Raw genomic sequence first — 55,501 nt, forward strand, 5'->3', positions numbered from 1 at the left:
GATTCCTACACGTCCCACGTTCCATGCGAGTTGCATACACGATTGCTGTTCACCTTCATCAAGGCACTAATACAGGCCACGCCCACCCACTACAATATGGACACTATGTAGAACTAGAGAATTAAAAATAAATAAATAAATAAATAAATAATAATTTTAAAAAAGCAGCATTGTAGAATGTAAAAATGAGGGCAGACAATACTACAGCTGAGGGGGGGGGGGGGAGTGCCACCCCCCAGCACCAAGCTTGCAAATTCATTTTCTTTGAGGGGGAAATGCTAGTTGCCAGAGTTTGATTTTTAAAAATGTCCGTGAGGGGAAAAATTACCACTGTCCCAGTCATTAAAACTCTTCAAAATTAGTGTTCTGGTGATCCTGCAACAGCAATAACAAAATCCGTAGCACTTGGTAAGTTTCCCATGTTTATTTTTTTTAGTAAAAGCTGAAAGGACACAATTCTTTAGCATTTTCAGAAACAGAGCATTTATCACAAGTCTGGTGCGAGCAGCGCAATACAGTTCCGGAAATTGGTAATTCATGCAGAGTGCCGATTAACACCCTGACCAACATTGTCATTAAATACGAAGTCAAACCACCACCAACTGTTAAGACAGACAAATAAAAATGTTACTCGACTGCAGACATACATCTCTTTAAACAAAACGCATGAACGTTCTCATCTGAATTTCTTCATAGGCATTTCTGGTTAGTTACACAGAAGGCTGGACAGTGTTCTATGCTAGAAATCTGCTCCAGAATCCAATTAGCCCAAATTTAAAACTGAGTTTTGCATGCGAACCTTATTCCTCCATGTCTTATGCATTTACAAATTCATTTTTTTTTCCTTCAGCTGTCACCTATAAATGATCATCTTGTAGCTGGGACAGAAATCATCTTGAAGGCCATCTCAGGAGGTGGTGACGCCGCCCTTCCTCCCAATCTGGCAGTAGAGGGTCATGGCGAAGCTCATTCCTATAAGCTGCAAAGGAGGGAAGCGACACTGTGGGAATATGCTCTGGGGGTTGGGAGGCAGTGAAGGCCAGCAGGACACACTCCTCGTTAAAAGCTCTCAGTACCAGACACAGAGGTTCCCTCCCTTAATACCCTCCACCGGATGCATCCTTACCATCACTACCCCGATGGCAAAACCAATTCCTGCGACAATCTTCATGTTTTTCTTCATTATGTTTGACACATATGTTACACATGGCTGAGGGAAACAGAACCGTACAGGTGAATCATTAATTGCATGATGCTCAGTCAGCACAGAGATCAGTGTGATCGTGACGTCACCACTTAGATGCCGGGGATTCTCACCGTGCTGTACACACTGTTACCGCTCATGGTTGTGCATGGGGCGGATGTGTTTGTACATTTGCATGAGCTTGGCACTTGGTTGCCCCAGTCCTGGGGCCCCCCTGTCAGGCCACAGCATTGGCCCTGGGGAGGGAAAAGTGCAGATAAACAAATACTGTACGGATTGATCCGGTTCCAGTGTCTGCAGCACAGCCAGGCACTTGCCTTCCATGGAGTCCGGACTGCTGTTCCTCATTCTTTTCATTGACTAGGCTACTTAGCAGGTTTCTCCAGTGTGAGTAATTCTTTGACTCATGTCTGGTTAATGAGCGTTTCAGATTCTTGCTTTTACTTGAGTGCTCGATTCTCCCTTTGTCTAGCTTAGCGAGTGCGTTTCTCCTGTTAATCTGCCCGGCGAGTGTGATCTCAGTCTCGGCATGAATCTCAATTCTGCTGTGTCAGCATGTGTGTCTGTCTAACCCTAACCCCCCAGCACAGACTTTCCGGCCCCTGGCCCCTTTGACTATGACTCTGACCTCATGTTTTGTGTTCCTGCTTACTATGTTTGGGTCCCCTGTTCCCAAAATATCTCATTACATACTGACATATTCTGCAGGAGTGCACTAAAAAGCCTTTCAAAGTTCTAAATCTCTGGGGATGTTATTCTCCTAGGTAACCAAGTGCTTCGATATCAAGCTTTCAGCTTTCATTGAAGACCAATACTGACAATAAGACCACATGATTCTGAGTACCTCTTGTTGCAACGTGCCGAGATCATTCTGGACGTCTGATGGCTGGTTGGATAAAGGCACAAGATTTTTCAGCTGTCCATTTATCCAGCTGTCAACCTCAAGAGAAAGGAACACACACCATGAGTACATGACCTGGAATTAACCACCCACAAAAACCACTTCCTATATCAAACTCAAATAAGAACTCCACACCCACCAGCTGTTTATTAAGGCCCAGCCCCTACCCCGCACCCCCAGCCCCCACCCCACACCCCGTTTTACCTGTGCCTGTGCAACAGCGCCCAGGATTCCTGCAGCCAGCAGGAGGATGAAGATAAGAAGCAAGCCGATGAAGAACTGAAAGGAGACTTACTGTTAGCATTCTGGGCAGGTTGAAGATCTACTCTGACACCCCAGTAAACAAACGAGAACAGGAAAGATTGGTGCCCCAGCAGTTCGGGGAAGACTCACTGCCGTTTAAAACGGAGCCCGCGGTGGAGAGCGGAGGTCCTGGCAGGAATGAAAAAGAGCAGAGTGCCGTTTCTTTCCATGCTGTGCTAGAAGTTTGGTTTTCCGGTCCCCAGGTTAGAACGGTGACAGACTGGCACCCGCCATTTGTCTGGCAGATTAACCCCCCCTTAACAGACCCATAGGTGTACATGTGTGTGCTGACAGTTGCAAAACCATTTTAAATTGTAATTTGGTCCCATTTTTTTATTACCATTGGCTGGCATTACTGCTTAATTTTCAATAGATTCATCTGCTTTTGATTAATCTCCTCTGTGTTATATTTAATATTGTTCACATTTCAGAAGGCAAAAGGAATTTTATTTGATTAAGGGTTGTTTCCTTTAAATATTTGTGCATACATTTTAACTGTTTCGTACATATATGTTATACGTCCTTTCCTGTATGACGGCGGGAGAGTAACAGGTTGGTACGAGCGGCGCTGGAGTTTTGTACTGTGCAGGAAGTTAAAGGAAACGTCTATAAGCAAGGATTTTCAAAATCAACCTTCCCTCTTACCACTTTTGCCTGCTTGTGAGCTATGTTGTACTTTGAGTTTTATCGTTGTATGTATCATTGTTAGCGAATATGTAACTTATGTATTTTCTTTGTATTTGTCCTGTATCTTTAGTTCTACGGTGTTTACATCAGTGTGCTGTAAACAATCATCTGTGCGCAAGACACCTTTGAACTTTGCATTGAGAGTAAGAGCGGCATAATGTGTATGCTATGAATGTCGTAATGGACGCAAGTAACTTTAGTTGTATGGTCAGGCAGGAAGACCTGCTCGGTCTCTCACACGGGTCTAAATCGCTTTAGTCATGCTGCTATGGAAAGAGCATCTGCGATCAGCAGGTGTTAACAGGTAACTGAAGACATACAGGTACTGTGTCCCTCCACTGAACAGCGTAGCCCACCTCTGGTTTTCACCGGGGGGGGGGATTTACTGAAATGCGTGGTCATGGGGTTTTCGAACGGATCCGTACCAGCAGCAGCATGCAGCGGCTCTCGCGGACGGCGCCGCAGCATCCGAGGAAACCAAGGACCATGATCACCGCACCGATGGCGATCAACAGGTCGACGCCGGGAATCGTCACGTTCAGGATCTAGGAAACAAACACAGGGTGGCAGTAGTCAAAAGGGCAAAACAGTACATTTTCAAGAGGGTTTTCATTTTTAACGTAGACATGCTCACGTTTTAATACACACTCAACCTGCCCCAGTGCACGTGTCATTTAAAGTGCACGGAAAGGTGGTCTATTTCGCAGTGATGTCTGTGGAGCCGTACTGAGCACGTTTGATAAAAATGGCCAAACCTATCTGATAGGAGGCGAGATGCACATTGTGGACTCTGTACCTTGTTCCCATTGTTGGTCACTTTCAGGTATATGGAGATGGCAAGGATGCCACATCCGCATAGCTAAAGAGGAAAACAGAGGAGAGAGTTATGGCGGAGATCATTCACACGGGAACCACCGCTTCTCTGTTAAAAGCCAGAGAGCCTCGGGCACGAGATGCATTCGTTCAAATACAACTGGCAAGCTGAAATTGTAGAACAAGGGCTGCTGATGGCAGGAGTAACTGCTAGGAAATTACTAGCATTTCAATTAATTATTTATAAGTACAGTGTTTAGCAGCACTGAGAAGCTAATTACAGGCGGCCATTCGACTTGACTTATTCATGCCTGGGAAGAAAACTAAACATGCAAAGCAGAGCATTAACCTTTCATGCTCCAAAATGATGGTGCCAATTCAAACGTACCAAGCCATCCATTTACAGTAGAATAAGTGAGGCTCAAGTCACGGGCCATGGGGGGGGGGGGGGGGATTCAGGGACCTGATCACTTTATAACGGCCTCTGAATGTTAAAAAAATATTAAAATTTGCCAAATTCTACTGTGGGAGACCCATATTTCTTCATATAGAAAGTGGTGTCCCTAGCAGGGGGCCCAAGGTGGCATTTTGTCCCAGGCACCAGGATTTCCAGCTAAGCCTCTGATGTCGGCGAGCAGGTAATGCTCCGGTTTTTACACCCATATATGCCAATATTTCATTGGAGTAACTTGTGTTGTGGAGAAACATGACCTGAAGTGGAACATGTGATGGAATGGTCAACACTAGCTGCCACTCAGGGTCATATGTGCTTGGTGTACGCCTACGGTAGGTTTCAGGTGGTCAATAATTACCATCTCTGTTAGGAATGGAGATACAGACATGAAAATCAGCAGGGCAGAACAGAAGCCAGCCTTTCAAAACATTAGCTTATTCAGTCAAATATTGGGCTGTCCACATTCATTTATTCTTGGGATGCCCTGGATTTGATTAAATTCCTATGCAGTCAAACAGATGATTATTCTTCCAAGTAATTTGCCCAAAACCTGAAAATTCTGGAATAGCACTTGTCCTATAGATTGGATGTGGCCATCATGATGAATGTCTGACCCTGAGAGTACGGAAACCGCACATCTGATTTGTGTAAAGGTGCATGATCCGATATTTGGATCGGTATTGACGATGACCCAGACAGACAGATCAGGTATCGGCCCTGTGTGACTAATCCACATCTGATACTCATTTAGATTTTCGGCAGTTCGTAAAAAGATTGATTGCACAAATTGCTACTATTTCTTGTTAAATCAGTCGCACAACAGCTTTTTCCTATTTTAGATGTTTGCGGAATTAAAGCTAAACATCAGATAAGTGTAAGAACATCACACAAGATAAGTTTGAGATAGAGGAGAAGCTGCTACTGGAGCGACATGCAAGTGATGCTGTTACCGGCAGGATGAACACTGGGGCATTTTAAGCATTCGCCACTTTTGCGTACTCGCTTGGAAGAAATTGAATTTGAACTGCAAAATGCCTCAAAATCACTTAAAACAAGATGTACAAACGAGGTGGAACAGAAAGCTATGTATGTTTCTAGTAGATTAAAGATTCTTGGCATACATTTTTCTCTTTTGTATTTGCTAGTTTAAAATCTACCCAGAAAGGGCCGCTGTGCATGCAGCTTTTCGCTGTGACTCCCTAATTAGAGGACCGATTGGCTGAAGAGCCCTCACACCTGAGTGTGAACAGCTGACCTAAAGGTTACCCCTAAAACTTTCATACGTACTGACCCTTTGCAGATACAATTGATTAGGTCAGGGGTGGCCAATGTCAGGAAGGGCACTGAGCTCTCTCTGGTTTTACAAACCGCTTTAAAAGCAATTTTAAAGCAGTTTGTAAAACCTGAAGTAGCTCAACATGTCCTTCCTGATATGGATTGGGTGTTTACCTATTATAGTACAATAATGCAGCATTATTGTATGTCTTTGAAATGTTACATTAAAAAAATATATAAATCATATTCATGCTTCCACATCCTAAAAGATTTAATAACTCAAACACCCTTTAACACGAATACATGCGGAAGGTCACTGGCTGTTCATAAAAGATACATTTACAAGAAAGTAAACCAATTAACCTTTAATAGTGACACCAGTAACCACTCTCCTAGTGTACAGAGCAATGCGTTTCACCACTGTCTACCCACCCTGAGCCACAATCGAAACCTGGAAACCGGTAGAACAGGTCCGGCTGGGTGTGTTGTGCTGTTCCGCTTGAGGACACCGTCCCTTACAGAGGTGGAAATTTACCAGCAGGTCTGAACAATGTCCCCCGTGTCAGCAAGATTGCCGAATTTGATCAGCTGGCTGACGTGACATTTTCACTTCGAAACTAAATTTAATAGACATATGTAACAGTTTTATTACCTTGTAAATAGTCTTGATGAAGCTAATTTCAGGTTTATAACGTAATAATATAGACTTCTTGCATAAGCCTGACAGTCAAAGCGCGAGTGTCACGCCAAATGTTTAATGACGTCAAAATGCAAAAACACGGGACAGAGATCGTCATCTACTCGAGAAAGGATCTGCTCTGGCAAGGTGCGATTTGGATACAAGGAGGCGGAGCATTTAAAACCATGGCAACCGGTACCAGAGCTCCCATAACATCACCATCTATATTAACAGTATTTAAAAAGTATAAATAATGTTTCTACGATACATGCGTGATTCTACAAGATTCTAAGCTATATCACAGCTACACGAGTAAACGGGGCGGCTTCATGCATGTGGAAATGATCGAGCCCTAAGTGCGAACAATGCGACCCTGTCCGCGCGCCTCACGGAAGCCCGCAGGGAAAGCCGCAAGGAAGCCCGGAAAGCGGTGGGACAGGTCTGGCTGGGCGTTGCGTGCATGGCCGTATTCAGGGCTCGGAGCGTGATAAAGCAGGTAGCAGTAACGCAGGAAACGCTTCCGGAATTCAGAAGAAAAAAAACAGGTACTGATACTACATCCCGGCGAGTACCGGCCCACTCCCAGCACCGATTGTACCCAGGGCTGTAGAAACCACTGGGACCCTTCATCCAAGTGAAAATGATCACATGCTATTCCACAGGTTTTCTGGGAGATATACCATAAAGTCCATATACTATATATATAATATAATATAAATAGCCCGTGCAGGATGAACTTCCACACAAAAGCTATAAAATATCATAACATCTGTACAATATGAAAGATCATAAACCAAATCTCACAATAACTTATTACACACAAAGATAAAAAAAGAATATGCACTTCTTACCCAGAACAGGAAATTAAAGATGAATAAGGAATACTTTATAAACTTGTTCACGGCCATTTTTTCAGCGCAGCGTCGATACGAGTGCAGCCAGATGGAGAGTTCTGGCAGGCAACCGGGGCGCGGCAGCCTTTATTCACGCTCAGCCCATGGAGGTGTTTCGCTCACCTCCCAGACCTGCAAAGCCCTGGGAATGACGTCAGCGGTCTGCGACATTCTCACGCTTCTTGGACAGTAGCAGCATAAAAGAGGCAAAGGGGCACATGTGTTTTTTGGGTTTCTTCAGACACGCACCTAAAGACCTACCTGCGATTTAATAATCAATTAGTACTTGAATTACTTAAGTTATTCTTGCATGGCGAATCCCATCCAGGTTAATTTTGTCGTAAGGATTTCAAAATATTGCGGTATGCCGTAATACCTTAATACCGCCCGACTCTAACAACTTTAAATTTATTCATGAAGTTTACCCATTTCACTACACGGCTTGTATTTGTGTTTGCTGTAATACATCTGCCTTCTGGTGGAATGCAATTGCTGTGTGCATGCGCGGACCGCGACCATCTGCCTCCAAGGACAAATTATGGGTGCCTCAATATGTGCACTTGACCGTACTTATGTTTTCGTGAGACGTTTTACATCATCTTCCATTGCAGAAGACAAATTCCAATACTCAAGAACAGAAGTACAGAGGACGATAAGTATCCCAAGATGTCCTTCTTGCCCCAAATATCAAGGATACATCGGTTCCATGCTCACCAAACGAGACCAATCCCATGATTCATTGCGCCCCAAGTTAGTTTTTGGGAAGCAAGTTAGCAAGAGCGGTTTTTCCAAGACCACAAGTTCGATCTTTGCGTATTTGCTATTGAACCCAAGATTCCGCGTGCATGACCATTGGCGGGCCGAACACACACGCGGAAAAGTGAAGCATGAACTAAGCTCCAGCCAGCCACTGGCCACAGCAAGGGGTGACCTGGAGAGCTGATGAAACCTGTTCTTTAACATGTTTGAAAAAGGAGCCCTGAACCTAGGAGGGAGCCCTTGAATCACACCTGCAATGGTCACGCCTGGCTATGCAAGGGCAAGAGACTGAGGACATCCGCCCCAGCGTGTTTAATAAAAAGCCTCTCTCTTCCAGCTGGGGAGAGGCTCTGCAATACAGTAAAATGTAATGCAACTCTATATATGCAAAAATGTATTTTTGGTGGGGTAGGTGACACTTAAGTTCTTTATACTTTAATATTTTTAATATGTGAGCAATGTTTATGCAAGTTTTGTCATAAGCGTTTCAGTGTATGACTCATCCATCGAAACCACTGGGGGTTTGTGATTTTTGACGTGACCAAGAAGATCAAGAAGTTTTATTCATAAGCACTGTCCTGACCCGATCGTCCGCTCCTCCCATGTGCCACGCCCCCTCATCAACCTCGTGCGGAATCCACGTGTGATCAGCGCTATTTCTGTAGTGTTCCAGTGTACTTAAGTCCGCGTTTCTGTTTGTTTCCCTAGTCCGGTTATTGTATTGTCTGTCTGTATTCGCTTGCCTTGCATTAAAACCCCGTATTTCCCGATACCCTTGCGTCTGCGGCCATTGCCTCCGTTCCGTCCCCGCTCGACACGACAAACGTATACTGGATTTTATTGGCCCAGAATAGAACCTGGCTTGACTGCTTGGAAAGTATATATACTGGCCAGTGTAGATTACTACCAATGCTTCTCATCAGATTTTAATATAAAGGAACCGGGTACAGAAGAAGTTTACTGCTGAACAAAAAAAAAACCTTAGGTCTATGTGCCTTTGATTGGATGGTCGCTGGTTTAAGGCTATCTTCGGCAGAATAGCTATGTCTGTGGGCCTTTGTGGGTCCTTGAGCACTGCCCTTATCCCCCAGGTCCCTGGGCGCCGCTGCAGATGCCTGCCCTTCAATGCCAAGCTTGCGCTCAAATACATATGGGTCTGTTTGTTATGGAGTGCAGGATCTCCAGGATCTGGAGTGCAAACTGAACATGACCGACCGTTTCTGGCATCAAGCTACTGATTTAATTGAATGTGTTTGAATGGATAGTTTGAATGCTTTCAGCAAATGCTTCGCGGCGAAAGCAAGTGATCTGTAGTTACCATTGAGGCCGTACCTGAATTCATGGCAAATACAAAAGTACCGGTATTTTAAATTTATATTGAATGAAGGTAGCGGGGAAAAACATCACAGACCGCAGGTGCGCCTATAATTTAGTTCCACTAGGTGGAGACCTGGAGCATCACTTCATTTACCAACCGGATGGGAGGAAACTTTAGCTAGAGCATTAATGTGTTTTCAATGAATTATGCAAAAGACATCAATTTCATACGCTAAACATACCTCCTAAAACAAATTTTACAGCGAAAGATGAAACATTATCTTTAAAACATAGAATTGTATTAGTGTTCAGGAGTGATTTCCTGTCAGAGCACAGGCACAAATCAGCTTCCGCGATATACACGTTGTTTTTTACGGAGATCAAATTTTAAATGGTAAAAAGAGCCAAGTGTAACACTTTGAGTCATCCGTGATAGTTTTAGAGGTAATATAAGGAAAACTGTATGTTATTGCTTAATTTCTTTGAATAAATGTCCACATAAAATATATGTACATGTAGTTGCTGAACTCTCGTGAATCCAACGCGATTTACAATTTGTTACCCATTCAAACAGATGGGAATTTTATTGAAACAATTGAAGTTAAGCAGATTTCGCTCATGGATAAACCGGCATGAGACCTCTGGGTCCTGAGCCAGCAAACTTCGGGACTTGGGGGTTACCTGTAAGCCCCCTTAGGGGATACGGCTGTGCTGCAATTCAAGGCACTTCAAAGCTGCACGTCTGCGTTTCTCATGTCTGCACACCTTGGCGCAGAGGTAAAGCAGCACCATGTGTCCAACAAAACGGACATTAAAAAGAATCCGAGTACACCGCCGAGATGACATCCGTAACCTTCAACGACACGTAGAGAGGGCTTTGTGGGAAATCTATTAAATTTCTATTCATCTATTAAATTAAAATATTTTCTGCTTGCGTTGTGACTACGGGCGGCTTGTCCGGGTTTCACCTCTCTGAGTTTTATTCCAGCCCAGAGGAATCCGAAGCGCGGAAAGTGCTTTCCGTCTGGTCTGTTAACCTCACCTGCTCTAAAACGATGCCATCGTGCCATATATCACATGTCTGACGTTTTTATGGAAATGGCAGAAAGCAGCTTGCTCGTATTCCTGTTACAATTACTCACAGGCGTCAACAAGGTAATTATGGCTATTTCAACACAGCGTAAACTATATTTAACTACATTGGTGGCATCAAATCAGCCATGGAAATGAGATGATTATTATCAGTCAAGAGCATGAATCGTCACTCTGCCCGGCCATAGACAAAGATGTCCGGGGCAAGACTCGTATGTGTCCGAGGCAAAATGTTTTAATTGAGAAAAAATAAATAAAACAAAACATGCAAGCTGATGTCTTAAATACCATTTAAGGACCAAAAAATTCCGTAACTGACCCCCGGCCCAACACCAAAAATGCCCCCTCCTGTCTGGTATAATATTTAATGATATTTTAAAGCACTAAATTGTCACTTTATCTATACCCAGGCTTATATGGCGAAAATAAAGACAGTACTTTAAAATTCACACATTCAAGTTTCTGACTCGGCTCGAAACAAAACACAGGAGAGATGTATGTATACAAAGTTGTCGCTACACATTTTCACTCGGTAAAAGATAATCACAGAGTCAATTCCGGGGATACTATATTACTTAAAAGTTAATGTCATTTTAACGTAATTACTCTCCCGTATATATTTCATTTTAATAATTTCGTAATGCATTTTAAACACCTCAGCTCACCCAATTTACATAACCAAAAACATACGTTTCTGTATAACAGGGGGGCAAAAGGAAAAAGATGACGCCCGATAACTCTGCCTTTTCATGCTGCTTTGGCCTCTTCGCTCGATCTTCGGAAGGAAAATATTAATAAGGACGGATTTCTCTGCTTTCGCTTATTGTCAAAATAAATTCAAGCAGCATTTTCTAACCGACCATATAGGCCTAGCATTTTTTTTGTCATAGAATTTTTAAGTGGAATGAAAATAATAGGCATAATATTGTGGTCTTAGGAATAGCCCTATGATTCGTTTTTAAAGAACATTAGCTTCTTCCAAAGAGAAACCTTAGGCGGTATTTAAAAAAATGTCCATAACATTAGTTTAAAATACTGAGTTTTCGCCTTCCCACGGCAATCGGGTATAGATACTCCTAAAGAGGACACAATATTATTTCATTGAATTATTACGTAATTTCAATAATTCCGTTTTCCATATGAATGTCAACCTCTGCCTGTATCCGATCTTTGATTCAGGTACTCTAATTTATTTAATACACATTATATACCGAGCGTTTCACGTATATACTTATATTTTAGCTTATACTAGATCTATTTTTAGTTTCACACGCATGAAAGTGTTTCCGAAACCGTCGCCCCTACCGGATTTCTGACTACAACTGCCTAAAATAGTTTTTCAATACTAAATCATCGTTTGGGGATGAGACACAGTTTTGTCCTGAATTTCCTTTATTCGGCTGTCATATTAAACGTGGTTGCTGATATATAACGCAGAAGAAATTAACACATAAAACATGGACACCTGCCACTAAACTAAAACTATTCATCGTTTGTTGTAATGGGCAGTCGAACTGGTCGTTTATTATTCATAACGAATCAGAGCATTTGGCACCCAACGCGTACCTTAAGGGAAGCACGCTGAGATCGCTTATTGATCGCCGCTCTTTCCTTGGTGACGTCAGGAAGCCGCTTAAATCCGTAGTTTGGAGGCTCAGAAGGCGCCGCTCCGCCGAGCTGAGTCTGTCGACGTCGGGAAGCAGCGAATGCAGGCCTGCTGGCTGGCCGGCTTTAGAGAAACTCCTGCTTGCAAGTGATCTGGAGCCTGGAAGATGCGCGCTTGCTGGCTCTTCTTTGCGTCGGTCTTCGGCGGCGCGGCACTGGCGCTGGCCGGGCGCGCGGACTGTCCGTGGCGCTGTCAGTGCGAGTGGGACGGGGCGCTCCTGCGCGTGGACTGCTCGGACCTCGGTCTCGCGGGCCCCCCTGCAAACCTCAGCATCTTCACTTCCTATCTGTAAGTTACAGGGCTCCTTTTACAGCTGGAACACGCGTAAATTCCATTCAGACGTATACAAAAAGATGTGCACTGGTTGTTAAAATTCTTTCAAACAATGTGTCTTTCGATTGAAAACTTTGTCATAGAGCTTGGTGATGCTCCGGACGGCACCCCAACGGTTGTAAGTTTTAAATCTTTGCTTGCGTTTAATCAAACATTTAAGGAACCACTTTGGAATTGATTTGATCAGTTTAATAACCCTGTTTGCCTATGTTTTATTATGGTTTGTCTTGGTCATTACAAGGTAGCAAAGAAAATTAAAATATTAAACCGTTCGTTTTTATTACTTGGCAAAAAAAAAAATCAAAGAAAAAATAACGAATTTCGATTTGGCAATTAATACAAACATGGATTTCCTTGAGGCGAGCTGAGGTTATTTTTAATTAAATATCTTTAATATTAAATGTGTGCTGGATTATGAGATGTATTCATTGTATATTTTTGTTTTATTTATTTATTTTTTGGAGGGGGGGGGGCACTACCAGTTGATAAATGTTTTTTTCATATGACCATTTACCATGTTTCGCGCTTAACGAACTCCAGGGATCACAGAGAGACAATAAGTACCACCCAGTAATCTCTGATGCGACTTTAGGATTTTTATTGATCTACGGTCAATATTAACCTAAATGATCTTAGCAGATGATGAAAACACGCCGGCACTTTGATAAAAATGTAATAATAAGACTTCAGAAGCAGTCGGCTACACAGCTTACTGCCCAAACACCATGGTGCACGTAAACGGGTTTTCTCTTGTCATTTACAGCCAGCTGCATCACGACATGTGCGCCCCAGTTTAATCAGAACAAAATCTTATAATCCGAACAAATGAAAGTACCACATTATCATGTTTAGGTGTCACTTATTCACTATTCTTTGAAAAAGAATATTAAAGAATCAACTAGATTGTACCTGTTTGAATGCACCTTGTCCGTTGGTTCATGTATGTTTCTACAGCCAGAACAAGTCGGCTGTGCAAAGGGCCCGAAGGAGTCTTGTGTCTAATGTTCGAAAAAAGCAAGGTTTAAACTGAAGCAAAATACTTGTAGTTTGATTTGAGAAAATTCACTGTTTCTCAGAGTTTTTAACGTTGTCGCAATGGACGCTTCACAGTGGACACAACAGAGCAACGCCCATTGATCGTCTATGGGAAAATCCATAAAGACGGTATTCATGTTATGTATCTAATGCGTGAAATCGTTGGGAATAGAAATGAAACAGTACCACTTTGTCATGTGAAATCGGCACTAGCATAAACTGTTTTTATAACTCTGACGCGTGAGCCTTGCCTCACCTAGATGACGTAAGATTAAATGGATCCCGATCAAGGCCCTTGTTTGGTTAACGATGATCTTTCTTCTTTTACTGAATGATTTGATAGACTATAAAAGCCATTCATAGTTAGGTGTGTTTCCTGCCTGAGTCATTTTGATGGAGGTTTTTGCGGCTGTCAGGCTATAAACAATGAAGGGCTTGGCTTGGTTTGAAGTGTACAGGAGAAAATGCTGCAAGGATCTCATTTAACGTGATGTTGCGGGAATGTCGGGTTCACCTGCAAGTGTGTCCTGAAAAACTTCCAAGCCCTGTGTAATTGGTGTTTCACATGTCTGATTTTTGGTGGTGTTCTTTGATAAAGGAGTGAATGAAAAATATATAGAGCTAGGATGTTAATATCACTTTGGCTTAGCTGATGATGTTGATGATGGCTTGTCCATCTGCCCTCAGTTGGCTTGTCACTGCTCAGAAGTAGAATATCGTCTCGCGGTTTCTGTCGTGGTTGTATGGCCATTTGAAGGTTTTCATAAAGAGACTTGAGGCTGCAGACCAAAGAATTTTAAACTCACTGGATGTCCCCTTCCATGTCCAACTTTATTTACAGATTAAACTCCTTGTTGGTGAATGTCACCACTTTGTATCTGTATTTCTGCAGGTAAGCACTGGAATGCTTAGCTTAGTTTTGCAGTAATGCTCTTTTTTTCCTCGCGTTGACAGACTTGTGAGTTCAATGAACTAAAAGGCAAAAACAGTGTTTCTCAAAGTCGAGGAGCGATTAGACCGACCTTCGCGTCGTTTTCAGTTTTGACTTTAGTGAAATTTTATAGGTGACTCTGTCTTGAGACTAGAGCTTTGTTTGTTCTGTTTATTTTGTCGGTTTATGTGGTTTGTGTCCGAGTCAAGAATCACAGAGAAACATGTAAGTAGCCCGAAGATCATTCCCATGACTCCGCAGTAGGATATAAACCCAGGCGTTGCAGTTTCTTTGCACGTAGGGATTCTCTAAGTTCCCTGTGATAATCTTGTGACACTGCATTCGCAGTGCGTTTAATCACATCCCAGTGCAGTGTGGGGAACACGCTGTTTACTGATGGTCGTCTGGAACGTGATAGAGACGGAGGTTATTTCCAGTGTGTGGCATATCAAACCCTCAGTTGCTGTCAATCTTGATTAAATGCTCCCATTTTCATTACTGGAAAAGGCTTTGAAACACCATGGGACGGGATCTCCATGCTCTGACCCCCCCCCCCCCCCCTTTGATGAGCATTATTTGTTTTTGTTATGGTTTCTGACTATGAGAAATGTAAAATATGACAGAGAGGGGCCAAGTGGGATCCTGTGATGGTGCTACAAAGGAGGGGTTATGATGGCTGTGGAATCCCCCAGGGGGGCAGGTCCCATAGTCACCCCCCTCCCCCCCAGCTATGCAATCACTCCAAAGTGGTTCCATAAATTTTTTGATTAGACGTAAGCGAAGACAGTGCGTGGCTACGAATATGACTGAGTTGGAGATGTTGGACATGGTGTGTGTGAGCAGGGAGTGTAAAAGCTGAGGGTGCAAGGAACCTTTCAGCCATGTGGTTGAAGGACACCCAGACCCTGTGCTCCTCACTGCATCATCAGTTGGAAGTCTGGATTATAGAAAGTAAAGTCAGCAAGGAGGAAGTCACCAGTTAACAGCTCCGTAACTGCATGGCATGTATGAGGCAGTCACCGTTATTGGATGAATCCTGTCACATGAGTCTATTCTGCATTGGAATAAAAAAAGTTAATTCTGTTAATCTTGGGGACTGGGCCCCATATAGAAGATGGTGTTCCTGCAGGAACTGCTCCTCATTGTAGCAGATAACTGTTACATCAGTTTTCCTCAACCTGGTCGTCGTCCCCCCCCCCCCCCCCCCCCCCCACAAGCATGCTGTGTCGAACCCTTGGGACATAAAGTTGTTGGTGTGAGATGAGTTTAGCAGGGGGCAGCATGCAGGGCGCCCCCTGGATTGTGCCATGAAGCCTCGCACATTTGGCCTCCAGCCTCCACTCATCTTCAGTGGGTGCTTATCTCATTAGGTTTGATCTGTGTTGCATGTCACAGAAATGCACACAGACACACACACACACAGAGGACACACCCTGCATGGGATGCCAGTACATGCAAACCCATCTTATGCAGCACTCAGCACATCTGCCTGAGCTTTTTCTGGAATGGTTCTTCTCAGTGTTTGGATCTTGCTTTGGACTCTGTCGCTTCTCCTCAAGCACCTTCGAGAAGGACAGAGAGCTTTTCTTCCCTGGTGTTCCGAAGCACCGGCAGCCTGGAATGTGCTCCTGTACTCCGGTATTCCCTCCTCCAAGGTGCCACACGCCAAACCAGTTCCATGTTCGATGTGCAAAACTCTCTTTGATGCATCATCAAAGCCTTTTAAAGAGATTTCTGAATCGGCAGAGAAAGCAAATTAAGGAATTTGAAATTTTAAGAAAACAAACCAAAATGTAATTATAAAATTCCAGAGTGGGAGCAAATTCTTTACACAGCTGCTACATAATAATGAACATTGAAGACAGCAGGGATGTAGAGGGAGACAAAAGGGAAGAATGACGAAATAAGTATGAAGAAAGAATGAAGAAATAAATGCAATATCGACAACTACAGCTGTTCCTGAAGACTAGGCAGCTTGTCAGCTCTTGATCACCAGCCTGTGAGAAGAATCATTGAAATAGTGCGCTGGGAAGATGCTGGGAAGATGCTGGGAAGGATGCTGGGAAGATGGCCACATTTTAGAGACTGAACACTGGCTGAAAACACACCGTTTTGTGATGATGTTTTTGGCTGCCGAGGGAGAGACGGTTGGGATCAGTGTTTGTCGTCTCACTAATCCCCCATGGGGTCTGCTCTGCTTAATGGGCTGAACGGCATGCAGACACCTCTGTGAGGCGAAGCAGGTCCTGAGCAGCCCCACCGCCGAACAGTCCTGCTCTGCATTAACAACATAACTGATAATCCTTTCAGGACAAAGGGCATATATTTCTCAACATCTTCCGTTATAAATCTCTTTACTGTCAGACATTGTCCCCATCTTCACCCAAACTGGACTGTCCAGTTAGTGCCTTCAAGGATGTCCCTCTCCTGTCCCTTTCCTATCACTCTCCTGTCCCTTTCCTATCACTCTCTTTTCCTTCTCCTGTCCTTTCCTATCACTCTCTTTTCCTTCTCCTGTCCTTTCCTATCACTCTCTTTTCCTTCTCCTGTTACTCTCCTTTCCTTCTCCTGTCCTTTTCCTATCACTCTCCTGTTCCTCTCCTGTCCTTCTCCTGTCCCTTTCCTATCACTCTCCTGTCCCTTTCCTATCACTCTCCTGTTACTCTCCTTTCCTTCTCCTGTCCCTTTCCTATCACTCTCCTGTCCCTTTCCTATCACTCTCCTGTCCCTTTCCTATCACTCTTTTCCTTCTCCTGTTCCTCTCCTGTCCTTTCCCAGCTGGATGACTCATGATCAGCATGTATCTCTTCCCATGGGTTTGCTGTCAGCTTATTGCTCTATCCACTGAATCAAGCAATGTGGGACATGGAGCTGCCCAATGGGACAGAGACAAAGCCAAGCAGCACACAGTACCGCAGTACCGTGTAGCTTTCAGTTTGTTAGAGAATGAGCCTGGAAAGCGAGTAACCTCGGGGTGTGAGGTTTCTGTGCTGCGGATTTTTTTTCCACCAGTGAAATTGGAAACAGTCCGGAGGTTGACATGTGCTAAAGCAGGTATGGAGAAAGGCCAGATTTAAGTGATTAAAGTGATTTGCTCTTGTGAAAACACCAGCACTTCAGTATCTAACCTCAGAGGAATATTCTTTGGTGGTTTGTTCCCAAGGCAATAATTGTCTTAATTGTCTTAATTAAAAACAGATTAATAGACTGCATGTATTGCGTATCACTGAAAGGCTGTTACAGAATCTGTTGATATAGTATGTTATAGTTGTGATTATTTACTGAGTATATGGTCCTTGGAAAATAGCCACAATTTCTTGGTGGGAAAAAAAACTCCTTATGTGGACAGGAGTGGCCACTTATGTCTCTCTCTGTCTCATTAAAAACCCAGGAGACGACAGCCATCTCAGTAGCTTTTTTCTATTGTGCTGCCTCGTCATCACAAGCACCCGATTCTCTCCATCCTTGGGTAGCGTCACCACCTAAATCGGCATTCATTTCCCCATTCATTTTCATTTTGGAAAACTGGCTCTCATTCAGTTAGACTGAAGCTGACCGTGGCGTGAGCTGCAGCTGACCGCATGAACCTTCAGCAGGTGTCCTACGGCTGAGTTACTCACAGCTTCTCTTCTGGCTCCGGTGCAGAGTTCTTTTCCGTGACAGTGCACACAGAGCTCTGAAGTTTACTGGGTTTTAATAGCTGTTGTTTTCATTAATGTCTCTTAATCATGCAATGTGTTTCCTGTCTTCATGACAGGTTGGGGAAAAGCAAACACATGAAAGACTTCTGAGAAATATCGTGGAGGATGTTAATCATCCATAAAGGGATTCAGTGTGATAATTACCACTGCAGATGCAGCTGCTGACGAGTGAATGACTGTAGGTCTCGTACAGTTGCACGTGGTTAGGTCCAGCTGCACCTATTAGCAGGTGGCCAATGGTAGTGCATGACTCTTCAGATCTCCTGAACCCAGCCGTAAGTCTGAAGGTGATAGGATGATATGACTGTGGCAATGATCCAAAATAACCTGCTCGCTCATCCATTTTGGAAGTAGTTTCCATCAGTCCACCACATACCATCTTTGATCTGAATTTATCATCTAATATGTGCTTTCCTTTGCTGGACTCTCAATTACAGTCCCATGCCAAAATATTTTCCTGAATCCATCAACCTTGTTTAGTTACGTTTCACAAGGTCCCTGGCAGCCTCCCAGCATCCTCCGAAGTCTCACTTACGGGCCTCATAGATTAACCTTTCCAGACACGTTCTCTGCTTGGTCACATTTTGAAAGGAATCTCATTAAGTGTTGACTTTAGTATTAGCAGCTTAGCTGCTGTAGAGCTCGGGTAGTGTCTGATAACAAGTCATATGGTGTAATTGCTGTGTCTGTCTTAGAAGACGAGCCCTTCATCTCTTTTGAATCTTCTATGGATTGGAAATCTTACAGTTTGTTTGAGTTTTATGAGTCGACGCGCCATGGAAAAGTCATCTTGGTTATGTGAGAGACCTTCTGACGTGTGACAAGCTGGGCTACAGCCTTTCAGCCGGCTGGGGTCTTAAATCTCTCTTTCTCCCTGGAGGGAGGTTGTCTCAAATGGGTTAATGTTGTTATGTTTCAAACATGGTTTCCGGTGCCCTCACTGGCAGTGTCTGCAAAACTATTTACTGGAGCTAGAGGAGAGACCCACAGTGTATCAGCGGAATGTCAGATACCCCTCTCTACTGTCCAGTGTGTCACATGGTTCAGGTCAGACCTGGTTGGGCATCCTGGTGCTGGGATCATTACTGACTCATCCCAAGCCATAGAGTAGTCATCAATTAAAGGGGAAATCAGGGTGTTTTTAATTGCCCAACAATTTGTAGAAATCGTTACTTTAGTTGTGGTATCTTTGTGTGTTTCCAGTGATTAGTGCCTCAGCTGCCCATCCAGCCTATATTCCCATCTCTGCATGCCCTGGAAAGCCTGGACAGTGTTTACTGGCTGGACGAATCTGCTTTTTATTGCCTCAGAATGCCCTAATATTGTGTGTGTCTCTGTCAGTGTGTGTGTGTGTCAGTGTGCGTATGTGTGCCTGTGTTTGTGTGTGCATGTGTCTCTGTCAGTGTGTGTCCTTGTGTGTCTCTGTCCGTGTGTGTGCGTGTGTGTGTCAGCGTGCGTATGTGTGCCTGCGTTTGTGTGTGCATGTGTCTCTGTCAGTGTGTGTCTGTGTGTGTGTCAGTGTGCGTATGTGTGCCTGCGTTTGTGTGTGCATGTGTCTCTGTCAGTGTGTGTCTGTGTGTGTGTCTGTGCGTGTGTGTGTCAGTGTGCGTATGCGTGCCTGTGTTTGTATGTGCATGTGTCTCTGTCAGTGTGTGTCTGTGTGTGTCTCTGTCCGTGTGTGTGCGTGTGTGTGTCAGCGTGCGTATGTGTGCCTGCGTTTGTGTGTGCATGTGTCTCTGTCAGTGTGTGTCTGTGTGTGTCTCTGTCCGTGTGTGTGCGTGTGTGTGTCAGTGTGCGTATGCGTGCCTGTGTTTGTGTGTGCATGTGTCTCTGTCAGTGTGTGTCTGTGTGTGTGTCTGTGCGTGTGTGTGTCAGTGTGCGTATGCGTGCTTGCCAGATGTTACTCGTTGCAACTAAATGCTAGAAAGCACAACAGATGTGGGATAATAGTGATGCAGTGAAACCTGACACTTTAGGCTGTTTGAGCTGTAGCTTCACTGACATTTAAAGCATTTTGGCTGATACCCTCTGAAGTTAATGCCCCACAGCAACATGTAACACTTTAAAATGTCCTGTTACCAGCATCTCACCAGCTTTGCTCAGAAGTCCAAACACACTGCGTATGGATTTATAAAAAAGAGCATTAAGGCCTCCTGTTGGTGTGCTGTGCTGTTTTTAGCTCTGGTCCTCACAGAGCTGTAGTGCCTGTTGGCTTTCATACCTGTTACACTTTATGTGTCTGAAGTCCCACCAAACAGGGTCTAGACTTGCCTAGAACCAGGACCCAAAATCACTGGACGTTAAGGTGATGCAGGACCAGGATCTAACTTGCAATCTCTCCCGAAACTCGTATTATGTTCTGCAAGGCCGTAGATCTGGCTATGAGGAGTAGGGTGCGTTCCTACCTATCGTGGGGGTACTGTGTGTGTTCAGGGGGGGCTGGGGGTCCGTGGCTAAGTCACTTCCTACCAATGCTGAAACCAAACCTTAACCCCAGTGCCCTGAACATCACGCCATCAGTTCCTGACCCATCTGGCCGATCTAAAACAACTACAGCCCCAGCAATGGTCTTCAGAGATGAGAATGTTGACAAAACTGGTGGCCTGATAAAGGGGTTTTTGCATGATGCCTAAAACAAAAATGATGATGATGGCATGAAACATGTTTATATTTGTCAGACGAATAATAAAATAAATGCCAGATTTGGTCACCACTGCATCCTTTTTTAAATAGTTCATCGTGTTCTGGTATTTTCTGGCACTTCTAATATGCAGCTATGTGAGAGTTTGTGTTGCTAACTAGTTGCTAGCCAGTCAAGTTTACAATTCAACAGTTAATAGATTAACATATGCAAAACAGAAGAACATTACATTGTTATTCAATATGTAGCTAGTAATCTCCTCAACATTGTAAACAATTCAGTTTTGCAATAACAGGCTACATAAAATTTACTACTTTCTAAATAATTTGCCTTTTATAGTGGAGCTATCCATGGCTTCCGCCGTGATTGTAGTAATGATGCCCCCAACTAGGGAAAATCCCCAGTTTCCTACTGGTAAGAACGACTTTGCAGTGTCATTTGTGTGCTCTCATCTCGTATTCATGATTTTTCTGACACGACTTGAAGACAAGGTCAGTTACATTAAATGCATTAATGAATGCCCTTTTTGCATGCGTCTCCATATTTCTGCATCGGAAAATTTGATTAATAACCGATTATACTTCAGTCTAATATTGGCGGTGAAACTTGCCAGCGATTATTAGCGGGATAAAGTTACATTGTCTTTTTATTCCGTGGAAAATGTAAGATCGATCTGCTAGCCAGATCTAATAATGAGTTATAAACATGTCATGGGCCATATAAATAAAATGTCCAGCAGATATGGGACACGATAAATAAACTTATGACTAACAAAGCAACTTGTTCATCCTCCATTAACTTTGAGTGGTGGTGTAATTTTTTTTAAATGAAATTTCATGTGAGGTTTAACCTATAAGCTTTTTGCGTCTCCCAAGTTTATTAAGCATGAAGGTCAGCTAGTTTGCTAAAGCAGCTAATGTTAATAGAAAGGCATCGCATTTCCCCCGTATCGCATTCACCCTGCAGCCTCATCAGTCACTCGTCACAAAGAAATGGGACAGACTCGTCGTGCCGCTGTTACTCATTCGGCTTCCCAGTGCAGCTTAGAAAGACGCAGCCGCTGAATTTGGATACAGCCGCACAATAATATCTCCTGACCACTGTGAGTGCGACTAAAACTGTTTGAAAAAGACAGCTAAGGTTTGGCTAATCTTCAGTAATGTCTAACTTAGCCAAAATTGCTTTTCCCTGAAAAAAACGGTATGTAGAGTGACCCATACTTGTTTTGCTGATGTAATTAGTACAGTATTAGTAATAGTAGTAGTAATAATAATAATAATCAAATAAAATTACCATAGTGATCATTTTCATCAGCCATTTTTGACTGAAATAATGCGTAAGACTAGAAAGTATTTTAGTAATTTTGACCAAGACAAAAATGAAATAAAAATGGGTGTGAAAATGAACACTGGGTTCCAGTGGAGCAGGAGGTACTGGGACATCTCACTGCAGCCTGGTAAAACTAGCTGAGATTTAAAAGCAGTGTCACGTATCACATCTGCTTTTCTTTCTTCTCCCTGATATTCTTATGTCTGATCCACGTACGCGTTTCCCATCGCGAGCTTGCAGAGAACGTAGGATCACAGGATTTTTGCTCACGTGCAGTTACTTCGCTTGGAGTTTGTTCGGGTGCCGTCTCTCAGAGCCGTGCAGCCATCTTGACGCCTTCTGCACTGCAGAAGTTCCTGAGAACGTTCCACCAGAATGAGTAATAGCATCTTTAAACTTAGCATTTTGCCTCAGGATTTCAGAGGAACGTACAAAGCAGCAAACGCTTGTAAACGATCAGAATAATTAGGTAACGACACAACTGTTGATGGCTGCAAAGAAATTATTCCACTCTGACATGGTAACAGCAGACACTTTTGTTGTTGCTGCTTCAAACAGTTTTTTTTGTAAATAGAAGTCAGTTTAAGTGTTAGATCTGGAGAAGGGGTTACATCTGGAAGGTAACTTTAAAAACACTTCGGTATGCAGTTAGTTGGAACACGCAGAGAAATTGGAGGGACGGTTTTTCGGAAGCTGGAATGCTGTTGTTCAAAGTCCAGGCCTGATTCTGCGGCTGTTGAACATTGAAGCGTCTTTGTTTAAGGTCGTGCTGCAGTGACATACGACACGATTATTTCAAATGACAAAGTATCCCAGAAATGGCCCAGATCAAACACAAGATCCTTCACCTGATTCTCCTCTATCTTTTCCCGGCTCTTTGCTCTTGATGTTCATGGTCTGTTCATCTTCTTGTGTGGGTTGAAGGAGCTTGGTTGCATATTTGAGGTTACGGCCCGATGACCTGAAAGTTTCCCATTCAAGACCATGTTAAACTACATAACAGCACTAACCGTGAATTGCTCCAGTTAGACATTATTATCTGCTATTACCAGCAACATCTTAGAATGTATAATGGGTGTGGAGGGTTAGAAATTGTTCTGAGCCGATTTTGAAGAGAGTATGACATGCACCTAAAGTCTGATAGTCTTCACAAATGAAAAATAAACTGGCAGAACGCTCTAGCAAGCTGGTGTGTCATCGGAGTATGAACTCAACTAACGAAGATTTGTTGCTGTAGTTTTCTGTGACGTGGTACGTTCACAATCAGTCAGGTTCATCTCCAAGGGTCTATCTCTAGAATTTGCCCACTGAATGCTGGGCCCTCTGCTGTTTCGACTCAATGGCTTCAATTATATTTATATATGAGTACATTACTGGAGGAATCGGCAAGCGGGATGCTAGCAGGTTTAGTGCTGTGCTGTCCTTTTCTCTGTCTGCATGAATCGGGGAAGGCAGGCCTTGGCACTGCAAGCTGACCACCCTCCCTCTGCTTCCCCCCACAGAGACCTCAGTATGAACAACTTCACGCTGCTCTGGGCAGGGGCCCTTGGTCACCTCCGTTTCCTGGAAGAACTGTGAGTATAGGGCTGCAGCGGCGAGACATGGCAGCATGGGCATGTGGGGGGAGTCGCGTGGGGTTACTGTAACAGCAGCGGGCTGGGGCAGGAGGGCCGTCGAGCTCCAGGAACTCCAGGATGTCCCGCCCATGCTCCTAGACAAGCTGGCCAGGTGACAGGCAGTCAAATGCTCATTTCAGACCTCTCATAAACAGGTAACATCAAGCAATATCCGACATACAAAAATGAACCACTGGGGGACTAAACTCAGTCAGGGACTTAAATACAAAAACTGAATGGGGTGATGACAAGCAGGAGTGAGACAGACAATTAACCAATTGGGGAGGATGCAGGACAACGAGCAATCAGGGAAACACACAAGGGCAGGCAACAGGTGGGACTAATTCACTCTACACTAAGGGAACAACAGACAGGTAGAAACACAAGCATGAAACCAAAATCAAGTGCAAAATCACCAGACACAGGGCCTAGAATACTCATGCAAATGAAACACTAGGGAGTAAAATACAAAAACAGAGGAGGGAGGATTCAAACACACAACAGAGAGGTTAACAGCTGCATGCTTAGTTCATTGAGCCATGCAGCCAACAGGAACCAGGGGGGACACTACAGACTGGGACAACGGGGAAAAGGACACAGACTGGCACAACAGGAGCTGACCCTGACAAAGGGAGGAGGGTCTGTGGGTTCAGATTAGAGGGGGATAAGATGAGACCTTCAAGCCATTTGCTTTTTTTAAAATATTGTGGGCAGTTTTGAGGTAGGTCTCTCACCCGCTCTTCTTGGTTCTGCAAGTGGTAGAATGCTGGAAACCAGTATAGCGCCCAACATGCCTGTCCTTCAGTGCTGCTGGGAATTGAGGACCGCAGGTGGAGGATGGTGGCACCATGCTTGTGAGCTTCTCCGTCACACTCACAAAATCAAAACGTAGATGTATATTCCAATATATTTTTCCAGGGAATATTTGGTTGTTTATAACTGAAGACTTGAGATTGACCTCGTCCTGTAGGGATTGTTGCTGCCCCAGGACCGGATTGGCTTCTGTTCCTTATCGATACTGAGTTTACTGGATCTATGAGCGTTGAATATAAAGTCAGCATGTGAAAGAGCCCACATGCAGCCAGGCAGGGACGGCCTGCAGAGGCTCCATGGATCCGGGGAAGGGAAACATGAAGATTGATCAAAGCTCATCTCTGGCTTGGGCAGTGTGCATGGTTGGGGTCACATTAGGAGTGGCGATGTCTTCCTGCCTCGTGAGGGAGTCGTGCAGAAAAGTGAATGTCCATGTATAACTTCTACGTCCTACATAGTTAAAGCTGTCCAGGAGCTCAATCTCAGGCCAGCTTTTCTTTTTCAGTCGACGGAGTTTTATGATCGCGCTTGTAAAACCGGGCAGTTAAATTTCCCCAGCAAGTTCCCGTCCTAACTATGTGGTTTCATAAACCCTTTTTATTTACTTGATCTCCTCAAAGGTGAGTGGAGGGGCAGAGGATAGGCAAACAGCGCAATAAAGTTCCAGGCATCATGACCTCGGCTGAAAGGCGCAGGTGTGTAGGATGGGTCATCATTAGTTTTTCTTGACCAACAAACTAAACAGGGGTGACCTAATTGCTCTCTAGATGCATTAGCAAATTTTGGGATTTACAGTGAGTTGCAGCAAAGACAATCATTTCATCAGTTCATCTTGGACTGGATTCAGGATTTTAAAAAAATATTTTCTGTATAACAAAGCTTTACCAAATTATCTTGAGGCTTCCTCTTGATAACATCAACGAACCGTGCCGTTTTCCGTTGAATTAGTCAAAACAAAGACATGCCTTTAGCAGAATGTGGATTTCTCAATGACTTAATGTAGTGACCATTTACATGTGTCTGGTGGGCACACGGCCGTGTGTATCGCACTAATCTGTTAATCAGCGAATATGCCGATGCATTTGAATCATACACACCAAACCTCCAGATGTAAGCATTTATGCCCAATATAAAAAGATGAGGAAACTTAACTTGCATCTGTCGAAATCTCTCTGGTAAAATAAGAGCAGCGTCTCTCGATTTATTGAAATATTGTTGAATTTTGTCAGCACTCGCTGCCCCCGCACCCCGTCCCTGTTTGACACAGGGTCTGGGTTTCCAAAACCTTTTTCTCTTGGCTTTGCCTAGATGACATTTACCACCAATACGGTACAAACGACGCTTCCTCAACAGAGTGCTTTAGTGCATTATTGATACCTGCTGGTTCATGACCCACGGACCGGGCCTGTTTGGCAGGCCCATGAAGAATTTAGCACAGGTGGGTGTTTCGGTGAGACTTGGGGTCTTTCTGAGGCCAGTGCAGCTTCTCGGCTCCACAGAGAGCTGGTCCTACCTGTTGACTCGTGCTGCTTTAGACGCCATTCGTGCAGCCGGGCTAACGGGGGACATCATTTGGCTGAGTATCCTGAAGCGGCAGCGCTTTTCCAGACTGGACACACGGACGTGTTGGGCATTACGGGGGTTAGCAGGCCTCAGTGTGGCTGAGGAACCTGTGGGATCTTTGCTGCCGCTCATCTCCAGCCTCAGTGGATCTTCTCAATGTCCCAGTGCTCACGTGACGCAGGCGTAAATCGCTGACTGTCCACCTGCAAAAACTGAGTGACGTCTGGGACATAATGGCCGTAGAATCCAGCTCCGGACCCCAGACTCAACTACGGAAGGACAGAGAGAAGCCCCAACACCCCAGAAGGAGCCTATCATCTTCAGAAGACAATGAACGATTGAAAAGTTGTATCCCGTACCCGGAGCATTTTTATTGAGGAAATTCGATTTTATTTGCTTTCTTATCCCAATACATTTATTTACATAAGAGCTGTAATCTTTAAATCTTAAGCCGCTTATTTGCAATTTATATGTAAATATCAATTTAATATGTACCGCCGTTGCCCTGGAACGCAGCTACCATGGCTGTGTACTGTGCTGACTGCCCAGTGTCCCACAGAAAGGAGGTCTGTTTATCTATTGTTCATTGTGAACAACGTGTTCGCCTCGCTTGTTTGCCCTGGGAGGAGGAAGAGGGAGCATTTTTGAGTATTCTCTCATGTGTTGGCACCTACCATTCAGCATTATCTGAATCGCTTCTCTTCACAGTTTAATTAACTCCACATGGCATGAAAACCAACTCGATTGTGTGTGAGTGTGTGTTGTTCTGTTTCCTGCTGCCCCTACAGGCGACTTGCGGGGAATGAACTGAGCCACATTCCTGCCGGAGCTTTCTCTGGTCTTGTCAGCCTCAAAGTGCTGTAAGTATGCTGCCCGAACCGCGGCTGCCCTTTAAGAGTGACACCCACCGGGCGAGTGTCAGAGGCAGCGTCCGTGGAGAGAGGCATGGACATCCAGAGGGCTCTAGTGGGATCAAGGGGAATAATTAACATAAGGTTACAGATTTTTAACATGTGCATATTTGTCCATTTTCTGACTGTGTGACCTGGTGACAGGGTAGCAATAAAGCCATCCCAGAAAATGCTTATGTTTTCTGTAAATATGAATCAGTGACGCTGACTGGGCATGTTCCTTCACAATAACAGGGAATTATTCTTGGCACGGTGCTTGCAGTGATATACTTGCTGCTGTGTATTGTATACTTGTATATTTTTTTGTAAAACCATTAATTTCTTCTTGTTCTTAAGCGATTGGGCTGTACACACCTTGGGATGAGCTGGAGAAGGGAGGTCGTAACTTTTGTCCCCTCTGGGCTCCCATACAGGATGCTGCAGAACAACCAGCTCTGGCAGGTCCCCAGTGAGTCGCTGCAGCCCCTACGGAACCTGCAGTCCCTGTGAGTGTGAGGTGGAGTCCTGTGAGGGGGGAGTCCTGTGAGGGGGTGCCCTGTGAGAGGGAGCGCTGTGAGGGGGAGCGCTGTGAGGGGGGGCCCTTTGAGGGGGAGCCCTGTTAGGAGGAGTCCTGTGAGGGGGAGTCCTGTGAGGGGGTGCCCTGTGAGAGGGAGCGCTGTGAGGGGGGAGTCCTGTGAGGGGGAGTCCTGTGAGGGGGTGCCCTGTGAGAGGGAGCGCTGTGAGGGGGGAGTCCTGTGAGGGGGAGTCCTGTGAGGGGGAGCGCTGTGAGGGGGAGCGCTGTGAGGGGGAGTCCTGTGAGGGGGAGTCCTGTGAGGGGGAGTCCTGTGAGAGGGAGCGCTGTGAGGGGGAGTCCTGTGAGAGGGAGCGCTGTGAGGGGGAGCGCTGTGAGGGGGAGTCCTGTGAGGGGGGAGTCCTGTGAGAGGGAGCGCTGTGAGGGGGAGCGCTGTGAGGGGGAGCGCTGTGAGGGGGAGTCCTGTAAGGGGGAGCCCTGTTAGGAGGAGTCCTGTGAGGGGGAGTCCTGTAAGGGGGAGCCCTGTGTGGGGGAGCCCTTTGAGGGGGATCCCTTTGAGGGTGAGTCCTGTTAGTAGGAGTCCTGTAAGGGGGAGTCCTGTGAAGGGGAGCCCTTTGAGGGGGAGTCCTGTTAGGAGGAGTCCTGTAAGGGGGAGTCCTGTGAAGGGGAGCCCTTTGAGGGGGAGTCCTGTTAGGAGGAGTCCTTTAAGGGTGAGCCCTGTAAGGGGGAGTCCTGTGAAGGGTAGCCCTGTAAGGGGGAGCGCTGTGAGGGGGAGTCCTGTGAGGGGGAGTCCTGTGAGGGGGAGTCCTGTGAGAGGGAGCGCTGTGAGGGGGAGTCCTGTGAGAGGGAGCGCTGTGAGGGGGAGCGCTGTGAGGGGGAGCGCTGTGAGGGGGAGTCCTGTGAGGGGGGAGTCCTGTGAGAGGGAGCGCTGTGAGGGGGAGCGCTGTGAGGGGGAGCGCTGTGAGGGGGAGTCCTGTAAGGGGGAGCCCTGTTAGGAGGAGTCCTGTGAGGGGGAGTCCTGTAAGGGGGAGCCCTGTGTGGGGGATCCCTTTGAGGGTGAGTCCTGTTAGTAGGAGTCCTGTAAGGGGGAGTCCTGTGAAGGGGAGCCCTTTGAGGGGGAGTCCTGTTAGGAGGAGTCCTGTAAGGGGGAGTCCTGTGAAGGGGAGCCCTTTGAGGGGGAGTCCTGTTAGGAGGAGTCCTTTAAGGGTGAGCCCTGTAAGGGGGAGTCCTGTGAAGGGTAGCCCTGTAAGGGGGAGCGCTGTGAGGGGGAGTCCTGTGAGGGGGAGTCCTGTGAGAGGGAGTCCTGTGAGAGGGAGCGCTGTGAGGGGGAGTCCTGTGAGGGGGAGTCCTGTGAGGGGGGAGTCCTGTGAGAGGGAGCCCTGTTAGGAGGAGTCCTGTGAGGGGGAGTCCTGTGAGGGGGAGCGCTGTGAGGGGGAGTCCTGTGAGAGGGAGCGCTGTGAGGGGGAGCGCTGTGAGGGGGAGCGCTGTGAGGGGGAGTCCTGTGAGGGGGGAGTCCTGTGAGAGGGAGCGCTGTGAGGGGGAGCGCTGTGAGGGGGAGCGCTGTGAGGGGGAGTCCTGTAAGGGGGAGCCCTGTTAGGAGGAGTCCTGTGAGGGGGAGTCCTGTAAGGGGGAGCCCTGTGTGGGGGATCCCTTTGAGGGTGAGTCCTGTTAGTAGGAGTCCTGTAAGGGGGAGTCCTGTGAAGGGGAGCCCTTTGAGGGGGAGTCCTGTTAGGAGGAGTCCTGTAAGGGGGAGTCCTGTGAAGGGGAGCCCTTTGAGGGGGAGTCCTGTTAGGAGGAGTCCTTTAAGGGTGAGCCCTGTAAGGGGGAGTCCTGTGAAGGGTAGCCCTGTAAGGGGGAGCGCTGTGAGGGGGAGTCCTGTGAGGGGGAGTCCTGTGAGAGGGAGTCCTGTGAAGGGTAGCCCTGTAAGGGGGAGCGCTGTGAGGGGGAGCGCTGTGAGGGGGAGTCCTGTGAGGGGGGAGCCCTGTTAGGAGGAGTCCTGTGAGGTGGAGTCCTGTGAGGTAGCCCCGTCCCACGTGGCCCTCACAGTGCCTGACGACTGGTCTTTTATCTGCCTTAGGATTTCTGAGTGGCCTGGCTCTTTCATTAACATATGAAGAATGAATGGATGGTTGGAATACAGGGTAAAAGCTGTGTTAGCTGTGTTACAGATATCTCATTCAGAAGTTAAAGTAGGGTGGGTGAGTGAATTCTGAACATTCTGATCTGAAATCAGTCCCCAAGGGATGTTTTGGAGGTTAGATCATCTACGGTCTCCTTAGGTGAACAGATATTTGGCCGGCGCCTGGCTGGGGCATTTGCTGCGGGAACCAGACCACTAGGGGGCGCTGGCAGGGTGCTGTAGTACTGCATACTTGCCTTGTGCTGCCATTTGCTTAAAGCGTTGTCAGTCATGCTAGTGGAGCACCTGGCATGATCAGGAAAGCGTAAGAGAAGCATAAAAAAAGCATATGAAAGATCTATCTTTGACTATAATTAACTATGAGCCTGTGACTGAGTATATGTGTGTACGGGCTTCCTGTTATGGTGAAGAACATCACACACTGTAACATGGGTGTCCCGCAATAGGCTCCAGGCCATTGACCCAGAATGCTGTTACTGACGGTGGATATTTTCCGTTTGGTAACACCATCTGCTATCTCTTCGGCACGCCTCTGGAGGGAGCCGTTGCAATGTGTCATTCGGCCCCTTGTAGATGAGGATGCTGGTTAAAGCAGATCAACATCAGTGATGCAGAGTCAGATTCGGCGGTTTGGATAGTCGCTCTACAGGGGTGGCTGACAGGCGCGAAAGGCCTCAGGCTCATAAGTCAAAGTTTGCCAGTCCAAGTCCCAGTAGGGTCCCCGTTACGGTGAGGTTTTCAGCCCTGAATTATCTGATTAAACTGTCCTGCCGTTAAAAGTTGCTTTGCATAAAAGGGTCCTTCAGGCAGGGAGACGGAGGGCCACGAAGGAAGGCACGCACGCCGGCATACAGCCTCCCTTTGTGCGACGCTGCCCTTGGGGGCCTGAGTGAGCGCTGCTGACGTCGGCCGGGCTTCCTCACTCCCGCTCCATCACGCCATGGTGTTCCGAGGGCCCGGTCCCCCACGCGCCTGGCCAGTCGGGCGGTGCGGACGCGTGGCCCAAGGTAAACAGCGATCAGCACTGTTTATGGATCCCAGCCGCTGAGTCGCCGTGGTGAGCACGGCTAGCGCGCTACGCCAGGACCCCAGAGTCCATCCTGCCGCATGCCCAAAACAAATGTCAGCACTTTGGGGGGAGGGGAGGGCGGAAATCACTACCATGCCGCTGAGGAATGTGAAGACCTCCCAGCTCCACTGTTCCTTTCTGGGAGGAACCACTGAGATGTTCATCGGCCCCCCCACCACTGATGGACCACTGCAGCACCCACTTTGTTTATTAAACAGAAATGTAAACAAAGCAAGCGATGCAAACGGCTGAGTAATGAAAGTATTTCACTGCGCATGTAGCAGTAGGCCACGAATATGACGTAGCCCTAGTCCCCTCCCCCCTGAACCGGCAGACAGAAGCTGGTTTACAGGATCCAAGCTGCTGGATCCCAGCGCCTCTTCTGGGGTGGGGAGCATCAGATTAGGGGATATACTATAGCAAAGACCCGCAGGATGTGGGGAGGGAGGTCTCCAGCCCACCCTCACTCATCCCTTCACACAGCTGCAATTGGCCCATATGCTGAGATTGGTAAATTCCAGCCTGGAACCCGGATCTTGGGGCTCTGGGGCAGGGACCGACACAAATCAGCAAATCAGTAGCAGGGTGGGAATTTCTGCATTTAAAACAGCATTTAAAACCTTGACAGTTTTCTGAGGTTGTCTCCTGTCTGCTACCTCTAACTGCCCCACTGCAAATCCCTTAGGTGCCAGTTATTTTAAATGATTTACAGTAAAACAGCAGCACAGATTCACTGGGAGCAGAATGAGCCACTGCAGCTTCGTATTCCAGCTGGGATTGGTCAAATCGCTCCGGTGACAGGTTCGGCTCGGCACGTGAAGGGAGCCGAGAGGTGGCTTTATTTAAAGGGGAGATCTGACCTGCTGCTGATCAAAGAACAGTGACTTTCACTGGAATCAGGCAGTGCAGCAGTGCAGGACGTGACCTGGAGCTTTCTAGTCGAAGTCTGATGTGGGGACAGTCAGTGCCTCACTGGCACTGCGGTATGTGCACGGTGGCTCTGACTGACGTGCGGGTAGCTCCAGATCACGCTGCCCCTGGCTAACCACTGATTCCAGGCTCCATCAACAGAGTGCGTCTGTCTGGCCCCCGCAGTGTCATCCAGGCTCTTCCTCCCTGGCGTTCGCTCACATTCTGGGGGCCAAGTTAAACCTTTCCCTCTGACACTCTGGGTTGTGAATCCATACTGAATACGGTGTTTTCAGCCCATTCCAATACTGAGACCACAGGACAATTAGGAGTACAGTGATAAGTTTATCTGCTCCGAGGTTCTTCTCTTCCTGGATTCCGTGCTTTGTGTGGCCACATTATCTGTGTTATAGCTCTGTTTCCTTCTAGCTAATTTTATAGCACTAAAGATATTCCTCATCAGAAATCTAAACTCGCAGCCTTCCACCTAGAAGGGTTTTGTACTAATTTTGCCATTACACTTAGCTGAGACACGCTCAATATTATCCATTTAAGCAACAGGGAATCAAGTAAAGGCTCATGTAAAAAGTTCGACATGAGCTTTGACTCCGCAGGAATGGAATACATATCTTTGGACTGGGGGATTCCCAGCTAAAACATAGAGACCTGGTTCCCAAGCAGTTCATTTGCTTTCCCTGTGCTAAGGGCGAACTTGAAGACCGTTCAGGTTCGCTCCATAAGACCTTGTGTAGAGATAATGCCTACAGCTGAAACTGGATTCCAGCTTCATGGTACCAACATTGGAGACAATTTTCCTAAGACAGTGCGATCCAAATTAAATTACAGATCGATGCACTGGGCTTCGAGTTCTCCAGCCCATATATTGACCAGTAGGCATGTTCATTCAAATTCGTCCAACTGGTTTCCAAATAAAACAAAAACACCCTGTCAGATGTTTACTAAAAGTGTGTCAGGGGTTGACAGTTGACTGTGAGGTGGCCTTGTTCACAGTGAGGCAGGGAAGCAGTAGACTGTTAGGCGGCCTTGTTCACAGTGAGGCAGGGAAGCAGTAGACTGTTAGGCGGCCTTGTTCACAGTGAGGCAGGGAAGCAGTAGACTGTTAGGCGGCCTTGTTCACAGTGAGGCAGGGAAGCAGTAGACTGTTAGGCGGCCTTGTTCACAGTGAGACAGGGAAGCAGTAGACTGTTAGGCGGCCTTGTTCACAGTGAGGCAGTGAAGCAGTAGATTGTGAGGTGGCCTTGTTCACAGTGAGGCAGGGAAGCAGTAGATTGTGAGGTGGCCTTGTTCACAGTGAGGCTGAAAGGCAGGGAAACAGTTGACTGTGAGTAGGCCTTGTTCACAGCGAAGTGGTGAGGCAGGGAAGCAGTGCCTTGTTCACAGTGAGGCAGAAAGGCAAAGAAGCAGCTGGACTTGGAGCTGTAGCATCTGGGGGGTGTCTTAGTATGTCTGTCATGAGGCAGAGACACCCACCCTGATGGAGGTGCCGTGTTTCCCCCTCCTCCAGCCGCCTGGACGCCAACCGCATCGTCAGTGTGCCACCCAGCTCCTTTGACGGCCTGCTGTCCCTGCGGCACCTTTGGCTAGATGACAACGCCCTGACGGAGGTGCCCGTCCCAGCCCTGGCGGGACTCTCCTCCCTGCAGGCCATGACTCTCGCCCTCAATAGAATCAACCACATCCCCGACGGCGCCTTTGCTAACCTCACCAGCCTGGTGGTCCTGTGAGTGCCGCCGCCCTCCCTCTCTGCCGCTAGCCTTTATACGGACACTGAACCCTCAACTGCCACTTGTTTCCCACATCGTTTTATTAGCGAGGAAAGGCAGTAAAATGTGGGTTTGAAGCCACATGCCATCGAAGTGTGAAAAAAGGGACCCTGTGTGGTTTGCTGGGGCCTTTGTACTGGGAGGGGTGGGTGCTGCAGTGGGAGTGACTCTTCTGGATGTTTCCGGAGCAGGAAGTCAGCGCCCACCACCCATTTCCAATCAGCAGACGGTCAAAGTGCCCCCCCCCACGCATACCTTTACTTATACAAATGTATATGTGTACTCCTGAAGTCTAGCAGGTTGCTGTAGATCATGGTTGTTAAAATTCTTTGCCCACTAGGCTGTCGTGGATAAGAAATGCCGCTTTATTTTTAAACACTCTATAGTCTAATGTCTATAAAGTGCCAAATCTGGTGGGTTGCAGTCTTTAAAAGCTTGCAGCTGTTGCTCAGCCAGGAAGGCCCATCCTGGGTGGGGAATGCTCTGTTCCACTGAATGTTCCTTCCTGTTCCTCCACAGACACCTCCATAACAACAGAATCCACACCCTGGGGAAGAAGTGCTTTGATGGCCTTCAGAGTCTGGAGACCTTGTACGTTGGACTGTAATTTGGGTTTGAGTTCTCCTAACCGTGCTTCGTCGGCAGCGAGATGGTGGTATGAAATGTTCTATCAAAAGGTCATATCATTTGTCTGTACGACTGATCAGTTCAAATCATATTTAGTGTAAATAAATCTGTATGGTCCATGAAGCTTACTTAGAAGATTCTACTGATGTGGCTGCATGGTGCATTGTATTAAATCCTTCACATGACATTTTCTGTTGCTAAAAAATCACTGGTACATTGTCCAAATTAACCAAGGACCCCAAAGCATTTGGTAAAAGTTGTCCGCAGCACTGCCTGTAAGTGGTTTATGTTCACAATGAGTCATAATCACTGTCATGACCAGTGTGGCATGTTTCTTGATTTTTTTCACTACAGCCAGACTTCGTCCAGATACTATTTCATTGTTACCTCCATGTCTTTTAATATCTGTCTGTCCAAGAGGTGACTTTACAGACCTTGAGAGATGCTTTCAGCTTTCGGGAAACCAGAGAAGGTCACATAGCCAGAATTTCGGGAAACATCACTAACAAAAGCAGATCTTACCGGTTACTCTGCAGACTTTAACTTTCGTTATGTTAGCCACCATTTAGTGACACTTGCGGAGGTTTTAACAAGGAAGAAGTGAGACAGAGAACAGAGGGAGGCGTGCAAAAATGAAAACCATGTGAGGGCCCGAGAGCGGCCCCATGCATGAGCAGAGGAGTGGCCCCTCAAGGGCCACAAATGGATTAGGAGACCCTGATTCTGCTTTCTATGTAGATGCAGGATTTCCAGTAAACCATACCAAGCCTCATTTAGCATTTTAAATTATTTCTCAAAACTGTAATGGAAGAGCGGTTAATGATGCGTATAGATCAAAGGGATTGTTGTGTAAGAGTTTCGTGTTTTAAATCACATTCACTTTTGTTAAGCATTTTTAAGAGCTCTATGATCTATGCATTTGTGTGTCATCCTGAAAAAAGTTGTACAAATGTGGACTGCTTTGTCAATGTGTCTGACAAACTTAAGCCTGCGTGATTTTTATCGCCAGTTTTTGCTGAGAGTGGCTTAATGTTCAAGAACCATCTAATATTTTCAATGTGCTGCAGGGACTTGAACTATAACAGCTTGGTGGACTTCCCTGTTGCCGTCAAAGCCCTCCCTAACCTGAAGGAGCTGTGAGTATCCAGAGTGCACTGTGACCACCATGTCACTTCCTGCTGCCCAGCCGATGTCACTCACCCTGATGCTCTGTTCCAGGGCATTTCACAGCAACAACATCCGGTCCATTCCAGAGCAGGCCTTTGTTGGGAATCCTTCACTGCTGACAATGTAGGTCTCCTTGTTTCCGTAGTAACAAACGTAACGTCTGTGTCAAACCATGTGTGAAGGTCACACTAAATGACACATTAGATCCATGTTTTCCTCTCTTGAGATTTTGTCCAGTCAAAATCAGGAATCAGAATCTTAGATGTGAGCTTAGATGTGATGCATACATATTGTGTTCATAACACCTGAGGAGAACCTCAGCTTTATCTGTGTCAATCATAGGTTTCATCTCAGTGAATGGTACCAGAAGCTTTTGCCTCCTGTTCGCCCTAACTCGGCCGTTTTCTAGAACATTCACTTTTGTAATCCATGGTTCAGATAAGGGAATTACGAGCTGTCAGCTCGTAAATGGCGTTCCTCCCAAACTTAATGGCTTAGCCTAATGAAGAGGCATGGCAGTGCTCCATCAGAGCTTAGACGGGGCTCACAAGGACCTTTTATAGCACACAGGGCTGCTTTACGCGCCGCTGGAAGGCTTTCTGCTCTGCCTTTAAAGGCCCTACGCAGGCTGTTACCTCTTTGAAACCAATGTTGGACAGAGCAGGACTTTCATCATTTGGCACCGTATTCTACTCCGGCATCTTTAACACTATAAATTGAAAGCCAGAGAGTCCGGCTCTGAATCAGAGCTGCTGTTAGTTGGCTGGTATGTGGCTTTGTGTACTGCGACACCATGTCCTTGATCAGAAGGTCACCAGTTCCAATCCCAGCGTTGGCGGAATGATTTTACCGTCGAGTCCCTGAGTAAGACCCCTGCGATCCAATTTCTGTCTCCAAGCAAAAATGTACGCTTTGGATAAAAGTGCATTTTTAAAATATAAATGATCTCTTTGCTTTGCACAGTTACTTCTATAACAACCCCATCCAGTCCGTTGGCAAGTCGGCCTTCCAGCTCCTTCCGGAGCTGCGCACATTGTGAGTTCACCTAACGACACGATGTCGTAAGCTGTTCGTGAACCTCCAACATCAGGTTCCCACTCTTACCTGCTCCATATTGCCCCCAGATCTCTGAACGGGGCCACGGAAATCACGGAGTTCCTGGACCTCACCGGTACCACGAGTCTGGAGAGCCTGTGAGTCGCGGCCGGCATATGCTGTGTTTCGCAGCCATCGTAAAGTTTACAAGCTCTGATGCTGCATGAAGACATAAAGCGAACCAGACCAGACCATTCCTAAGCACTCCACAATGTGACGCAAATAGAATTAATACAGTTTCTTCCCCTAGACCTAATTACCCTGAAGTGTGATTGATGACTTTGCTTTCCAAAATTTCAGTTGAGCACAAATTACTCTGAATCTCACAAGTATTTTTATGGTTCTAATGACTTTACTTTTAAACTGAGCAGAACCATCACTGGAGCGCGGATCTCCTCCCTCCCGAGCACCTTGTGCACCCAGTTACCCAAACTCAAAGTTCTGTGAGTGCCATGCTGATGTCATTCAAATTCTGTATACAGACGCTCCTCTACTTGCGAACGAGATACGTTCCGAACTGCTGTTCGTAACTTGAAATATTCGTAAGTCGTTATTCGACATCATTTTAATGGTGTACGCAAGTACAAAGAACTAGGATGCTGGGAGTTCGCACGCTACGCTGCTGCACGGCGGGAGCAGCGGCCAGAGGTCGTACTGGGCGGAATTGGTGCGCAGAAAAAAAATCGATGTTGCGGACAGGAAATGGGAGCCCAGTGAACACAATTTGGACTTACAGTCCTCTTCGTTCGTATGTAGATGAGCATCTGTACTTTCTATTTGCAAAGACTTCATACTTATGGCGAAAGATGTCCTGGTTTCTAATCGAAAGCTGTGCCTCCAGGGATCTTTCTTACAACTTAATCCAACACCTCCCCAGCTTCAGCGGTTGTGGAAACATCCAGACAATGTAAGACACACAAGAGTGGTCATGTGTCCTGAACTACTTCCCATGTGCAGTTCCTGTCCTCTGTGGAAGACCTCTGCTTCTCTTTTTCCCCACAGAAACCTGCATCACAACAAAATCCAAGAAGTTCTTTCAGGAACTTTCCAGGGTCTTCTGGCACTGAAATCTGTGTGAGTGTCCTCCTACTGCAGCTGCCACTGTTTAATGAAGTTTAGTACCTTACAGCAACTGGGACACCTTGAACAGACATTTTCTAGGGATGGCTTCCTGCATGTTGGTTTGCATATATTAATCACTGGCTAAGTTGATTAAGAGGCGTTAATTAAGATTGGTGAAGGTGTGCACATTTAAAACATACAGTACCGCATCAAACTGACCGTGTAAATGTCTCAAAAGTTCCAGAAAGATAGACTAAGTGTGGTCATCCAGGGTGAGCGTGAATACAACCTCACAGAAACACAAGGTGATTACTCTGGTCATCTGTTTGTGGAATAGACCCCCCCCCCCCCAAGGAAGGTCTACACATTTCCCAGGTGAGGTGTACAGCGTCCTGTCTGTGAGGTTGAGGTGGTCTAGCCAGCAAGCTGATGAAGGTTTCAGGGTTTCACTACCATCAATCTCTTCATTTGTTTGTTTGTTTCTTTACTCACATAACACAGCACCATACTATCCATTACTGTCCTTCCCACCAACGCAACACCATACTATCCATTACTGTCCTTCCCACCAACGCAACACCATACTATCCATTACTGTCCTTCCCACCAACGCAACACCATACTATCCATTACTGTCCTTCCCACCAACGCAACACCATACTATCCATTACTGTCCTTCCCACCAACGCAACACCATACTATCCATTACTGTCCTTCCCACCAACGCAACACCATACTATCCATTACTGTCCTTCCCACCAACGCAACACCATACTACCCATTACTGTCCTTCCCACCAACGCAACACCATTCATCACTCTAAAACCCCTAGTACCATAATGTTTATTACCCAGTTCCATGAAATACTCTCCCTGACATCCTCCGTGCATGTAACTGTTTTTCTCTCTTTCATTATTTATCGTCTTCACGCCGACACCAAAGGCTTGCAATGTGAAGATTCCTCATATCATCACGCAGTACATCACAAAAGTACAAAATAGCAATGACAGTAATGAAATACACACTGAAATGGAACAATGAAAAACAAACATCGACCATACAAACAGCTGTATTATTATTTACGTAGGTCGTATGTTCACAGATATTCATCAAAAAAAAAGTGTGGAAGTTATGGGCAAATTATGGGAGTGAAGTAGAGCAATGACATTAATGTTTGCCATATATTTGGCTGGGAAGATGATTTTTCCACCCAATATTGTGTCAGCAAAGAGTTGGAGCAGTTTAACTTTTTTCTCCTGCTAAGTTTGTGCACTCGCATCGTGCTGGGAGTGAGGGTGTGTGACACGGTTTATGGTGTGCGCTGACACGCGGTCACACGGGGTGGGGGGGCTTCCGATTGGCTAGCCACGGCAGGGCCATTAAACATGCTGTCACACTTGGCTCAGCCAAACGCCCTTGATCTTGAAGCAGTTGACTCACGTGGGGAAAGGCCGGGAATATCCAGTTACCTACGGTGTGGACTCAGCTACATGGAAAAAAAAGCCCATAATCCCTCTGTTCAGGGGGATGCTGAATTACCACACACATCTGCTGTGAACCTATTCCTCGGGAGTCTGGTGGTCAATTCTGCAGTATTTAGACTGGCAGGTCACAAAGTTAGGCCTTCAAGATGAATTTTCACTTTCCATCTGCCTGTTTCAGTTCACCGAAGGCACCGTGCACCAATTCATCCTTTGAGATCCTTGACTTCAGAGCTGGGAAACAGACGTCAAACGTCTACCCAAACAAATATTGTTTCACTGGAACTATAACCACGTCATTGGTCATATTTTAATGTGAAGCATGTTTTCTTGTAAAGTTTTGAAAAGGGTTTTTTTTTCCTTACCTGTGGATTTATGGCAATTCACAAATCAAATCTGCAGGCATGTACGTTAATCATTTGTCTGAATGTTGCCTTCACCAGCTTAACATATTGGGGGGAGGATATTCAACAAAAAAAGTAAATAAAATATCCCATTCATTCAGACATGGCAGATCTAACACAAACTGACTAGGTCACATTGTCTGACAGCTGTCAGACATCTCCAGTTCTGTGTCCTGACAGAAGAGCAGGACATGCTTTCAGAGGAACGCGAGTTGCTTGGTTGGAAACCATCGTCTGAGGAAGTCACCATGTTTTTCCACGTCAGACCGTAAAAGAGGCTTTTATGGACACGATTGGCAGCAGCCTTTGTCTGCACTTCCCTCTGATGTCGCTTCCCATTCCTACACTGCGACCGCTGAGCACCACCGCTTATTTAAAACTGACCTTTGGCCGTAATCTCCCAAGATGTCAAGACAGAGGCCTTGTGTGTGTGTCAGCATGTATGTCAGAGTCTCTTATGAAATCTTCGCCTCTCTCTCTGCTTCCAGATCTTAAGAGCACTGCCTCTTTCTCTTGTTCTTACAGTGACCTGGCCTGGAACAGAGTCTGCACCATGGAATCCGGTGCCTTCTCCAACCTCCCGCTGCTGGCCAGGCTGTGAGCGCCCTGCTGCCTCCGCCCGCCGCATCGTTTGGTCGCTGCTCTCGCTCAGCTCTTCGCTCAGGACCTGTCTCTCCACCCCCTCTCAGGGACCTGACCTCCAATCTGCTGTCGTCCCTCCCTGCCGCTGGACTCCAGAGCCTCACGCACCTCAAGCTGGCGGGAAATGGCAGGATGAAGGAGCTGCTGTCTGCAGAGGACTTCCCAGTGCTCAGGTAGAGAGATCTGTAGCCAGGATGCTGCCTTGTTGCCTTACAGCTCCATTGGAGCAGCAGCCTCCACATTTAGGCACTTAGCCAATTTTATACGGATGCAGACTCAAACTATTCAGGTTAAGAATTGCTGCCATGACATCTTAAGCATAAGAAGGTAATTCACTGCTGTTTGCCTTTGAGATCGTCGACAAGCTCAGCAAAGAGCCCCAATTTGACGCAGTTACTTGGCAGATGTTATGGGAAATGGATCCATTGTTGCCACAAGCTGTTCATTGACCCAGTTCACCTTCGTGGTCTCCAGGGTGATGGAGATGCCGTATGCGTTTCAGTGCTGCGCTTTCGTGGCCTGCGAGACGTCACCGCAGCCCTGGGCCACGGAAGAGAGCAGTGGCATCAAGGAGCCGCGTGGCAGGAGAGGCGGGGAGCTCATGCCCAAGCCAGGTGTGGTCTGCTTCTGCAGAGAAGCCCTGGATGCTGCTCAGGATCCTACAGTCACGCGCAAAGCACTTTTCACAACGTGTGAAAGAGTGCAGGGATCCAGATGGCGACTGAAATGGTTGCCAATGCGACTAGATTTTCTATTTTTCGTCAGTCTGCCTCTCCTCGTCCTCACTTGCCACCTGATTCTCCTTGTTCTTGTGCCTCGGTCTGCCACTACAGTATGAAGTTTACATGGTCAAACCTTCCAACACAATTTAGCACAAGCCTAGTGACTGACTGGAGAACAGAGCAGGGCAGCTTAAACACACATAAAAAAACTGGAGCAAACAAGCAGCAGGTGTAAGACAGTGTAAGATATAATCAATTAACCAATCAACTGAGGCAGAAGAACAAGGAGAATCAGGTGTAAGCAGTAACACTACATAAACACATAAGTAACACAGAAAACACAAATGTCCCGCTTTTTTCCCAGCCATTGGTTTATTTTTCCCCTCCATGTTCCTGAAATTAAAAAATAGTATAAATGTGTCGTTGTGTTCCGAATATCTGTCTCCACTCAACACAAACCTGTGTCTGTTCCTGCTGTGCCGTCCAGGTCTGGTATATTTCATTGTCATTTATGCTTCTGTCGTTATCTGTAAGAATGCAGGAGGCAATAGCAGGCAGGTCTGGTAGCTCAGAGAGGAGACAGAAAGGCAGCGTCAGGTAAACTGGAGACAAAATTTGCCTTGTAAATATTTTTTATTTATTTCACACTTGGCATGTGATGGAGATTATGGCTCTGAAAAAAAGCATTTGGCTCCTATATAATTTGAGGTTAGGAGCCAGTTGCCCCAAAAATGTTTTTCTGTTTATTTTTTTGTCTGAAATCATGGTGTTTAACATCTGAATACACAGGTGTTTTCTCCATGTTGTAAAGCAACAGGTAACCCTGCGCCGGACCCTCAGAGCCTTATATATGTGGTTGTTCTTCCAGAGGATCATGACCTTGAAGATTTTCCCTTGGAGTTTGACGAGGACCAGAAGGTCCATCAGCAGGTCCAGTGCTCCCCAGCACCAGGTGAAGACTCAGTGCGCCCAGTGAATGAACAGTGACGCCTTCTCTCAAATGATTCTTTCTGACCATTTCAGCGTAATGCTTCTGCAGTGCACAGTGATTGTGATAAATCTATGGCATGTAAAGTGGAGAGAGTAGTTTTTGGAAGTGGGAAGATGTTTTAGAGTATAGCGAACATTGTTTAACATTACATACTTGAAGTCAAGTAATATCAAATAAGGATATTACATTTTTATTTAATAAAAAAAATCAGCAAAAGGAAGACTGGTACTATAGAGAAAGTACAGTGGCGCAGTGCGTAGTACAGTGGCGCAGTGCGTACCACAGTTGCCTCTCACCTCTGGGATCTGGGTTTAAGTCTTTGCCTATGCTGTGTGAGTCTTAGTGGGACAAGCAATTACAGAAAATGGATGGACAGACATTAGCTGTCACACTGCTATCTTGTATTATTTGCTGTTGTCTTGTCGTTCCGTAGGACCTCTCCAGCCCTGTTCCCATCTCTTCGGGAGCTGGGTCATGCATGCCAGCATGTGGCTCATCGTCCTACTGTCGCTCATCTGCAACCCCCTAGTGGCCTGCACAGTCTTCCTGTCCCCTGCCCTCGTATCTCCATCCAAGCATCTTGTGGGCCTCCTGGCTGTCTCCGACTGTGTCGTAGGCCTCTCTGGAGGTGTACAGGCCGTGGCGGATGCCCTGACCATCGGCGGCTTTGCAGCATACGCGGCCTGGTGGGAGGGAGGCATAGGATGTAAAGTCACGGGCTTCCTGTCCGTCTTCGCCGGTGAAACCAGCGTCTTCCTGCTGACCACCGCCACGGTGGAGTACAGGCTCTCTGTTCGCTGCTCCAAGAGGTCAGGGGCTTGGCCGTCCCCCAGCAACACGAGGATAATTTCGGGCTTGTGTTTTGGTCTGGCTCTGGCCATCACTGCCCCATCCGTCCTCTACATGGGCGAGCACACCATCTCCTCTCTATGCCTGCCTCTGCCCTTTGGAGAGGCTTCCAGCATGGGCTTCATGGTGGCTATGGTGCTCCTCAACTCGCTGTGCTATTTTGTCATGACAGTAATCTACACCATGCTCTACTACGGCTTGGCGAAGGATGAGCTGGGCAGCTTCTGGGACAGCTCCATGATAAGCCACCTGGCCAGGCTGCTCGTCACTAACTGCCTGCTCTGCATTCCCGTGGCCTTCCTCTCCTTCTCCTCTCTGCTCAGCCTCTCCTTCATCAACCCAGTGATGGTCAAGTCCGTGCTGCTGATCATTGTCCCCCTTCCCGCCTGCCTGAACCCGCTTCTCTACGTGTTCTTCAACCCTCACTTCAAGGAGGATTTGGGCTTGATCTTCAAGCAGGCACGATCGCTGAGGGGGCACCACCAGACCAGCTTGGTCTCCTTGAACTCTGAAGATGCAGAGAAGCAATCATGTGACTCCATGCAAGCTCTGATGATCAACACATCCCTCCAGGAGGCCCAGGAGAATGAGGAGCTCAACCGAAACCCAGTTCCCTTTGTCCCTTGCAGTTAGACAAGACCCTATATTGGGTTGCTTTGCTGCATTAAGATCCTACTTGTCCGAAGTCCTAACCATCATTGTAAAGACCAGAAGACAACCGGTGCAGCACCTGAACCCAGACCAGGTAGGTGGCCAGCTGGTGGAAGACCGAGACAATTCAGCTTTTCTGTGATTAAACTTCATACCATCATGGCAGAAGCGTCAGGCGATGTTGGATGTTCCTCTGAGGCACATCGAAGTCCGGAAGCCTGCTGACTGTAGCAGGCACTTAACTGTACAAAGATGGTGGTATTTCTTCCCAGTTTGCACGGGGGAAAGTCATCACGATTAACCCTGGCGAGCTTCTCCTCTTTGTGCTTGTGACACAGCCGTTTGGAATGTTTCAAAGACATTTTACAGACCCACAAATCAACAGATACCAGAAATAAAATCAGAACTGAGGTCAGACGGCTTTGGGACGTGACGATAAGATTCATGCAGTGATCGATTGCGTTGGAACTGCACTGCCGGATGTTGCTGGTTGTATGATTTCTTGTTGTTTTGGAATCTGACACATTTAGCCCGTTAAACATGAGGTTGTGGACATGCTTCTGATGGTTTGAGGTTCATTTGTTTTTTTTTTATTGCAACTTTTGTTAAAGCGATATCCAGACTTCACTCATCTATGCATTATATTGTACAAATCAATTTACTGTGATATTTTTTTATCGTATATAGCCTATAAACAGAAATGCATAACATTTCCTTCTGTTAGTGTTTAACTTTATGTCAATATTTATGGGTGTTTATTTGATATTAAATGTATACAATGTACACACATTGTCAGTATCTGCCTTTGCGGTCTCTCTGTCCTTGTGGTCTCTCTGCCTTTGCGGTCTCTCTGTCTTTTGAGCTCATTTAATGATCCCTGTAGCAGCTGCTATCAAACATACTGTGAACTCCTGCCGTTCACATTCCGTGTCACGTTATACATATTATACATATACTTTGTTCTGCAGCCAGGCATTCAGCGAGGCTGTTAACTGGGCGGGGCTTTCAAGTGGCTTAGCTGTACGTCTCAAAGATTTGACCACAAACCTCTTGTGAAAGTTGACACCCTCTCTGAAGAGAACATTTAGACTGGCTCTGTTGTACTTCGTCTGTGTTTTAAAAAATGTATACAGGGCAGAATTTGGTGGTATAAAACATCAAAGACTTTAATGGGTTTCTCGCAGACTGCTCAGGATTGGGGGTCTACGAAGCTGAGGTGAAGACTACACACTGATCTTTTATTACTTCAGAGGTCTTCATTAGCCTGAAAAGGGAGGAAGATACCACCTCAGGATTATGGGGGTGGGTTACTGGGAGGGGATACTTATAAGTATGATGGGATTGATTTAAAAAAATCTAAGACACCCCTTTACGACTATGCTTGCTAAATCAATTTTTTAGTTTTGTTTTGTCGAATTGTCATTGACGTATATATTGTACATGATATGGGACCTCTGTGCTTCACAGCAATTTAGTTAAAACCTTGTTTGCCGGCATTAAAGAGACCAGCACCTTTGGAAAATAAACCACGATGCTTGTTGCCTAAGTCCTGGGTACAGGGAAGCGGTATCCTCCCTTTGTAAGTGCTGGGTTCAGGGAAGCGGAATCCTCCCTTTGTAAGTGCTGGGTATAGGGCAGCGGAATCCTCCCTTTGTAAGTGCTGGGTACAGGGCAGCGGAATCCTCCCTTTGTAAGTGCTGGGTACAGGGCAGCGGAATCCTCCCTTTGCAAGTGCTGGGTACAGGGCAGCGGAATCCTCCCTTTGCAAGTGCTGGGTACAGGGCAGCGGAATCCTCCCTTTGCAAGTGCTGGGTACAGGGCAGCGGAATCCTCCCTTTGCAAGTGCTGGGTACAGGGCAGCGGAATCCTCCCTTTGCAAGTGCTGGGTACAGGGCAGCGGAATCCTCCCTTTGCAAGTGCTGGGTACAGGGCAGCGGAATCCTCCCTTTGCAAGTGCTGGGTACAGGGCAGCGGAATCCTCCCTTTGCAAGTGCTGGGTACAGGGCAGCGGAATCCTCCCTTTGCAAGTGCTGGGTACAGGGCAGCGGAATCCTCCCTTTGCAAGTGCTGGGTACAGGGCAGCGGAATCCTCCCTTTGCAAGTGCTGGGTACAGGGCAGCGGAATCCTCCCTTTGCAAGTGCTGGGTACAGGGCAGCGGAATCCTCCCTTTGCAAGTGCTGGGTACAGGGCAGCGGAATCCTCCCTTTGCAAGTGCTGGGTACAGGGCAGCGGAATCCTCCCTTTGCAAGTGCTGGGTACAGGGCAGCGGAATCCTCCCTTTGCAAGTGCTGGGTACAGGGCAGCGGAATCCTCCCTTTGCAAGTGCTGGGTACAGGGCAGCGGAATCCTCCCTTTGCAAGTGCTGGGTACAGGGCAGCGGAATCCTCCCTTCGTAAGTGCTGGGTACAGGGCAGCGGAATCCTCCCTTTGTAAGTGCTATGAGACCAACATCCCCAAACACTTTTCTACTCGCGTCCTCCTCATATGTACAGAGAGACGGAAAAAAGGAGCAAGATCGCCCAAGTGAACGTGAAAGATGTGCGAGTACAGGAACCATCCTGCTCAGCCCTGGGTTCTGTGTGTCTAATGACCATGAATGGATGTTGACCCATATGCCCAGATGCCAAGTGTCACTGTCAGCAATGTGTGTGTTTCTGTCTGTCTGTCTACATGGAAGATAGCATGTTCACATGGATTTGTATAAGTGTCAAATAAAGCTTAGTTTAATTTTATGGATGATCAGGAGGTCTTAGGCTCCAAGCTCATCCTGGAAACCCTTCTTGTCTAAATGGGGTCTTCATGTGACCTCCACGTGGAGAGCAAGACCCGATAACACGTGCCTCTTACAGGCGGGCATCGAACAGGCCTCAGCTGGCACCCTCGACTGCTCGTACCTCTCTCATCTCACATCTTCGCACACGTTTGCAGGAAAATAAGTTATTTTATGATCCTGAGCTCAGTGAGGAAATGCTGCGCAAATACAGAATGTCATTTGGATAACAAAAGTGCATGTGAAAAAAAAACAGAGCAAGGCGAACCAAGGCGAGTCGAGAGACAAGACTGACCTTATGCTGCCACTGGAGATGCGTGTATTTTGCCTTAATCCATCAGCTTCCTATTATATCATTTATTTTATTTCTGCAGATATTTTTCCATTTTTTAATCTGGGAAAAGCGATGAGTACGAAATCATACATGTGAGTACTCAACAAGCCCCCTGCCCCAGAATTAAATGTTAAAATATTATTATGTGGTGATTACTTTCAGATTACAGATTACTTTCACATAATTACCTGGATTGGTGTCCCGAGCTTTGGGTTAACACCCTACATTCCATGATAAATTAGTGATTAAATCAAAGTCTTTTAATCAGTTTGGTTCCAGAAGGTTAAGCACAAATCTGGATCAGCCCCAGCGAATGCGGATCCTGACGTCCTTCCCATGCTAATCGCCTGCTTGCTCTAAGTCATTATTCTGATGCAGATACAAGGCCCGCCGACGCCTGACTAGTGTTTCCTGAACACTACTTCGCGCCAAACGGCTGGAATGTCCATGTTTAGTGTGGAGCCGTTGATCCGGGGAAATGGAAAGGGGGCTTGTAAATAAAGGGCGTCATTCGCTAATGAAGACGGAATGTTGGCTGGAAGTCAGAGCTGATTGGCAGAGCATTACTGAGATGATAAACCCACCAAAGCGAAAAGTGCGGCTTTGACAGCCTGGATTTCTCCTTTGAGCCGTTAAAATGTTAAATCGCCTTCGCATGTATGTACTGCAATGCCCCAAAAATAACACCTGGCTGTTTTTCATTAACTCCTCCCAGCAGACCAGACTAGTAGAGTCGGCTGTGCCGTACGGCTGTCCTCTTAAGGAACACAAATAATCTGTGCCCATCCTCCTCAAAACACACCAACGCAGAGCACCTTGAGACAATCGGTGTGACCGTCGGATGAAGATGCAAAGTCCACACACACAGAGCTGAGGGATGGAGCCCACAACCCACTGAGCCTGCGTGCCTCCCGCAGACCTGGTAGAGTTCACTCAAAGGGTCGCAGCTGCATTGGACAGTCAAAGTGTTTTGATTAATGGGCGGGGCCACAAGGACACCGGCCCTAGTTGAAAGCTGATTGGCCCCAGGAGTGCCCCCTCCCTTGTCACTCACCGATTCAAAACACTTCATTGGCTAGTGATAAGGTTGGCCGCTTTGGATGAAGTCAGCCCATGTTCCTCCCGCAGCCACTGGCTTTTTGGACCCTGCCTGCCATCATGTCTTGCTCCTGTTCTGTCGTCAAGGCCATGCACATTTCTTAGAAACACAGGTTCTCCCAGCTTCAACAGAAACCATTTTTGCCCAATGCCTAAGAAAAGTTGTTCTATCGGGGACTCCGGACTGAGACGTCTTGCAGACCGTGGTCGGCGCCTTGCTCTTCAGCCAGGTATTTAGAAACCACCATAAAGATCTGACTCTTCGCCGAGGCTGGGAAAGCAGTTGTCCGTTAACTGCGGCGGGAATTCGCTCTCCATGCACCGTATCCAATAACATGTCTGTACTACCTTTCCATGTCACCCAGTAATGGACAGAATAGTCAAAGACAGTCAGAATCACAAACGAAACACTGGAAAAATCACTAAGGGCTTCCCCACACTCTCTGTTTCTTAACCACTCTCACAAAATATCCTCAGATTTAAAAAGCACATGCAGCAGTATTTAAGCGAGAGCCTTCCCCATGAGGTGTACCTTCTTAGTGCTGGGTGCCTCGAACTGTGCCCTTTAAACTGCTGAGTAAAAACAATGAACCTCTATCATATTTTTACACCCCAGTCTTCTTCTTGCAGCCTGTCTCTCTTACTGCAAATACCGTAAGACTATACAATTTATAAAGACTAATTATTTATCTTAGTCAATATAATACTTCCATATCCCATAAGTTGGCCGTCTTCTTTCATAAGGTATACAATCAATAAATAATACATATGCATGAGATTATGACAAAAAAAATTATGTGACTCATGGGACTTGGTGCACAGTAGACATCTGGACATTATTTAAAATGAAATGAAACATGAAAAATCGTCCATTTTACTGGGCACTTAAGAGTGGAATAACAGCTTTGTTACCTGCGCTTCTGTGGAAAGCGTATTTCTGTTTGATCTTTAGGGAAGCAGGCGTGCTGTGCGTGTGGATTTGAGAGCGGTAAACACAGATGTTTTCTTTCAGTACTGTGCGGGGTGAGTGAGATTTTGCTTGACGTGTCACTCACTCCCGGCCTCTGGGACTCTCTCAGTTGTTAGTCTTTGCTGGACTCTTCCAATATGGGCCCAAAGGAAGGAGAGGAGCTAATGCCTTTAACTGCTGATGGGTTTCTGAGAACTTTCGACGTGTGTGAGCCACAGGTCACTAACTCACCTGTCTGGCTGATGAATGGCATGAAGCGTGTCTGTTTCCAAATGGCCAGTAACAGGAGCTGCTCGACTTTAAGGATTTTTCCAGGTTGCCCACAGGCAGCCTCTTGGGTGACCCAGGTTGCCCGCTCATAAATGAGATCGCCCTACAACAAAGGCTACGTTAATTTTGGAAGTCTTAAGATGTCCAAGATCTTAAAACGACAAAAATGGTCATAACTTGTATAACCATATAGGTCGTATAATCTGGGTATAACTTTTGACCCCCCCCGCCCCACAAAAAACCTTAACTATTAACTGAACTGAAGACTGAATACCCCGAGGAAACCCCACAATGACATGGGGAGAACATGCAAATCCCACACGGAATCATGACGGAGACTCAGACTCCAAGAGGGGTCAGGCAACAATACTAACCATTACTCTACCCCGTATTGCATTCCAATGAGGGACCAGCCCAAGTAATAAGTAATAAAGCCCAAATTAATTTGAACTAAATGAAGAACCGCCGTACTGCTGAGCTGAGCCACATGATCGGTTCGCTAAAACCAGCTGGAATTCCCATCTCTACCGCACACCTGCACAATTGAAATCATCCATCCATTTTCCAAACCGCTTATCCTACTGGGTCATGGGGGGTCCAGAGCCTATCCCAGAAGCAATGGGCACCAAGCAAGGAACAACCAGGATGAGGGACCAGCACATTACATTGCACACTTACACACACACACCATTCACTCCTACGCGTGGTTTAGCAAGTCCAATTAGCCTTAGCATGTCTTTGGACTGTGGGGGGAAACCAGATTACCTGGAGAAAATGATGACACGACATGGGGAGAACATGCAAACTCCACATGTATGTGACCCAGGTGGAGACTTGAACCTGGGTCCCAGAGGTGTGAGGCAGCAGTGCTAACCACTGCACCATCATGTCACCCCCAATAGAGAGCAATTCAATTTCATTTGTATAAGGCATTTTCACAACATTCCATTGTTTCAAAGCGCTTTACATTATCCCTGCCCAGGGGGCAGCAGAGGAAGCCCTAACCCTAACCAGACCCAAAGGGGGAGCCCATCCTCCAGGGGGCAGCAGAGGAAGCCCTAACCCTAACCAGACTCAAATGGGGAGCCCATCCTCCAGGGGGCAGCAGAGGAAGCCCTAACCCTAACCAGACTCTGAGGGGGAGAATATCCTCCAGCTCATTTTTGTTCACATTGTGATTCTTGTTTTAAAAAAAACTCCTTTTCAAAAAGCCGGCAGCAATGGCATGTGTTCTTTTTGTCGGTTGAGTGGTTCTGTTTCGGGTTCATTTATTGACATTAGCATTTCTAGGGGTCCTGATTGTTTTGAACTCTGCCTTTAATTGAGAGCAGCATGGACTGAAATGGCTCCTCTCACACGATATTTTACTCCTGGAAAAGGGCCAGTACAGAATTTTTATGAAGTTTTGTTTTCTTGCAGTAATTGTTAGTTTTTTGTTTTTTATTTGTGTAAAACATAATTAAGGAAAGAGCTAATTAACTGCATATGAGGATTGTGGTGGAAAAAAAATATTTTCTGAAAAACATACATTTTATGCTGCACTTGGTTGCTGCATAAGTGCTGAAACTGCAAAATTGGTGTTTCGTGTGTAAAGTAATATTAGATTTACATTAAAAATCCTTTTGTGGAATAACTCACATTCAGAAAGGTTCCAAGAATTTCACAGATATTTGTTAATGTTTGATTTCTATTTGTAAATGAACTAAAACACAGAACTTGTCAAATATTTGAACACCTAGCCTCCTGTCTGTAATTATTATCGTGCGAAGATTTACTCCCGAGCTGATTCTCTCAGGTCGACGGCTCCTCGGGACTGAGGATCATGCTGCTCCTGGACCGGACTGTCCCATCTTCCTTAAGCTGAGTGATTAGGATCAGTGCTGAGCAATGGCAGGTTGTCCAAACAGCGGCACATCCCTGTACAAAGTCAGCTTATCCCCTCAGGCATCTGGAGGCCAGATGAGAAGGCAGAGGCTGACAGCCTCGCGATGAGCCCCTCCTCACCCCCCTGGGCCTGGGACCCTCATTCAGCCTGAAAGCCGCTCTGGATCCGGGCTGAGATGACAGCAAACCCAAGCGGGGTCTCTTGGGTCACAATTCTCCCTCTTCTGGACTCTCAAAGCCTCAATCAAAGAAACCTACTTTCCGAGCTGGTAGACATGACAGAGCCAGAGCTCTGAGGACCAAAATGTCTCCCGAAGAGGAAACCTTCAGAAGGGCACTGTAGAACATCCCAGTGACACAGGGATCCATAAAGACACTGTAAAGGATGGCACTGTCCAGCTCCAAATGTCATCAGAGGGCATATCCACTAAAAAATCTTTCACAATTGGATTTTAATGATAAGCAGTATACCTAGCGGTGGGAGGAATCTGCTGATGATGTCTCCACGCATGAAGAAATGCTGTCTCAGGTCTTGCAGTAATATCCACCTGGAGTCCACAACCATATATTGGAGGACAAGTCAAAGTCAAGCTCAACGTTAATTTCTACAGCACATTTAAAACAACCAAAGTTGACTAAAGAGGTGAACAGACAAGTGGGGAAACATCTGGGCATCTGAAGAAGTTTCATTGGCCGTTTAATGAAGAATTTGGTAAAGATCTCAGACGTCTGTCATCTGCGTGGATTCCCTGATTGACACGAGAGGCGTTGAGCATGTACATTTTCAGATCATGGTACCTTGGAATTCCTCTGAGTCTACGGAATACCTGGAAAGTGAGATGTGCACTCTTTTGGAGATGTGCAGTCTTTTTGGAGATGTGTACACTCCAGGGCGCCAGAGGATTCTAAACTGCAAGTCAGTCTTTGTCAACTTGGAATTAAGCGCAATGTCACAGCTCATGGCTGGGGGCGGGTATTCTAAAATAGCAGGCCTCCACACCTCCGGAGGAACTGGGAGGATGATGTTCACAAGTGGGAAACCAGTGCAGAGTCTGCTGCAAACATCCACCACCCCATATGCCAGTGGGCCCCTAGCAACACATAAAGTCTGCGGACAACCTCCCTCGAGGCGAATACCTAAGGCTGTAGCCTCCCATTAGATAAACAGGCCTGCTGTGAAGAACAGCCATCATTTGAGACTCGGCGGGCAGGTGAAGCCGTTCCCGGTGGAGACGGAGTTGGCCTGTTTGTTTTAGTGCGCCATGTTTATCTTACGGCTTGTCATCGCGGAGGTCCATAACAGATATTTAACGAGCTCAGCGGAAGACGAGCAGAGGGAGACATCCTTTGAAAGGGAGGAAGAGGGAAGGATCGAACGCGGAGGGAAGTGCCAGGGTCCAGGAATCCGTATCTTGATGGAAACAAAGCAGGCCTTGTCTGAAGCACATTTCTTTGTTTTTGCTCTCGGAAAAAGTCCACCGCAGACTGTTTACGGGGTGCTGTTTGCACAGCATGGGCTCGCCTAAAGACACAACAAACCCCGGGAAGTCGGCAAGAGCCCCAGTGTCAAACCGGCTCCACATGGCAGGAGACACGAGCCGCTCGCTGGATGATTACAGGTCAGCGTGCGAGGGACGTCATCGGGGACCCGCAGAAAGACAAAACCTTGTCAGGTATCATGCCATGGGAAAGAAACACAACATCTTCTATTTCCATAATCCCGGGTCGGAATGCTGGTTGGTTGAGGTGCACAGTGAAATGATCCTACATCTCCGATTCCTCACTGATCCTGGACATCAACCTTTGAGTTACCACAGTTTCTGCAACAACGTCGATGAAAATTTTGTGATATGAAACCTTTACTTGCTGCGTGGGACCACAGACCCCCAGCATGGGACAAGGAGGGGGGGGTTCTAGATTTCCTTCTCCTGAAATGGCACAGGAATATTTGTGCTGTATGTAATCAGTCCACCTAGTGGTGATTTCAGGCACTACAGCACATGCCCAGACAAATAGTTTTTACAGTTTTTACAGAGCTTTCAGTGCTGAAGGACTAGAGAGTTTCTGTGAAATTTCCAAGAAAGATGATTGCGAAATATGAACTAGGGTGACTTTTCACATCAATGTGCGTTTGTTTTTCTACTTGCCAGGTAGATTTATTGAATGTGAGTTCTCATCCCAGGATAGAAGACATAAGCCTGTTTGTTCAGTAGGGGGGTCGCGAGATGCATCGTGGGAACAGTGGGTCTTTCACAGTCTGTCTCTGAGCTGGATGCCTGCAGTTTATCCAGCTTAGTACCTTCGCAGAGCCCACAGCAGTAACATCCCACTCTCACGTACAGAGAAGAAGCTGTCGGAGTCTGACATGCGTGTGTGGGCTCCGCTGTTTGCCTTTGGGCCTGTCAGCACACACCGGCGTGCCAAAGCGGAGGGCGAGCCCCGAAATTACACTCCTCCTGGGAGGCCTCGGGCTATTGTGTGGTTTTTCTTACGGAAGCGGGGCTAGTTACCCCTTAAATTGTGTCCGTACGCTCAGCATACAGCTATTTGTGTACGTACACTGAGAGAATCTCAGTAATTGATGGAAACGCCGATTTTTATCATGGTTCACAGATGCGGGGCCGACGCGCGCGATAGCGACTCCCTGTGCCAGCCACTGTTCTTTGTGTGCGGTGCCCCCAGCCCGTCCGCGCTGGGGAGGTCTCTGTCTCCCACAGTGGAGATTGAGAAGGGGGGGGAGGGGCAAGTGTCTCGAGAGAATGCTCTCTGTCATCAGCCCGTCCTGGGGTGTCAGGAGAAAAGCAGCGGATGGTGCCAAGCTGTCAATCACGCAAGCCGCCGTGGGTGTCCTCCCACAAATTCCAGAAGCTTCTGTGTGGAGCGAAACTCCTGATGGAGGTCTGTCTGACATCTGGTGTGCACCTTATCGCTATTCCGCCAGATTACGTGGTGACTCCAAAGCTAATCCCAAATGACATCAATCCATTTTAGTTATATTAATATGTAAAACATAATCAATGTATCTAACTGAATGTGGTTTATAAAGACAAGGCACTTCAATATAGATCTATCATAACACCATTCTGAAGGCACTTGCCCCCATACAGTGCCTCCTTAGTGCTACGAAGGGCATCATTAAGTTCCAGGCTTCTGTGGGCCTCTGCACGTGTCGCAATCCAGCTGTTAGCTGTGGAATACCAGCCAGGTTAAACCAGCAATACACAGGAACGTGAGTAATGTAAATCCCACTACGGGACACGGGCCAATCGACTGCTTACTGATTGAATATCAAAAGGTGCCACCTAGTGGCGGAACGTTATTATTAATAAAATCAAGCTGTGCACCACAAAGATGAATAGGACGGACGATCGGACAGTCAGGCAAGACAGATGCACGGATGGATGGATGAATGGATGGATGGATGCATTTATGGTAAGGCCTATCGAGCTCACACGGATCTCTTCACCATTCCACCTCCTTTTTTTGGGCAGGTGAAGTGGCTTCCGACTCTTACACTCACAAGTGTGCTGTCGGGTCTTGGGGATCGCCTGTTAGCATCAGATATCAGACCTGTTTTCCCGGAGCGCAATTAATTAGCAGCGTCGCGGATGTAATTCTGTAAACGTAATGAAGATGTCACTGTGTCATATTTAGCTTGTAAGTAGATCAAAACAAAAGAAAGATCCATTTGGGGCAATACAGCATTCGTTGCATGTAATTATTTTGTCAGAGGATCTCCGTGTTGAAGCATCGGTATTACGTCCCACAGCTCAGAAAGTCATACACGAATATTAATTCGTAATTAATTGGCTAGTTAAAGACTAAATGTTGTGCCGCAAAGTACTTTATTTTGATTACACAAGATATAGGAAAACTAATTAAGGTAACATACAAAATATATTTTATTATTTATGTGGAACAAACATAGACTGTGATTTTATGTTTATAAACCCTAAGTTTGTTTTATCCCCGGAAATCTTGCCTTTAGCGGGCACCTTTATCTAGTTCCAGGCCACAGCTCAGTCAAGGTTAATTAACTACGAGTTCAGTGGGGAAGTGAACCAGTGAATCTGTGCGCGCCTGTTTTACATACGAATTACTGCCTGCTCCTGACTGATAAGCACAGCAGGCAAAGCACTTACAGAGAATTATAATTTACTATAAGCAGGTACTTAGCAGGCTGGACTTGTACCTGTGCCGTACGAATGTTATTGTTTTTAGCAAAGCCGATCTATGCGCAATGCTGCTATGCAGTCCAAGCATCTGCAGCGTACCTGCAGCGTACCTGCAGCGTACCTGCAGAGCACCTGCAGAGCACCTGCAGAGCACCTGCTCTCACATGCAGGCACGGTCAGTTATTATTGTAAAGCCCTTCTTTTTCATAACTTACACACAAGCCAGACAAGAATAACTAATCCCCCAACCCCCTGACCAAAAGTATATTATTTAAATATTTAATGAAAACTTACATCACCCTATTAGTGGATTGTTACAGTCTAGGAGAATTGAAGTGCTTTTGTTTCTGAAATGCATTTTTCTTTGATACATTTAGCATATTCATGGAGAAAGTGACATCATGTAGGATTTTTTATATGTACATGAACCAGGCATCAGATATCTGTGTATCCAGTTCATGGCTGGAGCCTGTCACAGAAATGACAGGGCATTAAAACACCCCGGGTGCAATGCCACCCGTCACAGGGTGAGGGCGCACTGAGGCCGACTCAAAGATGCTTGTCATTTAACTGCCTGTTTTCAGAGAGCGGGGAAAACAGGCAACGTCCACATTCACGGGGTGGAGAAAATCCTCAACCTTGAAAATGAAGGGCAAAGCGCTGAACCACTGTGCCACACTGATAAAGATGTATGGCAAACAAACATGTCATGTCAGATAGTATTTGAATCTAGAAGCTCAAACACGCAACTCGAATGATTTAATTGCCCTTATTTCATTGTTAGCGTAAGGCTGTGTTTTGTCACTGATCAATATTAGGGGGTGGTGTGACGCCTGTTTTCTAGCAGGGGGTGCTACAGCATCCCTACTTCCCACGGCTATGCTTCCCACATCACCAGAACATGCTTGCTGTGTGACTGTTATGTATAAAACTTTTTTAAATGGGGAAAAATATTCGAAATAAAAAATTGACAAATATT

General features: G+C 46.4%; 2 protein-coding genes across 2 annotated transcripts; one reads left to right on the forward strand and one right to left on the reverse strand.

Moving 5' to 3' along the window:
* Positions 1-409: 409 nt before the first annotated feature.
* On the reverse strand, positions 410-7,329 carry LOC125739332 (tetraspanin-8-like). Its single transcript, XM_049009335.1, has 8 exons — positions 7,168-7,329; positions 3,892-3,954; positions 3,521-3,640; positions 2,310-2,384; positions 2,049-2,144; positions 1,318-1,440; positions 1,127-1,210; positions 410-979 (listed from the first exon to the last, which is right to left on the reverse strand). Exons 1-8 carry the CDS (start codon positions 7,222-7,224, stop codon positions 908-910), a joined length of 690 nt encoding a protein of 229 aa, XP_048865292.1. The 5' UTR covers positions 7,225-7,329; the 3' UTR covers positions 410-907.
* Positions 7,330-12,037: 4,708 nt separating this feature from the next.
* Positions 12,038-43,766, forward strand: LOC125739308 (leucine-rich repeat-containing G-protein coupled receptor 5-like). Its single transcript, XM_049009280.1, has 18 exons — positions 12,038-12,331; positions 23,516-23,587; positions 26,794-26,865; positions 27,330-27,401; positions 33,071-33,286; positions 33,849-33,920; positions 35,024-35,092; positions 35,175-35,246; positions 36,087-36,158; positions 36,248-36,316; positions 36,590-36,661; positions 37,060-37,125; positions 37,221-37,292; positions 39,691-39,762; positions 39,855-39,980; positions 40,282-40,421; positions 41,398-41,481; positions 41,954-43,766. The coding sequence occupies exons 1-18, from the start codon at positions 12,150-12,152 to the stop codon at positions 43,000-43,002; spliced, it is 2,649 nt and encodes an 882-aa protein (XP_048865237.1). The 5' UTR covers positions 12,038-12,149; the 3' UTR covers positions 43,003-43,766.
* Positions 43,767-55,501: the final 11,735 nt, after the last annotated feature.

Source organism: Brienomyrus brachyistius, chromosome 3 (assembly GCF_023856365.1).
Source record: "Brienomyrus brachyistius isolate T26 chromosome 3, BBRACH_0.4, whole genome shotgun sequence".
NCBI lineage: Eukaryota > Metazoa > Chordata > Actinopteri > Osteoglossiformes > Mormyridae > Brienomyrus > Brienomyrus brachyistius.

Coding starts and splice junctions, on each gene's coding strand:
- LOC125739332 (XM_049009335.1), bottom strand. CDS start 7,224: ATGGCCGTGAACAAGTTTATAAAGTATTCCTTATTCATCTTTAATTTC. Junction 1,441..2,048: donor TCGGCACGTTGCAACAAGAG/GTACTCAGAATC, acceptor TTCCCTCCCCAG/GGCCAATGCTGTGGCCTGAC. Junction 980..1,126: donor TTGCCATCGGGGTAGTGATG/GTAAGGATGCAT, acceptor CCTCCTTTGCAG/CTTATAGGAATGAGCTTCGC.
- LOC125739308 (XM_049009280.1), top strand. CDS start 12,150: ATGCGCGCTTGCTGGCTCTTCTTTGCGTCGGTCTTCGGCGGCGCGGCA. Junction 37,293..39,690: donor CTTCTGGCACTGAAATCTGT/GTGAGTGTCCTC, acceptor TTGTTCTTACAG/TGACCTGGCCTGGAACAGAG. Junction 40,422..41,397: donor GGAGCTCATGCCCAAGCCAG/GTGTGGTCTGCT, acceptor TTGTTCTTCCAG/AGGATCATGACCTTGAAGAT.